A 65,051-nucleotide genomic window follows, 5' to 3' on the forward strand; every position below is an offset into this window, starting at 1 on the left:
AACAGTATCGGAATGATAAAAGAGCTTCAACGTGAGCCAGATCTGAATGAATGGTTCCCGCGTCTACATTTGTTCACGGTCTATTAGGACCGCTTTTTAACCTTCCTCTAATGTCATTCGTACATGAATAATAAATCGTTCGGGCGGTAAAAGGTTTACGTCCTGTGCCCTCTTGACCCTGTATTTAGTGCAGTTAAATGCAGTATCTATACATTTAGTGATATTTTTTCTGGATCAGGCTTATTTCGCTCGTGTTTACTTCGCTCATCATTCACTCTGACAATTCTTAGGCTGATACAGATAAGGTAATTATGAACAGGTTAAATAAAATCAAGGGTGACTAGTAAATGGTAGGGATTTTTAATAAATGCAAATGTAAGTAAATGTTAGAGACGTTTTGCGGTCATTGTTTCACTTATTTCAATGCTTTATTTTCAATGTAATAAATGCCTGCCTTCGACATTGGGGTCACCCTCAGTTACAGCGTCGACGGTTTTCCCGTTTTTGTCGATACAGGCCTTCAGTCGTTTCTGCTTGATGGATTCTTGGATGGTGAGAATTGGCGTCTTGATATCAGAGTAGGTAACCTTGACAAGCTTGGCCGCCGCGTGCGCCGTGGTTCGGTCCTCAGCAACGATCAAACCCACCGGTTGGCCGTGGTAGATCACACGATCCGTGGCGAAAAGCTGTTTTGCAAACGAGCTTAACTAAATATTGCGAAATCTCTTACATTGCTACAGTTGTGCCAAATTCTTCATAATCTTATAGCAGCGTTGTAATATTTAATTATTCCTTGTGTATCTGTATGAATATTATTTTCAAAGTAACCGGTAGCTACTTACGGGATCAGTATTAGGAAATAAGGATAATGGACCGTAGAAGAAGGAATTCCTGCCAGGGATGTCTACTGCTGTCACGAAATCAACCACGCCTGGCATAGCCTGTAAAAATGATACCGTTTAACTGATGACTCAGCAGGCAACATTGGGAGCCTAAAGGTATCATCGGTGCTAAATTTGCCGCCAATAAACGAGATCAATGCTTTGCAGAAAGCCAATTCTTCGCTCTTGCAGTAAGCCATTACTGCAATAAATGATGCCATTACCACACAGATTTTCCTTTTATCAATGTCGTGTTTCATGTACAGTTTAACTAAAATTTCGAGCTTAATATTACAATTTTCTAAGGCAAATGAGTAGCCGTAATATTTTATATAAATGTGAAATAATATATATAGTTATCAAATCGTTCAGGTTAGGCAGCTCATTTGTAGTCAACCATGTTTTCAAAATATAACTTTTGAGCAGCAAAATACTTTTAAGAGCGAATTTATAAATTTGTATAAGGTAATGCGGACGGACGAGAGCGGCGGCAGCGTCGATGGCGTCGATGCGGGCGTTTGCGTACCGGGCGAGTACGAACTGCGCCTGCAACTCCCCGGGCATCGCAGCAACGTCATCGCCGTACTCCGCTTCACCTGCGAGTATTTAGCGGTGTTATTACAATGATTCTTCTATATAAGTTGTAGAAAAATAATTTTGACTTCAATCCAGAAACAATAACACACTCCTAGCTGACTGAATGGAGACGGAAATGGAATGGAACTGCGACTGAAGCTCCGCGGGCATGGCAGCAAAATTGTTGGCGATGTGTGTTTCTTAACGATATTACTACCATAATTCTTCATTGTGAGTAACATGTGTATTGTACCAATAAGATAAAATTATTTCAACGTAGTCAGGTGATAGGATCTATTTTACCTTGCTGCGTTCGTATCAAACTCAAACGATCTGAATCAATTATGCACGAATGTATAGTTAAACAAAATTTTCTGTGCAACTAATCATAACATTTCAGTTATCAACAGCTAACGTTTCGGATTTTAACCTACCACGCATACGATGCGTGGTAGGACTGTTTAGGACTTCGCAAAGATCAGGACATGAAGAAGGCAACAAAACTACTTTGATTAGCTAGGGATCATCCGTTAAGTCCACAGGTACGGGCGACAAGAAGAGAACACAATATCCTGGATCTATTCTTCACCAGCAATAAAGAATTGGTAGCTGATGTTCAGGTTGAGGAGACCACACTGTCAGACCATCGACTAGTGTTGGTCGAGACAACAATTGGTATTGGGAATCAGCTCAGACCTACACCACGAGAGGACCTGATTGGGTACACATGGAAAATAATAACCAGAATGGCACCAAACTTTGGAAGCGAGACCTTCAGGATTGAAACATATCATAACCACGTCTGCCATAAGGGAGAGATTGTGCAGGAATCCCTCACTACGTAACAGATCTGGATGCGATTTCAAACTCTGCGGGAAGGATCTCTTTCCTTAGCAGGGGCGAGGCTGTTTAACGTTCTACCAAAGGATCTAAGAGAGGGGGAGTTCACCCTGGAGTCCTTTAAGAGATGATCGAATGGACGTGTTTCTGGGCACAATCCCTGATCGTCCGCCCCTGCACCACTAACGGCGGCGAGAAGCAAAGAACAGCATCGCGCATCGGCTAGCCCATTGGGGGTAGATGCGCGATAGTCAGAGGTGTCGATCCATCGATGCCTGGGACTGCTACGTCCGAAACATATACTAAGGATACTAGGAAGTAAGCGTAAAATGCACGTATTAACCTGCCACTTGAATGAGAGACTCCAACTTGGGAATGGCCTTGCCGAGAGGCCAAATATCTGAGTTTTCGTCGAATTCTTGCTGGCCGGAGTTTACCCCGCGCTTGATTTTGTCGCCAGCTGATCGAATCCTGGGGCTCACATCGTCCATTAAGATGCTCACGATAGCCTGAGGTTAGAATCATTCTCAGTGCACAATTTTAATACATAACTTATAATAATTACACTTGTTTGTGGGGAAAATCATATGAAAATTAAAAACAACGAATTCTCTGGTCATTAATCGCACGTGCTTAAAAAAGAGTTCGAAACAGCATAGATTTAAAACTAGGAGACAAGTAAATGTGTAAAATTGAATGGGAATGCATGTTATTTGAAGCAAAAGCTGCGTTTACCTGTCTATCAATGAGCGCAATGATGCATCTATAATCATTGGAAAGCAACCGTATTGGACAAATGGTTAATTTTATTACGTATAAAACGAGGTTTAAAATTCAAATGGCAGTGACATGTGACCTTGTAGAAGAGCGTCTGGACAAGCGAGCGGCGGTAGGGTATGCTGCCTTGTTCAGGGTCCGCCTCAGGCTCCGCTTCACTGGCCAATACACCGGCGGCCTCCTGCACCACCGACGCGTCTGACAAGTCCTTGCCCACCAGGTACTGTTCTGTCTTGGCAGCTGTAATCTGGATTAGAATAAGCTAGTATAAATCATCATATGCCAATAATCTTGCCACTGATGTGAACGCGGGAACAAAAGTCAAGATACAAAGTAACGTCCGAAATGCTTTCTTTTATTCATCTTTGTTTTGCAGGCCATTACCTTACAAGAGTAAATAGAGCTTCAAGTCATGATATTAACAAATTTATATGAATAAAAATTGATCTTGAGGCTGAAACATTAGTAAATTACTCATCAAATTCCAATAAAATGTTTTTCCACTCACGAATTTTTTGCCGAGGCCTCCGAAGAGAATTCGAGGCGCCGCCGTCACCTTATAGCTCGTGTCCAGCGGCAGGCGTAACGCGGCGTTTACGTACGCGTGGGCGTTCACTGCACGCGACGTGATCTTGAATGTGCGGATCTGACGCGGGGAAAAGACTGTCGTGATGCGACGAGCACGTGGCATTTACGTAACAAGAACGGCGCACTTATGACGCGAGCACGTGGCATTTACGTAACAAGAACGGCGCACTTATGACGCGAGCGTGTGGCATTTATGTAACAAGAACGGCGCACTTATGACGCGAGCGTGTGGCATTTATGTAACAAGAACGGCGCACTTATGACGCGAGCACGTGGCATTTATGACACAAACATGAGGTGGTTATGATGCGAGCACGTGGAATTTATGACACAAACATGAGGCGGTTATAATATAATAATATAATATAGCGGTTTCCGCATTTATTATGCCTTAGGCCTGTCGCCGATTCTTGACATCGCGGAACATTCACAGCATTGTGCGGTCTCGAACTCGCAACTCACTGCTCCAATTCTGTTGTACTTAACCGCCCGGCCTCCTTTCCGATTCTGACCAGAGAGCTGGGATCGAACCCGCGCCTCTCTGCTCCAATCCTGATACTCAGGGGCCATACTTTCAAAATTCGCTAAGTGAACGTAAGTACTTGCGCTCTATTTTCTTGTCTATGATTGGTGGATTTTGCTTGAAAGCCCGTCAGTGATTAGCCGATGAACTTACGATCTCGTAACTTTTTTGAAAGTATAGGCCCTGGAACTTTAGCCACATGTGATGCGAGAAACGAAAGCATGGCCATTAAAACACCAGTATATTGCCGCAATTAATGGCGCATGTCGTGATAACCGGAACCGGTGGCTGTTAACGCTGATCACGGTGAGTTGTCTTACAATTTACAGCGCCTCGATAACATCATATAAGACTCCGACGTACTCGTAGAATCTCAGGGGCTCGTCTGCAGAATGCTCCTGAACTGCAATCAATAAATAATGAACTGCAATTAATGAATTTTACTAGTTATGTCCCTAATTTCATGAAACTTTCATACATTTTTTGAGCTGTGATCAACACTGCCGCTAGAGATTTACAGTATTCGCAAGTCACATTTGAATTCTGAGTTGTTCTGGCCTTTAATATGTAATAAATAAACTTATAATAATTTTGATAATCAGATAACAAGTGAGGGAAGAGGAAACAAGCAATTTGCTACAAATATGTGAAAAATTAAATTATCATTAATATTACAAGCTGCAACATTAATTAATAAACCTGAATGCCGGTAGGCTGCGGAGGGATGGACATGCCCACGATGACCTTCATGTTCATGTCGTACGAAGGTAGTTCAATCACCTTGACCTGCTCTGGCCTGCGGGTGACGGCATTACCTGCGCAATACGTGAGGGTAGGCTCAATGGTAGGCTATCTGCGCTATTAAGTAAGGGCAGGCTCAATGGTAGGTTACCTCGCTATAAGGTAAGGGCAGGCTCAAGGGTAGGTTACCTTGCTGCAAGGTAAGGGTAGGCTCAATGGTAGGTTACCTGCGAAATAAAGTATGAAGAGGTTTGGCAGAAAAAAGCTTTGCTGCGAAAAATTATTTTCTCATTCAATAAATACTTTGATTGCACAGAAAAAAAATAAACGCGACTGATCATGGCCTCTTAAATGAAATGCAGCGCAACTTTATTCATCGATTATAGAACGTCAAGTAGCAACATGACTCTATATATAGTTACCAACCGTCAAGTGATATCTCCAGGTCAACTCCAGTCAAACCATGCCATCAAGTCATTGCCAGTCAAACGCTGTCATCAAGTCAAAATCAGTCAATAGTTGCCGCTAAAAACGGCTAAATCATCATTCGTCACGCTTGGCCTTCCGGTAAACACCTAACAAACGATCGTCGAGTCAACAACCGTCAACAGAAGACAGCAAATCACAGCACGCCAATTGAATTCGGCAGGCAGCGCCAGGCAAACGGTGTCAAATCATGTTCATTTTTCAAGTTATTTCCTGTCAAACTTCGTATATGAACGCATATCACATACCAAGAAAACACGGCCTTCCGACTCAATCTTCAGCGCGAACAAATGATTAGTTTGCACGAACAAAATTTGAAGCCGTGTTTGAGCCGCGCCGATGCCGCACAAGGCAGGCTTGTAATTTTTTGAGGCCTTAATTCAATTATCCTACAACCTCATTTAAGAGACATATCATCCTTGACGCATTTCATCATTGGGAAATTACATCGTTTCATTCTTTACCAATTTATCCTAACCAAACCAAACCTAACCTAACCTACTGGGCCACACCTATGAGTAGCGTAGCATCGCAGCAAGCGAGCGTCAGGAAGATGTCGGAGGGGAACTCGTTGTGTCGGTTCTTGAGCATTAAGTTTCCCGCCCACGACCCGTTCTGACGACGACGAACATGGGGCAATAATTGAAATCTATTGAGATATATTTTCGTTGGTTTAGCAGCTCGACTAGGATAATTTGCTGAATTTGAGGGGTTATTTGCATATATCTATAATTACCTAGTTAAGCCGAATTTGATCGGGATATGTAACAACAACAAATGAAACCATGTTTTGCGATGCTCAGTGATTCCACTGCCAAAAATGAAATTTTAGATTTTGGGAACATCACGACACGATAACTACTATGGCAATACGCTTGAATAATTACTAATTTTTGTAATTTATTCATTGGGACAAATTTAGAATGAAATGTGTTGTTTATTATGACTAATGGAAAATTAATTAAATATTTATAAGCTATTTAAATTGAAGGGAATTAGATGTAAGTTGCCTGTCTCGCGTAGATAAGAAATAAGTTACCAAAACGTACATTTCTGACAGCGAGATTGGCCACGACCTGCCAGTGGTCGGCGATTTCGTTGAGGTGCGCGTAGCCAGGCACGGCGGAAGGCCCTGCAGCCACCTTCCTGAAGGCGTCGATGCATTGGGCGAGTGTGACTCGGGCGCCGAATTTGATTGGCCAGGAATTGATCGATGTCTGCTGCATCTCCGGCACCTTCTCCAGGCTAATGAACATCGTGTAGGGGCCATCGTTCTTATAAACGCCTGCTCCAGGTAAATTGTTTCTATTAAGTTAACGGGCGACAATGGCGAAAAAATGACGTTTAAAAATGACGTCAATAGAGAAGATGTGCTAATGACACATCTTCTCTTCATCTTCATCATCTACCCATCTTCATCATCTAAAATGACGTCAATAGAGAAGATGTGCTGGCAATTTATCTATAATTCAGGTGTGAAACGACTATAAACTGTCAATGGTAAAGAAAATACACAGTATGATAAATTAAAAAACATAAACGATAGGGGCAATGATGTATGACAATGTATACAATGGCAGAAAGCATGACAATGGCACAAAGATACATAATAGGAAATGTCCTCGAACAAAAGAATACAATCATTCAAAACAGGAGACGTAAAACTGGCACCAAGCCTTTTTATAAAAAATGGAAGAATTTAAAAGTATATTAAGGTTAAGATAATTATTGAAGTTAGTCTACCCGCGGTAGGCTCACCAGACCCCGTGTTGCCGGCCACAAGGAGGTACTTGTCTTGGGCTGTGGCAGTTTGAAGAGCGTTCATCACCCTCTAGAACAAGAATACTTTTTACGGCTAACATTCTTTCTTAAAACGACGAAAGAGTTTCAGTGTGAACTTGTAAGATTTAAGATCCAAAATATTTTAGAAAAGTACATGAAAAATTTTTTAATGGAAAGCTAGCTAAGTAAGAGGTAAATTTTTTTCGACAACTTACCGCACCCGTGACCGGATAAAACCAACGACCCTTGCTGGTGGTGACTGTGGGTCCAGTGTCTGCTGCGGCGTCAGTCACGAACAGGTAGCTGATGATGTTGGACAACGAGCTGCTGATACTGGGGCTGCTTCCATCGTCAGGTAAATTGTCGCCGCTGTCGGCGGAGGAAATTACGATATCGTCAAAACTGCTAGTGCTGTCATCGTCGGAAGTGCTACCGACGCAGGTGTCTCGTTCCCCGTCAGCCGAACCTCGACACGAGCCGTCGCTCAGCTTACCGGCACATCGTTCACCCGTCCTCGGGCACCTGTTGTTGTGTGCTTCCTGTCAGAAAGAAATATCATAAATTAAACTAACTCCTACCCATTTTACCTTAGCATGAGTTTGCATTGCAAAAAAAATCCAATCTAACAAAACCACAAAATTCTGCTTACCTTATTGCTACGGGATAAGAAAAGCTCTTCATCATTTTCATACGAAATTAAACAATAACAAACAAATTTACATCTTGATAAGAAACGCCTACCTCGATGTCTGCAAGAAACGCCTTCTGCTTGGGCGTGGCGTCAAGGGACAGGGACTTGAAGGCGTCCAGAATGGGGCGGTAACCCGTGCAGCGGCAGATGTTCCCGTCCAGGGCGTCCTCTACCTGCTGGGCCGTCAGGGCGCCCTTCTGCTGCAGCTCGCTAGGGGACGTAAGTATGTAGGTGAATAAGCTGCGTGGAACTGAGGTGCGGGGTGCGTGGCTGTGGGTATTGGTTGTTTGGCACTGAATTATGGTTGCGTACGTGACAGTGAGGTATTGGTTGTGCGGCAGTGAGGTATTGGTTGTGCGGCACTGAATTATGGTTGCGTACGTGACAGTGAGGTATTGGTTATGCGGCAGTGAGGTATTGGTTGTGCGGCAGTGAGGTATTGGTTGCTTGGCACTGAATTATGGTTGCGTACGTGACAGTGAGGTATTGGTTGTGCGTCAGTGAGGTATTGGTTGTGCGGCAGTGAGGTATTGGTTGTGCGGCAGTGAGATATTGGTTGCTTGGCACTGAATTATGGTTGCGTACGTGGCAGTGAGTTATAGATTGCGTGGCAGCGAGGCATTGGTTGCGTGGCAGCGAGGTATTATCTGCGTGGTAGTGAGGTATTGGCTACGTGGCAGCGAGGTATTGTTATTAACAAGTGTTAGCAGCGCAGTAGCGATGGTTGCGCACTAATTTAGGTTGTGATGAGCTACGTGGCAGCTCTTAGTTCACGGTAGAATTTGCTTCCTGGTAGAATTTGTTGCAGTGCTGCGTTTTTTTTTTTTTGTATTAGTTTGAGGTATAAAGGAGATAAGTTTGAGGAGACGAAAAGGATGTGTATTCGAAAAATAACTAAATGCGATTAATTAATGGCTCGTTAATTTATAACTCGCTTTAATTAGGAAATTCAAGCGCCAAATGATTAATCGCCTTTTTCGATCAAAATTATTGCGGCTATTATTGGTGGACAACATCTCGTCCCCAATAAGTTATTCGTCACGTAAGAATGTACACCGGAGATCTCACATGGTGTACTGGACAGGGTGGCCCAGTGGTTACAGTTCTGAGTACCAAGATTGGAGCAGAGAGGCGCGGGTGCGCCAGTTTCTGGTCAGAATCGGCAAGGAGGCCGGGCGGTTAAGCAAAGCAAAATTGAAGCAGTGAGTCGCGCGTTCGAGACCGCAACAAGCTGTGAATGTTCTGCGATGTTAAGAATCGGCGACAGGCCTACGGCCTAATAAACGCTGAAACCACTTATATTATTATATTATTATTACGGTCCATGAGGTCGCGCGTGCACGCAATGGTGCCTCCGGTCAAACTTTGAGCGGCGCTACTAATCGCCTTCTACTGATTATCATCAACATCTTCGTTAAACTTAGAGCGGCGCTACCAATCGCCCGTTACTGATTATCATCAACATCTTTGTTAAACTTAGAGCGGCGCTACCAATCGCCCGTTACTGATTATCATCAACATCTTCGTTAAACTTTGAACGGCGCTACCAATCGCCTTCTACTGATTATCATCAACATCTTCCTTAAATAGCGTCCTCTGCGGCATTCCACGATGATATTCCATCTTGCACATCAGTGTATGAAGCCAAGATGTGTAAATGTCCAGCCTGCATAAAGGGTGTGATTCGTAAGAGGGCTTATTGAGTATTTTAATTCTTCAATAAATACATGCCAATAATTATACCACTAAATTAATGACTCACCCGTGCATGGTCATGACCATTCCAGGGGAGCAGTAGCCGCATTGGGTGCCATAAAACCCGGCAAGAGCTTTTTGTATTGGGTGGTACCTTGACAAATAAAATATCATAGTTCAGGGTTAATTAATGCATCCAATACCTAGTAAAAGAAAAAAGTGCATTACATATGATGTCTAAATTTAAAAACCTCTCCTTACATTATCGAAAAAAAAACCTTCTTGTTTATAATTTACATTTTACATTCATCGGTTCTAAAGTAATGCCGGCAGGTCACTTTAGCAGGTAGGTATAGTCACTTTGGATGAATATTTCAAAGAAATGTTAACGCAGAAGCCTTAAAAATCCAAGCCATTGAAGAGGCCCGATGTATATGAAATAAATCAAGGAATAATTATCCATAAACCAAATTTTCTTGTAAAAGGACGGCGGATAACAGAACAGCTATGGCCTCACCCTTTGAAGCGCCCTCCCAAGGCCTCGATGGTCTGTAGTTCCCAGCCGTTGCAGGCGTAGACCATCAGCAGACACTGAAACCAAGTAAAAACGCATAATTTGGCATACATTTTCAATTCGGTAGACACATCAGTTGATAATAGTTTGAATATCATTTTGTGGACAGAATTTTTGCGTCCTATAAGCCGTGGCCACGACCGTGCAGACGCCGCATCCGCCCTCACGACACATCACCTTCGTGCCCGGGACGTGTGCCGTGTAGCGGAGGTAGTCCACGAGCAGCGTGTCCGCCGCCACTGTGCTGGTCGTCACTGTACGCGAGGTAAGAGGAATTGGATTTCAATGCGTCCACTGAAATAATCCTGTGTTATTGTGTGCTGAATTTTGATAGATGTATTCAATTTCTACTTTTGAGATAATCGAATATTACCGTGAAGTGAATTTTGATAGACGTTTTCAATTACTACGTTTTTCGAGGACTAGATTTCAACATGTTCCTCTATTTCGTAATGTATTTTCGAAAAATGAATTTCAACGCGTTCCTTAGATTTATCATGTGCTTGAGGGTTAAACAGGTTAAAAAGCCTTCAGGGCACTCTTTGCCAGGCGTAACCTGTTATCGACACAAGTGATCGGGAAACTTTTTTACGAGGGTGAGGAATGGCTAGCTTCGCAGAAGTGCGCTTAATTCACAACAATGTTACCGTGTACCGTGTTTTATTGTGTGTAAATATTACCGTATTCCAAAATATTTTTTGCAGCAAGTAGAAATATTAAACTTAATATTCCGCTTCTATTGTTGGTGTGTCAATAATAGTTTTCATTGAAATTTTAGACTGAATGCAAAAATATTTACTTCATTTGATTAAGCAGGCGCTCGTATGTGAGTCGCCTTTCTTGGTTTGTTTCATGCAATTTGAGACTCCTTCGTCCTAGACGCATTAACGCGATACTCAGTTTTTTATGATAATATGTGTGTGAATTTTGATGGAACTATTACAACAATTCTATTTAAATTCGCATCTTGTTCTTTGTTTGTCTGCTACAAATCTTATAATCTATATTTAACACACTTCTACCAGTCCAATTGTTCTGAAATTTTGCACACTTACGTAAAGTCAGAGAAAATGCATGATTCAATTGACAGAATAAATAATTTCGAAATTTTAATTTTTTAATATTAAAGAGAAATAAAAAATTAAATTGCTTAAATATTGAAAATAAAATTAGAAATTGATTATGCATGTGTTACATCGGAGACACTGGATTCTATAGAAGTGTTGTCCTTAAAAGTAATTTTTAAACGCATATTTTTTGGATTTAAGGTTGTCGTCCCAGGCCAGGGTTGTCGTCCCGACATGGATAAGCAGGGCAAAAAATGGCAGTAGATATAGGGCTTGTTTATACCTATGGGAGGAGAAGCTGCTTGTGTTGTTGGCTGCTTGTTTTTATAGTAAATATTTTCAGCTTGATTTAGTTTAACTCGTGTCAAGTCAGAACAGCGCAAGAACATAATTCAAATAAGAATTTAATTCTTTGCGAGCACGTTGGATCGCAAGTGTGAAGCCGGCAAATTGCAATCGCTGAAAATTTAACACAAATCATGACGAGAAAAGGCAACAATGCAACCGGTTTGGGGTCTCGCCGTGATTGCCGCCGGCTTAATTACCTTCAACTCGAGCAAGTATCCATGAGAAAAAAGCAAGTAAGAAAAATAAACAGAGCACAGTAAAGTCAGAGAATTCAGAAACAATGTGAAGCATAGCGAAGACAATTGATAGTGAGAATATGCATCCGAAAGTAGAAACAATTATCGATCGTTCATCACAATATTTGGGAAATAAGGTTAGCGAAAAATATCTTGGATATACTGCCATCGTGAGCTTGAAATCAAGGTTTTCAAATCTTTTATAGTGCACTGATATCCAATTAAACTTTCCACTTCGAAATGCAAAATAACACAATATGCAAATGATTAATTGAAAAATATGTTTATAACTTAATTTCTTAATTTTTGCCTCGAAAATTCATTGTAGATGCTTTAATTTGAAACTTTTTGTATACAGATCTAATTAACCGGAAAAGATGATGAACTTACAATAGTGGGGCAAATATATTGAGATAGACAATAATTTCGAAGAATATTAACGAATAATTTGGATAAAGCACTATGTAATTTTTCATTATCAGATTCGGATATAATTTTCCAGCTGATTTATTGCAGCATAATTGATTTGGGTTATCGCTTGGAGGGCAAACTTCACTGCACAACTGATCGTCAAGATAATCATCAAGCACGACATGTTGAAGCAGTTAATAACGTTGCCATAGATCCATCATAATCACATCAGGCTTCATTGATGCATGTACGTCCTCCTCGAGTCCTATATATAGGCGGCCCTAATGCAGGGTCACGTACTACTCTAAATTTTGTTACGGGAATAGACATGTGCAATAATTTTACAATTTCGATCAGAATATAAATATTTATAACGTTGAATAGTATGAGTTTGCGGGTGCGGCATGCATCATGCTTGTGTCATCGGCAGAAAGCAGAAACTAAAAATAATCCACACCTTTACTATCAAAAGGACTCGTTTCCATCACCCATATTTTCGAAACAATAGAATTTGTAATGCTTATTACCAGTTGGTCGCATGCTTATGGGTGCAAATAATTACCTAGATTATTCCTAGCGAAAGTTATACGCTTAAGGTTCTATAAGGTGCGCCAAAGATGGATTCAGAGCTTGTTAGTTCATTACATTTAATAAATATTTAAGTTATCAACAATACAGATAGCTTAAGGCACTCACGCGTGTGCTGCTTGCCATTCAGCACGAAAGAAACGACGTCTTGTGTGGCAGAGCCGATGTTGGAAGCCATGGCTGGGAAAGGTTCAGACTCGCAATCAAAATTGCACAGCTAATTTTAAAATGAAGTCATGCAACCTAATAGATTCACAATTAAAATTAAATTGAAGTTAGATATGGTGGATAAGAATAACTATAGTCACTATAAATTTATTCTATGTTTATTTTACAAGTAAATGTGACGCCAGAGCAAAATATTGTTAGTTGTATCGAGGAACAGGGTTGATAAATCAAATTTTAGAACTGAAATAAAATATTCTAAAGCGGACATTAGACTTTGACAATTTCTTGGACAGTGCACCCACGAAAAAGAGAAAAACCAGCAAACGTAAATAATATCGTGCATTGAACTCTATAGCAGAATTCAATTGTATTTATTTTGCATACGGCTAAACAATGAAATATATAATAGAAATTTTAGAGCAACCAATCTCGGCCAAATAAATATTATTGAAAATGTGAACTAATCAACAACTATCGAAAATATTAACGCTAGTATAGTCATGGTTGAATGTAACAACTGCAGCCGACTGAGGGCCCCAATAGCACGTCCGTTCCTTCCACACAACTGCGGCCGACTGAGGGCCCCAATAGCGCGTCCACTCCTCCTACACAATTACTGCCTACTGGGGGAACCAATAACGCATTCACCTCTCACGTACAACTGCTGTGGGAGGTGGGGAGCGCGAGGGTGGGACATCTTTAATGCGAGTGTCTCACCCTAAACGCTGGTGTCTCACCCGTAACGCGGGTGTCTCATCCGTAACGCGAGTGCCTCACCCGTAACGCGAGTGTCTCATCCGTAACGCGGGTGTCTCATCCGTAACGCGAGTGTCTCACCCGTAACGCGGGTGTCTCATCCGTAACGCGAGTGTCTCACCCGTAACGCGAGTGTCTCACCCGTAACGCGAGTGTCTCACCCGTAACGCGAGTGTCTCACCCGTAACGCTGGTGTCTCACCCGTAACGCTGGTGTCTCAAGCCCAGCTCAACCAGAACGGATATCTCGTGTGGAGCAAATGGACTTATGCTGGCTTGATCCCGACTCTTAGTAAGAGTATGGACGGTGAAAGCCTGGCCTCACGATTCTTATTTTACAGAGAAGTTCTAGCAAAGGGTTTCGGAGAAGTTACAACGCACCTTATCCTTGTAACTTGCAAACCACGCATATAATATATTTGTAAAGCAGTTTTTTATTTCATAATTATTGTTCAACGTGCTTTTCTCGTTTTCTATTCTACTATAGTACGTTTAAAATCTTGCATAATAACTCGTCCTCTCATTTACTTCTCTGTTGTGGCTACAGAAACTTCGATAGCGCAGACATTGAAACAACATTATATCTAATCTTTAGTCACAATACCTGCCTTTGTAGACCGAAATAATTATTTTTTTCCCAACACTGACTTTTGACCCATCCCGCTGGACTACTTTTGGCAAACAGGCATTGCCGCAGTTCCAAGAGTTACCCCAACTGGCGCACGCATTCCGTGTTTGAGTTGCAGTGTCAGTTATATGTCAAGATAAAACGCTATTTAAATTGGCTCAATGAAGCGTCCGGACTTGCAAGTATTGCACAGAATAATTGGTTGGCCATCGCTTTTCATTGTTTCCTGCACTAATTACGGTAGTAATACTCGTATTTGATCTCCCAAACGTCGACGGCGTATCATATCGCCAAGCATGCTTCATATAGCATTGCTAACTTGTGAGTTTTAATGTTTAAAATGGCACACCGTTATATGTGCCTGAAGAGGGTGACACTAGTGAGAAAAACTTTGCAAATAATTGCGAAACTAGTATATTATTCATTGGAACCACCGACTTGCAGCCTAGGATGGTTACGTACCATTCTAGCGATAGTCTTTAAGTTTAAACTGACCAGGAGTGTAATTCACATACGTAATCAAAACTTTGTAGATGGAGCAAAATTTAATAACATGAAAGAACGCAATTAACGATCACGGATGTTATACTGATTACAGATTCAGATTACAGTGGTTGAAATTATTTTGCATAGGTCTGAAAATTAACGGAATTCAACAGTATAACTACATCAAAAAACTAGCAAGTCCTGCGTCTCACGCCATCCACAACAGCGAGCGTCACGACTAAAATGAATAAGACTGTCAGGTGTAGCAGTAAGGAGCTTATCAATTGCCAAAAAAAATCTACGCGCTATGCGTAAATGCTGCGGCTACATTCACAATATTTACACTGATATATGTTGTTTAAACTCTCACTATGGCCACGCACATCAAACTCACACATTATTACAACTTCGTAGTATATTCAGTACAGTCTCTTGCTAAATGCTCTATACAAAGCGTTCACTCATGTCATACATTGTATGTAACAACATTAAGAGATACTTTCCTTAGTCCAGCACTTGACATTTTGTTGTCATAATTTTTAATTGATACAATTCGGGATGCTATAATATTTCTACAAATGCAAATGGCGGACGGCGTACAGCATCGGACGGACCAGACAGGAATTTATTTTATGTTTCAGATTAAATTTTTTCCATCAAGCAAGTATAGAGGGATGCTGAGTACGTGAAGATGGATTACTATATTGAGCGCAGGGACGCCATATTCATAGAATTTCATCCTCTAAACCATTTTCTTTATAGCCTTATTCATATACACGTACTCCATCACAGGTTTCTATTGCAATACCTTGTCTAAGAGTTGGCCTAATGCAAACACTATACGTAATGATTTTCCAACGAAAGCAGATTGAATCGTTCATCCACCGGACGTCGAACGAAAGGGCTTGAACTGATAAGGAATGGTCGTTCGGAACGTAATGATATGTCTACTTACAAATAGATCATTAAATTCACATACTTAAATTTCCTCAATTTCATCGGCGAATACCTATACTTGGTTTACTGGTTTACTTCTATAACGTTCGAAAACCACGGTACCGTTGTACTCGGTCACTCAGCAGTCAAGAGCTAATAAAACTCGAATCTAATTCAAAGGGGAGTTTAATAGCCCCTACAAAGGAGGACAAAGAGCAGTCACAGTAATTCAGACAATGTACAATAACATTTAACAGTGTATCGAATAACTTAACTTCTAAGTAACTATATCTTAACCTTTAACATTAATAAAAAACTATTTCAATTTATGACATCGAATGTTGTACCAAATCACATGGGATAGTAAGTTCAGCATATGAATCATAGTGTATCTGAAATTCTGAAAGCATACCATCAATTTTTAGAAAATTTTCGTTATTCCGAATTTCAATTATGTGCATTAGATAGGGAACTACTGAATTCTTATTCGACCCACGAAAGAATGAAATTTGGCCATGTAGAATTAGCCAATGACGAATTGAAAATTAAATAAACCCAGAATAAAAGTAAACATTGAGCATTAAATAAGGCAAGATATGTAGCTTCTATGCAGAACACCGGTTGATCAGACGGGCTCAGAGGCCGCAGGTTCACTGCAGGAGTTTTGGCGCTGCACGAGCCGTGAAGCGGAGCACATGGTCGCGCTGGAGCCGAGGGGAGACGATATCAGGATAACCAGCAGCGCGATGGTCTGCACCTACAGACACAAGAACGGGTGTCTGCTTATTAGCTTTTTAATAACTTAATTTTCTTATAAGTCAGCGTAAGTAATATTTTTATTCACTAGTATAATTAAGTGACAACTTGTCGTCTGGAGATTCTTCAGTCCTTTGCTTATAAAGAATAACTTGCAAAGATCTGTCTGCTACAGAGACTATACTAAAATACGCGAAACTTTATTGTAATCATCAGAAAAAATTAATAAGACAGCAGTATTAATTTTCGAAACAGGTATCCAATATAAAAAATTGCGTTAACACAGCATTAAATAGCAAATGAAGGTATTTATAGGGAATATTTACATATCAATAAACCAATTTATTTATTCGATCCACTTTATTTCAATCGAAGTTGGTCACTGCCTGCTATTTAAATCATGTTCGCGAATTATAGTGTTTTTTGCATAATTCGCGCAATTATCATTTACCATGAAAGCAATTATCATTCTATAATTTTGTTCAAAAACTAAGAAAAATTTACACGATACTGTTGTATCCTAGCTACAGTGGCCGGTCAGCGTATATACCTGCTTAGCAAGGAAGACATCGCTCTCGTTAGCCCCGATGCTCACAGCGTACTCCAGAGCTGTCGAGTTGATCACTGCCTGGAGAGAAAAACTCAGTAAAGACTTATCAATTTGAAGACATAATTCTTGAGGTTAAATTAATTCAATCCACTTTTCATGATGTTTAATGAACCACTCAGGGTGACCAACAATACTGGCTAGTAAAAAAAGACAAATCTTTTGTTGTCATATATAAATGAAAAAAAAACGAATTCACAGCCTACATGTTTTTACAATGAAACGCTCAATGAATAGCATACACACATAGCTACCTGCTGACTGAAACTACAAAATTAATTAATGTATTGGTAATTAATGTAATAATGGTAATGCAATAATAATAGGTAATATTTCATATATGGAATAAACTTCTTGGATATGAAGCCAAGAAAAAATCAACTCGATCAAATCAAAAAATCAAAAAATAAAAAAAAATCATATTGAACCGACTCAATGCGGATGATACAATTTTTTAAAATTGAACCCAAATTTAAAATTTCAGTCTTCCCCAAAATTATTGTTCTCAACTTAAAAAAATATAAACTATCATATGAACTCTAGGAAAATAATCATGTATAAGCATACCACGGCCCATGAATACACGCATAATTGTGTTTTCTGTGTTTCCAAAATTGTGTTTCCAAAATTCCTCTCAAAATATTGGTGTTCGGGAAAATGTTTTTTCGTTGATGCTAATATTAATGATTTGGTATCTACATCTCTTAGAAAACTGCCCTAACGAAATTCGGGGAGCGCCTGAGCTTCGGCCAAATAATCGCTACACTAGCCGCACAATCAATTTGGATTTTCTGGGTCATCCAGTCGGAAGCTGTTTCTGATTATATTCTCCTTTCCGACTTTATTGTCGCCCGAGAGCATGAGAAGCTGCCCTTCAAATCCTGAGTTGAAGCGGACATCGAATGACTAATTTACACATTCCTCGAGTCCTAAGCGGCACCTACTTCAGAGTCTGGAACGCATCTAAATTTTATTATGATAATGGTGTTCGTTACTAGTTAATATATACGCAGAATCTTGTAACAGGAGAACCTGGACGTTGGCCTTGGCTAGCCAGGCGAGGGCGACGAAGAATCGCTCCCTGATGTTAAAGCCGCTGCCGAGCACCACGAAGAAGGTCGTCACCACGCGACACGTCAGGCTGATGCACAACAGGGCAACCCCCAGCCATATGGTGCCTTGCTCCATCTCATTAAACTAAACTCATTTTGGTCAAATAATATTTCTGCTTATGAATAAAATGCATGATATTTAAAACATGGTCCGTCATCTTAAACAAAATATATGCAAAAAAAGTTGTCCTTTCAAAAGCTTTAAGACAGAAAACTTTCGGAAAACACATTCAAAGTACGTTTAATTATAACAATGTTTAAAAACATCATGTGCCATATTCATACACCAGCAGGGTCTGGAAACAATTATTACACGCACTCACCCGTACTTTGCTGCCGACGAGGGCAACGATCATGGGCTGGCAATAGTCCCAAGTAAAACTGAAATGCTGCATCACTGGGATGACGTCACCCCAGCCTTGCCGTCGGTACCCTTCTCCTGCCACGAACCCCAAGACAACCACCGCCAGCGCTCCAGCGCCACCAAATTCAGTCTGCAACGAGATGCACGTGACGTTGGTACCCTTAACCTGCTACAAACACCAAGACAACCACCGCCAGCGCTCCAGCTCCACCAAAGTCAGTCTGCAACCAGACGCACGTGTCTTTTGGTACCCTTAACCCTGTCTCTTATACACATCTAGATGTGTATAAGAGACAGCCCTTAACCTGCTACAAACACCAAGACAACCACCGCCAGCGCTCCAGCGCCACCAAAGTCAGTCTGCAACCAGACGCACGAGAACAGGCCTATAAGCAGGTGTAGGCACCAACAGCAGGCGTAGCTACCAACTACGTGCTGGCTGAACTTCGCGAGATGGGGGTAAGCGAAAACGGTTAAATTGGCACGCAAAAGGTCTAAACAGCCTCAAATAATATTTGTTTTCAAATTTGTATCACTTCTTGTGCAGAATGTTATTTTGCTTAATTTTTTTATTTATAACTTTAAAATTGCAATTGGTTTGATGCCCACGTGTATCTTTTGACAGCCAACTCAATTGAAAAATGCCTAAATCAGAGAATTAGGGTGTAAAAGGCCTTTCTGGATTTGATGAAGGTGCTTCTGCAGGATAGCTTGTATCCATATCGGTAACTTCTAGATTAGCGAGTGTATCGACTCGAATCTATCTTTTACTTACTGAATATTTACATATTTTTACTTACTGATTACTTACTTACTTACTATTTGTATACTTATTTGTTTTTTACTGTTTCTAGTGTTGGTGTGTTTTACCAGAGCGTACTTCACGAAATTATCTGTTTTACTACGAGAAATGGTATTTATGACATTGGATTAGAAAATTCAATAGATGCAGATTGGAAACTTCTTTACCTTTAAGGTCGTTTTTTTTCTGGCACAATCATTTTCGGAAGGCGTTCGAAGGGACCTCCAACTTTGAAAACATCGAAAAGTCGAAAATGAAAGAAATTCTGATATTTTTTTAACTAAATGATAATTGTGCTCTACTAAATTTTTTTTTACAATACGAAACATTTTACTGCGTTATTTGCAACTGCACTCTTATGAGGTTCCTAAAAAGGTTTAACCCGAGACATAATCAACAAATGTACTCTCGGTCATATAGCAACGCCCAATACGTCACACAAACTTTAATCCTCAAAATAAAAAATTTACGTGATTTTCTGGCCCTAAAATTCACTGAATTAAGGCCCTGTAACTCCCTTCTTCTTCCCTGAACTTGTGAGAAAAATAATGCAGAAACCTAGACAAATAATACAAATAAAAAAACAAAAATATCAATATGTTGACTCAGCTGCACCAACCCTGCTACTCCCGAAGAGTGCCACGAGCCCAGCGGTGAGCAGCACGAGGTACTGAACCACAGAGCCGCCCGGGTGTTGTTTGTTGGGCAGGATCCAACAGACGAAACCCATCACGACTCCATAGGTCAATGCTATCAACACCTCCAGAGGTCCATGCAGGATTAGCTTCGATAACGAACCTGACAAAAATCCTTATTATAATATAATGTAAACCTAATTTCGAAGTTCCTAAAAAATCGTTACTCGAGGAGTAGTAACTATGAAATTATTCACTCAAATTATAGACCTGTTTTTAATAGAGCTCAAAGTCTCCACCGTGAAAGTAACTTACTCCATATGTAGGCCACTTACCCCCAGAAAAAATAACACCTAGTAGTATATTGGAGCACGCGATGGCAAACACATCCTCGACGATGGTCGTGGCGGTGACGAAGGACAAAATACGTTTTTCGTAGCCCAGGCGCGCCAGCACCAGCATGCACGGTACCATCACAGCCGGCGACACCGGCGCCACAACGAATCTAATATGAAGCAGCAGCTTATTTATCATGTACAATGTCATTTACATCAGCAGTTTATGGTTCTTGCATTAATATTTTATTGGTGATTATGAGCTAGAGACGAAATGACTTATTGGTAAACGAATGATAGCTTCCAGAGCGAAGGGAACGATGATTTGTAAATTCTTTTTTATTATACCTTAATTATCTATATAAATGATCAATTAATGTAAATATTTATTTTATTAATTATAATTTATTTATAAATATATACACTATAATTGAATTGGAAATAAAAGACATAGCCAATCCGCAGATGATATTAATTATTCTTGTTACATTATTTTTTCGCGCTCCTACAAATTTAAGAAGATTAAGTTCGGTACCCGAGCATGAAGCCCCAGAGCCACGGTAAGCCGAGGAGGAAGTGCGCGACGATGGCAACGACGAAGGTCTCGACGAGACAGGGCACGAAGGCGAGTCTGGTGACCGCTAGATACATCGTCTTGAGGACTTTAGGTTCCAAATATAGCCCGGCCCGGGTTAAGATCACCACCAGCGAAAAGTTCCTGATATATTTATGACATTTAGCTACATTTTCTGAAAACGTTCTCACTCTGTATATGTATTAGAAAATCGTGGAATGTGGCTTGCAAAAAGTCATATAATCAATCAATTACATACAGAACAAATTTTATTTATATATTTATTATTTCACGAAGAGAACTAGAACAAAGTAAGGCAGGAGACAACTGGAGCGTGCATCCTTAATTTAATCGTGACAAGGCGACAAGAGACATGAACTGGAACGTGGCAAGGCAACAGCAGTCATGAACTGTAAAGCTAACAATTAGAGCAAGATGAATCATGAACTTTTCAGCTGACAATCAAAGCAACAAAAGAAATCAAATGAAAGATATGTAAATCAGGAGTAGACAGCCCCAGCTCCACCTGACAGCGAGGTGCCAGTTGGGTTCGATGCTGTCCCCGATGATCCTGACGCCTGGGATGTTGGCCAGTAGAAAGCCCGCAAACAACATCCCCGGGAATGCTGGCAACCCGTACAGCTGGTTAAAATATAAATTAAAATCATTGCTTCTCCATTAAAGTTTGATAAAAGAAATGACTACCTACTTGAACTACTAAACTGAGTGGGACAACTCGAATACAAAATGAGCAAAAAGACGATGCTAACCAATTGATAATAACATATGAAAACGGAAATCTTAATGGTGAAAAATTATCTTTATCGAGTTTTCTTGTTTACAATTGTATTTTCATTCTGTGTTATCCCACTCAGCCTGTCCAGAGGATGCACCTCATTGATGAAGGTGCCTCCTTATGCACAAAAAGTTTAAGGTCACAATATCCATGAACTACAAACTGAAGTTTTCTCGACTTATCCTTTACCTGAGTGAATCTTCCGCCGTTTGTAGAGCAGATGAAGACAATGAGGAGAGAGAAGAGAGTGCCGCCTGGAAGAGCGAAGTTGCCAGTGATGGAGTATAGCGAACCCCAAGCTAGGAAGTACAGAGCTACTAGCGTCACCACAGCTCCCACCTGACACGTTAGCTTTATTATTAATTTCAAGCTACAATCATCATTTATACCTACCGATTTATTAATCAGAGATAAACTTTATGTCTAATCCTTTCAAAACAGTTTGCAATGGTAATCTCTCGACACGCTAAGTAACGTGGAATAACCCCGGTACATTTGGTGTGTCGGGCGTAATAAACCCCACACCGCACGCACACATACACTCAAAAAATATATTTGTGTATGTATAAGATGGACTGTATATTCAATATATAAATATTATGATGATTAATAAAATGGTGCCTACCATCCCGTGAGGTGGGCAGGTGAAGGCATATTTGAGACGATCACTCCTGGTGGGGGTGGGAGGCAGTGGGTTGTTTTTCTGCATGATTTGTCTGAAGCAACCACAAATTTTCAGACGCGATCCAAAGCCATCCAACCGATTCAGGATTGTGTTTGGACTCTCCACACCTGTGAATGTGAGATGCATGAATATTTACCGAAACACAACTGAAGTTCTTGATATACATCAGTTATTATTTCGTCAAGATATCAATTTATAATTTACTTCTCTCTAAATATTGGGGTTCCATCACATTATTTTCTTATTTTTCTGTCATAGTGATTCATCACTAACTAATCTGTTTGTGTTCCCATCAAAAACTTCATGGCGCACCAGAATGTTCACTTCGTCTCTAGTTTTACTGAATTACACAATTGTTCCGATGTTTAAAAGTCTCGACCAGTGAAGGTTAACCATGGCAATTAAGCTTGGCAATTAAGATTCAAGCTTCAATCAGCTTCCATACCACATGAAGTATTAATATAGAATATTTTAGCTTCAAACACTGCCAGCTGCTGTTTAATTAACACCTGACGACTCTACACTTGAGAGCTTTTTCTCGCTCAGCATGTCCAGGAGATGCTCAATCATTGATGAAGTTGCCTCTAACACACGTACTACAGACTGAATTTTTCTTTGCTTATACTTTATTATGTAATGTTGTCATTCTACCGCTGATTCGTTGTGATTCTACCGCAGTAGCCTTATCTATACCGTTATTTAGAACATAAAAGAAAGCTAAGATTACACTGAAATGATACACACATTTATTTGCATTTCTAAATTTGCAAATAGTGGCACTTGAGTAATTTTGAACATTTGAATTTCGTTCCAAGAGTGCAAAGCAAGGTATGAGACCGAAACCATTTGTTGAACCAAAAGGTAATTTCAGATTAGTGATATGTCGTCAAAAAATTCTATAGATTGTTAAGCAAGTATCGGGATTGAAGTCCGGAACAAATATCAAAGATAAATGATGGGAGATAGATCCCAAAAGATAACCAATTCAGGACTTCCATGTTCTAATTGAGGAGACAGTCTTAGGATCGACCTCTATTATTTTTTTTAAATCGGTGTATACGATGGGAAATTCTAGGAAAGGATCAAAAAGGAATCCATATTATAAAATCAATTTTTAAATGACCCTGGGCGTGAAATAACTCTTAAAATACGTTTGATCAACGGATTGATTTCTTTGAAACAATGTTTTATAAACGAAGTTTCAACTTCAGATGCCAGGTGAGCTTGTGGCATCAGTGGTGAAGAAGTCGATGGAGCAGGCATCGATAATGCTCCGTCGAACTCCAACTGGAGCCATCGTACATTTTGTCGCTCGTGTTATCCGACTTTCCGGAGCTGGAGCGCTTGCTGTGTGGCGAGCTATAGCGCCGTTAAAGAATCATTCTGTTTACATCATCATAGCGGTTTGTGATGGCTCAAGCGTCATAAAAATATGGGAGATTATGGTGTAGTAAAAATGGCGGTAATGAATGCATCAATTTTGGGGTCATTAAAGGAAATCATTTTCCGTGGGTGAACCATTTTGTAATTTTGTTGCACGCTGAACGTTAAAGATATTTAGATTTAAATGCAGGGTGTTTTAACCGTACAAGTTAAATAAAAAAACAAAAGCTATTTTGAATCCAGTGATCCACTACTTTTGAGTTACCAAAGCATTAAATGACAAGGTTAATTTTAGTAAAATTATGACAGATGATATTTGCATCAAATGAGTCAAGTAAAGTCATTAGATCACCCCATGCAAGCAAAATAATAGAGCAAATTAGATTAATTACCAGAAGCACACCATCTTGAGATATGTTTGAAGAGTACGAAGAACCTGGTAAATGTGATGGAGCTGACCACAAAGTAAAGTTACACAGAGTTAGTTTCGGTTCTGATGCGAAATAAAATCTTTTAAATTACCAGCAATGCTGAATGGAGTTTGAGCAGCCAACTCTGACATCGGCCATATGGTAGAGGACGAAGTCTCAGCGGAATTTGATGTTGAGTTGTTGCTGGACCCTCGGGATGTGTTGTGTTCAGCAGGCATCTTATAGAATCCTGCACAGGATCGAGGAAGGGTGCGGGATAAAGAGGCTTGAGTTGCCCGAGATGTTTAACAGTAGAACTTCGAACGTGATGACGACGAACTTGGGTTGTGATGAAGTGGTAGTCAAAGTTAACGTGGTCTTCTCCGGAACTCAATTTACGCGTCTTTCACGACATTAACTGTAAAAGGAGGCAACCAATATAATTACGATGATTGGAAGGATAATATTATTCACGAAGTAACTACATTCTTTTTCGCCATATCATCGCTGAATTTTATCGAAATAACGAATTTAATGAATTAAAATGGAATTTCAGGCTAAAAGTTGATTTATCTGATGCTATATCACCTAAGAACCAGAGTCGTGAAATCTTTTACACGCATACCTTCAGAGTGCGAGTTTTTCTCTCTTCTCTGGCATACCGACATTAAATTAATCTTTAACTTACTTGTGAAGTCCTTAAAGTGATAAATTAACATGTCGAATCAGAATAAATATCACAAAATTTTAGATACGCATTCCTACCTTGTTTTTCGTTTATTAAACTTGATAGGTAGCTACTAATCTTTTCATGCCTTTATTTTACTTTGGGTATGTAAGAAAGCGCAAAGTCGCCAATTAATTCACTTTCCAATGATTACCTGCACATTTTGTGATGTTGAATAAATAATTAGGCGCATGCAGATCGAATTAAAACCATATTAAACAGCCTCCCATTCGTCAGACGAAGCTTTTAGAACTTTACCTCTGCTCTATTGTCCTGACTGAATATAGCTCAGAACTCAAAGCAAGTGTTGAGAACCAAATATAAGTTTTTTGTGTTGTCAGCAACCTACGAATTTTTTTGCTTCCATAGCCTATATAGTTGCAGGAATATTGTGAGATATGCATTGTTACTTAAATATATATAAACTGTATGAAGTTTCTTCATAACTCTTTGATTTTATCATAAGCAGGTTTTGTTATTGGTTGCATAACAAAATTAATTTAAAACGGAAATTTCGCAGACTACAATGACTTACCGTATATAATTGGCTTACGCTGTCCTCAAATACACGTAGTACTTCAAGAAATACTTGACAACTGCAGTGATACCTGCAATTCACAAGCATTTTTTTACATCTTTTCTAATTAATTATCATGTTTTCCATTGTAATATATTTTTGAAATTTAATCATTAATCTTATGAATATATTATTCTATTTATTGCATTGAAGATCAATTGGCGTCAGTGTGCGTCAAACGCCCGTCGCAACACGCTTTGGCGAAAAATGTCTCAAAGTATATTTTTTGATAATATATAATATATAATAATAGATAATTTATAATATATAATAGATAATGTTTGGAAGTACTATATTTCAGTTTCTCGGTTGAGCCTCAATTAATTTTAAACAGTTTATCAAATCAAACCAAAAATAAAAAATCAAATTATTATCAATAATATAATTATTATTCTATTAATCAAATTTTATCTAATTTATCAAATCAAAATCGAATAATTCTAAATCAAAAGAATATATTTGCAATAAATAATAATATATTATTAGACCTCATCTGTTATAAGTGAACCTGCGAAAAGGTTCATTTATACCATTTATTTAACTGTTGAGGAAGTTAGAAATTATTCGTTCCCTTATATCCTAATTTTTATTTTTTTACTTAAAAGAATTTATTTATTCGAATTCATTCTGCAAATAAAGGTGGAAAAGAAATTACATTCGCGAATCTCATGAAAAAAAATGACTTTGCTTCCATAGCGCTGTTAGAACAACCAACTCTTTTCTTTCTTAAAAATATTTCCCCTTTCCTGACTATGTAAGCTAGCAGTCCTAGGGAGACCTCAGCCTAATGTCCTAACACTGTAAGAAGCAATGACAATCTGGACAATCAATCAAACGTGATGACCAGTACCAATTTTGAAAGCTTGCTAATCAAGAAAGCCATAAGCGTCTCATGGAAATGAATAATGATCACGCGGCCTTCAGACCATGCATTACGAGGACGGAACACTAATTTTCGCCGCTGAATCCAGCCTACACGTGTGTTATGGCGCTTATTAGACTGGGCGTTCTGATCAACATCAGCGGGAATGTATTGCTTCAATCGGAGCATCACTGCGAAACAATTGATTATTCGTTGTAATCGTTGATTACTAATACATCACGCAGAGATAGCATCGTAATCTGAGTTTAGTGCCATGAGAGTATCCACGTCCATATGGCATTCGCCGAGATTCTCGAAGATATTTGAATGGAGAATACACGTGTGCTGTGGTGCTAAGAACTGGGACAAAACGCACTAGCAAGTCATGCTTTGAGCTATAGAAAGTCGGATATGTACGACCCCTTGACCGCGCCGTGTTCGCCGTCAAATTCAGCTCAACTTTACATGAGTTCCCAAATTACTGGGCTTCGCGACGACTACGATGGAAGTGTCTGCAATCAAAATTTAAAATCAAATATATGTTTTGTATGGACTCCTGTTTAACTCATGTTTAAACAAAAGGGATTGCCTATAAGAATTTGGAGGAATAGAATCTAAGCCAACAACATGCACTGAAAAACTCCGTAAAGAATTGGGAGCCGATAATCGATGATTAGATGGTTTACCAATCAAATTCGTTACTATTTTCCGTCTCGAGAAATTTTTCATGAATAGCCAACAAATTTTATGACGTCAAGCTTCTTCAGTTTGAGAATAAGGAAATCTGATCTGTACCATTATTATATTTTTAAAAGGGTTTATAATAGCAACACAACGAGTATAATAGAAACACATCATTCAATGCCGAAGATACTACTACATATACAGAGTGTACCGAAAAACGCGAGTGAAAAAAAAAGTATTCCCCTTAAACCGAAACTTTTAATTTACTTCATTATCTTATTATTTGCTTCATATGTTTAGCCTTGTTCATTTTACTCTGTTTACTTTACTTTTTACTACTTTGTATCCTTTGTCAGCAAGTAACGTAAGTTCCACCGTACGATCCAGAGCTTCTGAACCTCGATCCCTCTGTCGGTTACGTCGGATCCGCAGTAGGATCGGGAGCGCAGCCGTGCACTACCAATTTTGTGCACCAATAGGCCCTGAATAGAACGCCTTGGATCTCTCCGGACATCCACCAATCAGCCGTGAACCACTCGGCTTTGTCCTCCTCCAGCCTTGCATAAAACCTGCCGTGTACCACCAGACTCGGATCGAACATGACTTCCGGGCATCGTTAAATTAGGTAATTTTACGTTCACCGCATCTGAGGTTAGGTTTCAGATAGCATAGTTCTGTTCCAAAATTTATCGTCCTTCGACGAGTGGTCGTTCGACCGAGGGCTGGTTCGACGCTCGGCCTAAATACGGACGGCTTGAAGTGTTGAAGGCTACGTTCCGGAAGGCAGGAATCATGATCGATGGTCCATTATACCCAGGGCAGTGGTGGTCTTCGGCAGGCGACCCTTATAGGGTCCAGAGCGCCTGCATATCTTTTATCAGCAGGGGACGTATTGCATCAACCGAAGATCGCAAAAGTGATTTATACATGTCATCAAATTGGTGTTGCTGCTTTATATTTGACCTATTACTATCAGCATTTTTGCATAAATAAACTCGATTAACTTCCAACAGCAGCTTTCTTTCATGACTAGATAAATTATCTAGAACCATAAAAAACTGTTCTACTTTTAATATTCTGCTCAAATATATCCCTCTGAAAAGAGTTAAGAACTGATGTTAAACCGCGCTTTCATCCTCACCACAGAAAAAAATCCATTCCTCCTTTGTTTATGAACGAAATCAATTTTGTGCCTTCGGGCTCGCATTAGTATTCTGTGAAAGATTGAAAGCAATCAATTACCTAAGTAGCTTAATTTCTTTGAGTGCTTCGAATGCTTACGAGCTGACCGAGCTTTGCAGTGAAAATTTGCCAAGTTTTAGAAGGGCTTTTATTTTGTAACGCATTTTCATAAATTTTGTCATTTTAAGTTCATCGCTTTACTATAATTTTACGATAAATAAAACAGATGCGGCCGCTCACTTATGCTCGTAAAAATTTATTAATTTCAAATTGAAATCCTAGAATTTTGCTGTTAGCTGCCAATTCCAATTTCGCTGTTTCAGATCTTCTCATTAGAGAGATCAATTCTTATTTTTGAGTACTTCAACCAACCGTAACAAACTAAAAAAAACGGAGCTTTACATTGAAGGTGAATTTGAATTATAAATGCACCAGTTGCTGAAGCCATAATGATGTGCCTGAGAGTGCGCTCCTGAAATTCTTCTCAAGTCATTGCCATGGATGACATAGAACTCCATCAGAATATTTGCCATATCCTTCTAATACATGTTAATAACTCTTAACCGGAGATAAATATTGGTCTGCTGAGACCCATGATAATCGACTGAGCCCTGGCATATACACGTGTCGTTGCCGTGCCACATCTGATCAAGATTAGGGTAATATATATAAATAGAATCTTTACTCGCTGTATAAAATCCCTATGATTTGAAAATTCCGATATAAATAATCGCGAAAACAATTTTCAATTGAAACTGTACTATTAAAACCCATATTTTGAAATTAAACTACCATTTAAATACTGTTTTGAAATACAATAGAAACTTTGACATTTCATTTTCAAAATAACTTCCTTGATTGTTTATTACTGTTTTATGAATCAATCATTAAAAAATTTACTACCATTCAACAATTCAACAATCGACAGGAGGATTTTTGAGGAATTCTGATCGTGTAGTCAATTTATTACCAGTGCAACGCTTCAAAAAAATAAACTGCTAAACTTTCACTAATGCATAAATGATTCCCGACTGACGAATTTCTAGTCTATTTTTGCCTGGAAGCAAGTCAGTATGTACTATATTCAAAATAATATTCGTCTACGAATGCTCTGGCCTTCAATAATGCTTTTCGTAGGCCGGGTAACCAAATTTATCCTCAAAATTGGAAACTCATTCAAGTTACTTTTCTGTTGCATAAGGTTTTAGGAATTGAATTGCAATAATTATAAGACCAGTGATATAAAATTCTAATGGAGAAGTAACTATCACAAATGGTCGTATATAAAGATAGACAACCCTAATCACCAACTTATGGAATACTATAATTTAAGGCCACTATAATTACTTAAAAATTTGGAACTTGCGTAGATTTAGGAATTTTACTATTTTATGATTGTTTTAATCAAATAATTGAACTTAAATAAAAAATCAATTTAATCGTGAATTGTTTTTAATCCGAAAATAACATATGAGTTAAATGCTAGCTATAGGAGCTTAATATGTCATCTATCATGTAGCTTTCGTCATTTCAACTATTTTTCTCTTCGTTGAATTAAACCGTTTTCACAATTAATTTAAGTAAGAAGACATGTATTCACTATACCGAGGCTTCTTTATACGTTGTTTTTTTGGTTCTTATACCTCATTTTTCTTGCATTTTATCCTAAATTTGTCTCAGTTTTTAGTGCATTTTCTCATATATGGAAAAAATGCACTATTGTGGTCGCCATGTCCGTTTGTCTGTCTGTCCGTCAGTCTGTCCGTCCGTCGGTCCGTCCGTCTGTCCGTGACCTCAAGTTTTCGTCGAAGAGAAAATGCGCTCTCTGTCACTCACTGCAGTGAGTACTGAGTTATATTTTTATTATATCTCTGTGGTAAAGTTTGTTTCCCTCATATGAATGTAATAAATCATGATGTATGATTGTTCAGTTATGATATTCGATTTATAAAATATTTTCTCTATCTATATGTTGAGATAACTGTGTGTCGTCTCATTGTACAGTATACTTCCTACTGCCGCATCCAAATATGATTTAATTCAGTCCAATTTATTAACATTTAAAAAATTTAATTTGTCACGGATTTCGTATTCCGCCTGTTCATTTTATTGCACGGTTAATTATTGCTTTGCTCAAGCTTCTCAAGTCATGAAAATTATACGCTTACACATTCTTAAATTTGTGCATATTCTTTTTCTCTCAATGTTCAAGTCGAAATGTCAAAGGCACCAGGCGTGTTTCACGGATGGAATAAGAAAATAAACTTCGAGAATACTGACCATTCAACAAAATATTTTCATTCTATGAAAAGCGATTAACATCTCGTAGATCGTATAAAGTAGTCAAAGCCAGACATTCGATAATAATGCGCATATGCAAAGACTGTGTCCTTATGAAAGTATTTCATTTCACATAGAAAAGCACGTGCGGTGACACGTGAAAGCTATTAAATAATGCAAAGAAATTGATCTCTGATAAAGAGAAGATTGAATTTGGAGCAGCAGGTGGCCCGTGGCACGACTATAGTGACGTGACATGAGCATGAGAAGCTATTTGAAGCCGAGAAATTAGACGATTTATCGATTTACATAATCTTAAGTGCAATAGCGAACAAAAAAAAAAAGATTCTGAAAAAGGTGGTTCTGTTGTGAGATTCTCTAAAGCTGAGATAGCAACCGGAATGTGAGGCAGAGATGCGATTTGCATCACGGGTTCAAAATCAAATGTTTACAGGGAAGGAAAACATCGGCTTTTGATGTAACTGATTTTATCTCATAAGATCGACGACGTTCTTCCCCCAGATGAGGTTGTTTTTGTGCCTGCCGCCTTCAAGTTACGTACAAAATTACGTTTATCGAAATATAGTGAACTGCTTGCAATGTAAGAGGAGTAAAGTAATAAACAAATTACCTTCTGCTATGCAGTTAGTTCTCGATTCCAGCGCATACTGGTAAGTGGTAAGGCTCCAAGTTTTCGTGCGATTCGAAACTCGTTCACGGCCGCAAGTTTTCAATAAGGAAACTTTACCGTAGGCTTAGGTTGAGTACTACTGCAGAAAAAAGAGACGACATGCAAATACGAGGCCAGAGCACTCACATGCAACGGCTTAGTTTGAAATTATTATGAAGGAGAAGCAATTGGTTCAATTTCTTCAACAATTATGATTTGTGAAAGCATAGTTCGGAAACTTATATTATGTCTACAAATTTTTTATTTGACTTTTGAGCTATTTTTTACTTTATTATCCCTCTGCGATTGATCAGATCAATATATGCGCCTGTCAGAATAATATTTGTCATTGCACTTTTCAAAATATATTATATTTTCTGATATGTATGAAGAGATGTATTTGATGAAGAAAACAACAGATGTTACTTCACGCAGCACGCGATAATCAGCCCCAGCATTCAGCTTTTAAGATTAGTAGTTCACATCTCGAAGAGTTGCCGGGGTGAATGCAGCTTGCTCGTCTCGCTGGAGTAATACGTGAAATACAGCTCACTCTCTCCTTGCCAACAGAAACGAAAAACATAGAAATGTAAGTTAATCAAAAGCTTAATATGGTTTGGCCATTTTAGAGATATGTTTGTATGTACAAAACAGTAAAAAATTTCGTAATATTCCATGTTTCCACGTAACATTGCGAAGGTTGTTTTTGTGTGGTGGTGTATTTTAAGCAGGATGATTTACGGTAAATTCCAAAAGCGGTGTAAATCTTCTTCAATATTTGGTTAAGACAGACAAAAAATTATCATGATTGTACAACAACCTTGATCAATACACTGTGGGTAACTTACACCAATTTGTTTTAACGTACGCCGTTTCGCTATTGCACCTACATGTAAACAAGTACGTATAACAGTTAGAATCTCTATAATCGTTTTTTTTTTTCAACTCATTAATGTTACGTTTAGGTGTCAGGTGGTGGGCGAATTTAACTCTCCCAGCCTATTTTCTTGCATAAGTTATATTTATAGTAAAAGTTTAATAAAAATGAATTTTTAACTTGCACACGAATGTTTATTTTAGTATACTATCAAATTTTTTTATTTTCATTCATTCTTCAAAGAAAATTATTTCGAGGTACGACTTCGCTATGTTGTTGAGGATGAAAGTGAGGTTGTGTCGATACATGTGAGAAAATGGCGATTGATTTCATATTTATGAACTTTTCATCGGTGGCGTTATTGAAGAAAAAGTTGATTATTTAGAATGAGATTTATTTTCGAATTTAAACCTATTTGTGAGAAGTGGACATGTAACTGAGAGCTGCAAAATATAACATCAATGACAATTATAACCATGTTGCTACTGTTGAGATCATAACCATTACCAATCTTTTGGGTCTATTTCTTTCCTAATTTTATTCAATTGTATAAAAATATTTTTTTGTCTCCTCCAAACCGCTCATTCTTCTGACGGCAGCTACATTTCAAAACGTTGCAACGTTGCATCATTGCATGTGGTTTTGCTCACATGTGTGTGTGAGTCTGTGAGATGAGTGCCAAATCAGACTGGACTTCAGTGCGCACCGGCGTGCCGCTAGCAAGTGTACTCGTACCTGTTTCGTCCGTTGCATTTAAGAACGATCTGCCAGAAGCTGTGTCTAGTGTGTACTCGATGTGTGCTGACGACACAAAAGTTTATAATACAGTTAAGAATACGTCACAAAGAGTAGAGTTGCAAGGTGATCTTGACAAGTTTATTGACTGGTCTGACACGTGGCAGCTGCGTTTTAATGCTGACAAGTGTAAAGTAATCCACCTTGCAAGAAAAATTAACAGCAAGATCAAAGTATGAGAAGACACGGTTGCAACGACAGAGTGATGATGTCGAAGTCGTCAATGGTAAAAGAATGTTTGTTTGTCGCTGTCGTACGTCTGAATCTAGAGTTTGGAAAAGCCATGTGGTCACCAAAACTTGAAAAGGACGAAAATTTAGTCCAGAGCGTTCAACGACGTGCAACAAGGATAATTCCGGGATTTAAAAGGCAGGCCTTATGAAGAAATATTAAAGACCATGAAACATCCAAGCCTCTGTTATCGACGTCTACGAGGTGACCTCATTGAAGTAGGTATACAAGTATACCCACGGTTTATACAAGGTCCGAGAAGGAGTCGTAGAATTTGAAACAAGCACCAAAACCGGGAGCCACGGCTATAAACTAAAAAAACTGCTTTTTGACACATCCATGATACAACATTTCTTCTCGCTTCGAATCACCGACATGTGGAACAGCCTCTCTGATAGCATCGTTGACGTTCCGAGTAAATCGAGTCACGAAAAGTACAAGAATCGGCAACAGGGCCTATTCTTGGGAAGAGCGAAGAAATAGGCCTTGAACCTATTTCTTAGGAGCCGACACTTTTATTCTATTCTAGTCTATTTCATTCTATTCTAAGTAAAATGTCTTATGACATTTAGTGATGCCTGCAATCTTAATATTTAGCGGAGACGATTATCGAAGAATTATCACAGCAATACTAAATACAAATATTATTTTTCATGGATTGCCTTAAGTTTTTTACTTACGCACGCAGAGTTGCTGCTTGACATTCACGAGCGAACTTTACGAATTTTGCGAGCAAACGGTGAGTTCATTTCCTGTATCTTTTGTTGGATACTTGCAATTAATTTCTAATTTTTTCAATGTAAAATTTATTGTGTTTATTTATAATATTTAAATTAACAAAGTTTATCATTGCGACTTTAGAAATTGTAATTTCAAGCCTCGGTCAATTATTCTGCCTAAATCATAACCTTTATTTATTATTCTGCNTCTGTTATCCATTCTGCCGTGTTTATCCAGTATCGGACGAGGTGGATATGGGCCTGGCTATTCCCCCTGGGACCCCCACCAACCCATGCGAGGTTCCGGGCTCCGACTACTGCGTGGAGTACGTGGGCGAGGCGCAGCTCTCCATCACGACGGACGGTCACTGTCAGGAGGTCTCGTGGGTCGCGTCAGGCGCCACCGAGCTCAAGGACTGCGTCATTCTAAAGGGCCATTGGTGGGCTTAATTTATGTTGCTTAAGAAATTTGGGCAATGAATTTTATTTTAGATAATATCTTCGTTTTATATTTGCTAATTCTTACATCTCGGACTAAGACGAACGAGTTTTTCGACTCCAACGTTTCATCGTGCTTGAACGTTGAACATTTTTCTCAAAATCGCTGCCACCTATGAAAATTCTAACATCAAAGAATGTATTGGATTATGATGGTTGATAATATGTTCAAATCTATATGCTGTTTCAGCGTAATTATGGACTAATGAGATACGTGCAGGATATCATGAAGCCTTTTGCTGCACAGGTACGGGGGAGGTGAGCAGTTCACCCAACCCTGGCCCATCGAGCAGAAGCCCCGGCCTGAGACAGCTTACGTGACGGCCGACATGTTGCAGCGCTCCAACCAGTGGTACGGCGGTGTCACTGAGGCTTACTGGATATCTTCGCAGGGACTCGCTGTATATGTGAGCAATTTATTTTATGTGATAGTATCGACACACTCCATAGCTGACTTTGCTAAGCTTAAAGTTAGGTCATTTGGTTTATCAGAAGGTTCCCACGTTTATGTCTAATTTTTTTAAATAAGAAGCTAAGTTTGTGTTACAGGTCCAATAATTTTTTTGAGATAGTAAGTAAATATTGAACTAATTTAATTTGAACTCAGGTGCCAGATGAGGTACCACTGTTCCTGAGCCTCGTGGACGCGGACGCTGACGGTGTTGCTGACGAGATGTGCTTCTCCGCCAGACATGAAGTGCCGTTTGCTGACCGCGACAGCGCCCTGATACTGCGCTACTCCGTTTGCTCTGCAGATGACGTCAGACAGGTGATAGCTTCGTCAATCCGGAGTTACGCGTTTTTTTCGTGTCAACAATTGCTGTACAAAAAAATAACGACTTTGAAGTCCTTCAAAAAACTTTGCATTGAGCACCAGAATAAAATTATTGAATAGTCATTGGAGATTTACGTACTAGAATTATTTTTTGATATCGGAGAAATATGGAGCCTGAAAACCGGTGAATGTATTCGCAAAATCTGATCGAACATTGTTGCTAAAGACGATATTTGTTGCTAAGGTGGGCAGTGACATACCTACGATACGAAACAACCAGATAGCTGTGGTCCTTCTGATTGATCGAATTACAACAGTTGTAGCCCCACCATTAAATATAAATTAATTTTGCTGATTTACATTCATTTATTCTTATCCAGTGACCGCCACGATGTTCCAGGTACACGAAGCAACACTACCGAAGTTCTATTCATTTCCCTCTGGAATTCCTGATGAAAAGATGATGAGGGATACGGTGTGGACCACCTGGGCCGAGTACAAAACTGAAATTAATGACTCGCGCGTTCTCGCCTTGGCGTACAATGTTATTGAGAAAGGATACCCATACAGCCAGGTTATTAATTACGATGCGAGGCATGACATTATATCCTAAGCATAAGCACAAATTTCAAGATACATGTACCTCTTCAGAGACCTGATATTAATTAGGTAAAGATTACCAAATATAAAGGTTAAATAATTGTAACCATTTAAAAAAAAGGCTTTGGCGTGAGATTGGAACAAGTCTTAGTTTATTCTCTCTATTGAGAGATCAATGTCAGATTGTGTTCAAAGCAATATTGAATGACTAATAAAAAAAAGGAATGTATGACTCATGCTTGGTCTTTTATCGATTAGGTTGAGATTTCTAACAATGATGGTTTTCTGTGACGTCGCCAATGACATAACCTAATTAATTTTTAGATCGAGATCGATGACAACTGGGAGACTTGCTACGGAAACGCAGAGTTCAACACCGACAGATTCTCCGACGCTAAGGCCATGGTTGACGAGCTACACGTGAGTCCCCTTTACTCTTGAAGTTGTATCACGTGTGTTTCACGATGTAGAATTTCTCCTCGCCTCAACATATTTATGATATTTTACTTGAAAGAAATCTATTGGAAAGGCTAGTAGAAATTGTTAATTGTTGTGTTCAGAAAATTATTCGGCTCACAGGCACTTGGATTCCGAGTGACGCTCTGGATCCATCCCTTTATTAACGACGACTGCGAGGCCTTTGCTTACGCCGATGCGCGAGGCTACTTCGTCAAGGTATTCCTAGCGCCCTCATTATTTACTAAACCTCTAAGCATATTAATGTTGTAAGATTTGAATATTTTCAGAACTAAAAATTATCGTGCTTGTAATCATTCGCAATCTTCCTATGGTATCAGCACTTATAAATTTATTAAGGAACTATTCTTCATTATTCTACATAAAAGACAACCTTTTGAACATTTAGTGCCCAAATTATGATCAATCATGAACCCAGGCTTCCAGGTGCACTGTCGTTATTTGGTTTGAATGATCTATCTCAAGGAACCTAGGGCATGAAACATATCGTATGTTATAATCTTAGTACATCATATAGTATTCATCACTTCAGTATAGTGGTATATCAAACCACTCAAAATCCTAATTATTTCAATACTGTACGCTAATAACGGTATCTGCCGTACAGGCAGCTGATGGAGTCACTCAACTGACGAGCTGGTGGCAAGGGAACTCGGCTGGCATTGTGGACTTCACTAATACGGAGGCCGTGTCGTGGTGGACTGGTCGCCTGCGAGACATCCAGGCCACGACGGGCATGGATGGCTTCAAGTTCGACGCTGGTGAGACCAGCTGGCTTCCTGACGTCTTCACTCTCAACGCTCCTGTCGAGAAATGGCCTAACGTCTACACCACCAGGTACCTTCAGGAGGAAAGCTATAGACTCCTGCTACCAATCCTTTCTTTCTTTTTTTCTCTCTTTATTTTTTTTTACTTCTTTATTTCTTTCTTTTCTTCTCTCTCTTTCTTTGCAGGGTGGCCATACTGGATGAATTTGAAGCCTCTAGTATGCCAGAAGGATGGTTCCAAGTCACAGAGAGTTATTAGTCAACTTTTGGTCTGAAACGCTGTTTTCCCATGGTAGTTGACTAGTTGTATCGACTTCGGTTGCCGAAAACTTCTCGAATTGGCAAAAGTCGCTTATACAAACACATAAAAAGACACTAAGCTAATCGCATAACGATTTCAAATCCTGCTCTGCATTATATTTTCCAGTTTACTACTCGAAAGCAGATCCATTGTAACTCTTGTCGAACAAATTTCTTCTTCTTCGAATACTTCTTTGTACCATAAACTTTAATGAAGATTAAATGTTAATGTTCCATGAAACCGACAGAATACGGTTAAGATCTCAATCATTCCCATTAAGTGAATTAAGCTGGATCAAGATTTGGTCATCAGCTCAATTACTTTTACTGAAATTTTAATTAATGGTATTATAATTTTTATTTTAAAATGCATCGTTGACGTCCAGTTATGTGGACGTTGTGTCGTCGTTTGGGGGCTTAACGGAGGTGCGGTCAGGCCGTCACAACCAGGCCGCCCCAATCTTCTTCAGAATGCTGGACAAGAACTCCAACTTCCAGAACCTCAACGGACTCAAGACGCTCATACCTACTCTCCTGCATTTCGGTAAGAACCTGACATTATTTCGTCTGTGACTTAGAGACTAGTAGAGTGTATGTATTTTAATTAAACAAAACCCTCAAAATATTTGAAATTTTTTAATTAAATTCCGATAATTTAGAGATTTTTTGTCAAAGACTTTATTCGTGGAATAACCAACTAAATATACTAGATGGAATCACCACTGAACTCTATGTCACCACTATGATTATAATTTTTAAGTTTCCTGCTAAATGCAGTGGAATGTCTATATTACTGGCGTTACACATTTATTTCTGTAATTTATTTCGAAAATTCAATAGGGATCCTGGGTTACCCTTATGTGCTTCCCGACATGATCGGAGGGAACGCTTACGGCGGCCAGCCCAGTGACGAGCTCTTCGTTCGCTGGACGCAAGCGAACTCCCTCATGCCGGTTCTCCAGTTCTCGCTCTTGCCCTGGAGATTTGGGAGCATTGTCAGTTACTTTAATTCACTAGTTGACACAATCTGCTAATTGTTTTTAATGAAGTATAATGTGTTTTAGGGAGTTTGCTAATGGGCTCTGATGATTTCTTCGTTGGTTGATAAATATTCAGTCGTAACTTTTTTCGTGCAGGCCGAAGAGGTGGCCTTGAACGTATCTCGCCTACACGTCGAGTTGACACCGCAACTTCTACGCGTAAGATATCAATATAAACAGAAGATATGAACTTATTTTAGGGTAGCTCAAAAGTCTAATGTTCGAAAATCCTTATCATTTTCCAATGAAAACGTGAATTTTTTATACTGTTCCAGGCAGCACAAGAAGCGACCGTTTCTGGCGCTCCCATCAACAGGCCGACGTGGTGGCTCTGCCCTCTGGACGAGGCTTGCCTTATCGCCGATCAACGTCAGTTTTGTTTGTCTAAAAAATGTGTAGTTTCGTTGTATTTATTGTTATATGCTGCGTGCAGCTTTTTACACCTATATTGTAGTTTATTTATCCTTTGGTATCTTTTAATATTCATAGTAATTACTCTCAGTTTTTATACCTGCGACAGAGTACCTCCTGGGCGACGATATCGTGGTTGCGCCGATCACCGAGGAAGGGGCGACAGAGAAGGAGGTGGTGCTGCCACCTGGTGACTGGGTGGCCAACGTCGACGGTGCGACCTACACTGGGCCCGCCACTGTCCTCTTCACTGGAGTAACTCTCGACAAGTTTGTCTACCTCACCAGGGCGTGAGAGTAACGTAGGCTTCGAGACGCTCAGATCAAGATCAACCATACGCAGTGGCATGAAATTTTTGACACTAGAAGATTTTTCAAATATGGTTTCAAAATAAATAAACCTCGTCTTTAGCTGAATTTTTTTTTAAAACCTAATTTATGTCAATGTATTGCATGCACATGTACTTTTTCATGTACATGAACATTTTCAGCGTAAGGATGCGTGTTCTTCTGGAAGCGGCTCGTTATGCGTCAACTGTCCATTAATTTCAAATGTGCTAGAGCGCAGTTAATTAACGAATAAGCTTCGCACCAACTTATTCCTTTCGCCGACAGCTTTTTTTGATTTTCCGCATCATATAGATCATGGAAGCTGCACCTTTTGAGAATTTTTGCTCCAAATTTTCGTTCTTTTATGACAGCATAAATCGATGCAATAACTTGAAAGAGAGAGAGAGAGATATATAGAAGGCAAACTCGTAATAAAACAAACGGTTCTTTTGACGTTTTATTAAGCAATACTAGAATCTCCTACAAAGCGAACGGTACGAACGTATACCTAGTCAGCTGCAGTCAATCATTGCTCATGTTCCAACCAAATAACACGAAATTTTACCTCGAGGAAACATACATCTAAAATTTAGCTGGTCATGAATATTCCAGAACACACACACAGCGTCAGAGTTCATTACACTGACTGTGGCCGCGAGGACCTAAAACATTCAGCAGCGTACAGAACTAGGCGACTTCCTAACAGATAATTGTGTCATTTGTTGCTGAACAGATTATTGACGCATCTGTTGCTGCATCATGTTCTTCTTCTATGGACGTTTTTAAAAAATAGCGAGTTATAACATCTATCAAGTTGGAGTGACAAAATTCGACAAGAAGTTTATATCGTGCCGACATTAGTCGTTCACCGCAAAAGAGATGCAGTTTTATTTTTATTTTTTCACCACAGAGACTACAACGGAAATGTCAGGGTCAAAATATGGCAGTGTATATTCGGGACTAAACGAGTACCATTGGGAAATGCAAACGCCCATCAAACAAGTTGAAATTATAATACGAAAAAATACATGCTGAAGTAAGTTGAAATTTTCCCATCGATATGGACGTTGAGTTTTTGCTGAGAAAAGCCCCACAAGCTGCACGTAAAGTATACAAGTAGGAAAGGTTTTCATGCATGCGACGGCCTCGCTATAAATATGAACCTCAGATGATTCAACACCTGAAATAAAAGGATTTGCGTAAATTACTTCAATAAAGCAAGAGGGCTCCTTGTGTAACTCTATATTATTCCCATACATGAATATCGGGCTGCAACACCACTATATTTACGGTACAATCTTACTTTTTGGCGATTTAAAATTCTTAATCGTCATACAAAAAATTTTGATAGAATACTGGCTGACCGATAAATGGATCAGTCTCCACACACTTTCATAACTCGTTTAGTAGGCTTCATCATTATCACTCGCAAACGATAGAACTTCAACCGCAATTTTAGTATGAACAATCACAATCCTCACCCATGCACGGTATGCACAGACTCGTCATTCTCGCAATTGTTGTTTAGCACTTAAATGGACCAATTTCCTGGCTCAGCTCACCATCATTCTTGAGAATAGCCAAGCGACTTTTAACTTGTCTCTACAGCTATGACCAGAACGCTACGGTCACTGCATCAACGCTAACCAACAAGTCACGCTACTTCCAATCTACACTTCTTCATCTATTTCATCAATCAACAGTAAGCATCAATAACAATTAAGGCATCAAGCGATTTATTTAGCATGCATAAGGATATCTTAAATCCTTAATTGTCAGAAACTTCAACAAGGACAATAAGGTTCCTAAAGGTTAAAGCGACTAATTTCTCAATCATTTCGATCTGTCAAGTTAACATAAAGAATAGATCTAGGTGTAATTTCATGAGTTGAATATGCGCTGATATGCACGCACGCTTCAAATTATAAGGCAAACTAAAGCTTCAATCTGACAAGCGCATCTAGATTGCGGCTATTCAATTTATCGAACAGTTCAATGCGTTCTAATTTCACATGGCTGTGTATTGATGTCAGAAATTCTTACAATGTAACTGTCTCTTTATGGAAACAGTATATAAAAAATATCAAAACATAATTCACAGTTTGGAAACATCAGCGAGTTCGCCATCGCGAAAATAACAGAAAAATTCTGTCTGCCAAAAAAGTCAACTATGTTCGTCATTTGTTAACGTGTCCTTACAACTAAGTATTACAACTTTATCAACAGATATATTAACCATCGTCAATGATATTCGTACCTAAAGGTTAATGTAACCAATACGAAAGGGTTATTACAGGATTGGTTCATTTGATTCTAAATTGTATTCATGGGCACCGCGATGCGATCAATCCAGCATCACATGACTTGGATTCAACCGCGGTTGAGGTCCATAGTTTGGCCGGATCATCAGTGTTGTACATGGACGATTTATTACAACAAAAATATTACAAATAATAAACTCATGTATTTTGCGACATGCTATTTTGGTATTGAACATTATTTATTATGATATAAAACATTTAAAGCAGAGGTAAAACCTAAATTTCAACGAAAGCTTCTTATCACGAAAAATTTAAGACAACGGCCAGCGGCAGCAGTTTGTTTTGAGAGAGGGAAAAGATTTTGTGATTACAATTGGTTTATACCGAGCCTCTTAGTATTGATGTTAAGAGAAAGCCAATATTAAGGCTGCTGGCAAAGAATAACTTATAAATATTTGTGGCGTTTGTAAGAATAATAGTACTAATGTAATAGCCATAGGTATAAAGCTAAAATAAGTACAACAAAAAAAACACTAAGCATAAGCAAATAACAAAACTATTAATGATCACTAAGGTAATTGCACTAGGAAAATCCAAGTACGCAGGCACTAAGCGGAACTAAGTTCAGGCACTGGGCGTAACTAAACATACATACACGTTAAAGCCCATAAAGCGAAACTTAGTACGAGCCCGTAAGCAAAACTAAGTATTAGAAGTAAGCCTAATTAAATATGAGCAGTAAGCGTAATTAGGTATGGGTACTAAGCACAACCAAACACAACCATACGCATCTGGTACAACCAAAAGTAGAAACAGGCACGAGGAAAAAGTAGACAAATTTGGCCGGAAATTCAGTGGACATGACAAACTCCGAGTCGCTAAGAGACGCAGCAAATGCGTCTACTGACATGCACAGCGTAAAATAGGGCCCATGAGCAGCGCTCGAATGGGAGAACCTTTCATACTGGCACCATGAGATACCTAAATAATATTGCCCCTTATAAATAATAATATCGAGCCAAGCTCGTCATAACTGCCCAATTTGTTTGTTTGTAAAGTTCAGTGGTTGAATATTAGTAGAAAATAAACGAAATCTATTAAAATTTCACAGGGACAAAAACATCTAAAGTGAAATTTAAGAATGAAAAAGATCAAGACACGACACGTCCCACCATTCTTCCATGTGAAGCTATTTAAGTACCGTAGTTCCTGAAATAGTGATTATTATATATTATACGCTTTTTTAAGTTCATCTCTATACATTCATACAATTTACACTAAAAAACAATTCCATAAGTTCACGAAATGAGCTTTCAGCGGACGAAATGAAGCTTACGATGAAAAATTTAGCTAAATATAATCAATAGATTCAGCGTCACACTATCCATAGACGTGATAATTACATGGACACATGTTAATGAACATTCATTTTCTTCACTCCCTGAGCAAGGCTACTCCATTAATGAATGAGATAAACAGGCTCGAACAAATATACAAAACGCAGACCTACCAGAATAAATAAATAGGTATCCCGGTCAACGAAAAAAACATATCACAGGTTAAATTCAAATATATCCACAATATAAGATCGATAAGTGCATATGTAATATCAAACAAGTTTCAGATTATCCTCACTTAAGATAATTCAACGAAGCTAAACTCTTAAAGCAAACTAAGATAGTCAGGGGAAAACTTTATTGATTTGAAATCAAGTGCGATGACGCTTGAACATCTCTGGCTAACTAAATATCAAATTAATGCCGTACTTAAATACTTGTTTTAAATGTGGTACAAAAATCCAGGGCATCATCTGCTTGAGAAATAGCGTAGAGAATCCGCAATGCGGCAATCTTTGCCGACGTATATTAAAAATAGCCTTCATATTTGTTTTGAAGGCTCGTATCAGTAATACTGATAACACAACCCGAGAGTTACTAGAGAACACACTACTCGTTACAAGTGACAGTTAGAAAACGTTCATAGCAAAATAGAGAACATCAATGAAGTGGAAACCAACGTAGCTCAGAATAAAATCGGATAGTTTTCAATAAGGAACTCACTGCTGCCTGGAGCAGAAGATTCTAGTTTTGGAGACACTCAAAAATTAGGACAATCATAATTTGAACATTAAAAAAATGCTATAAGATTTACATCGTTTCTGCCCGTCGGTAAGAACACGGGGCCAGAACGTAATGAGATTTAAAACGGCGCATAACGCAATGTAAATCACCATACAAAAGTCGTCCCATAAAAATTAAAAGCTCGAATAAAAATCCGTGCAATGACAATACCTAAGATGAAAAGTATCAACCGAAACACAGTAAAAAAAAGAATTACTATTGAAATTAGTTGTTGTTAAGGTAGAAGATTTATCGTCAATCAATCTTTGCGATCTGGAAATAGGATGTTACTAAGAGGTGATGGATTAGACGGTGTCAGAGGGTGCTGGTTGACGAGCACGCTGCAGGAGTCTGGGGGCGGAGGTCATGATGGCGATGGCCCCGATGGGCGCCGTGATCAAGATCACCAGCACAGCGATGGTCAGCACCTGCAGCACCGTCATGGTAGTTAATGAAATTAAACCACAACTTGTTTGAGATTCGAATGACGACGAAACTACATTATCCGAAACTTTGATACCAGCTGTAAAGATCATGACCAGCTTTACTATAGTTCAAATGCATCTCTAGCTAATTGATCATAAAAAAAATGTCGTGTCACTTACAACGAGCATAGCATGAGAGCTGAACTAATATCATAAAAAATAGCACTAACATTGGATGAAAACTGTTTATCAGACAAAGAACTAATAACACGTAGGATGACCACAGTTCATTACCAACAGAAATGGAGAAGATATGAAATTTTTGAAATTGTAGCTCCTAAATAAATATTCTTCAACCCGAACTTTATGGGCTAGTAAATTTCTAATCAATGATTCTACTGTCTCAAACACAGCAGGATTCTGGTATCTGTGTCGGGATCCTGGTATCTGGGGCCCAGTGGTATCCTGGATACAGTGACGGACTTAAAGTACAGTACCTGCTTGGCAAGAGCGATCTCAGGTTCACCAGCCCCGATTCGCACGGCGTAGTCCAACGCTGTTGAGCCGATCGCAGCCTGGGGGAAAATAATGTAGTGAGAACATTTCAGACTGAAAAATTAATTTTCGGATATGACTTTATTGCAATCCATGTCAGCGCAGTTTGATTTGTAGCTTTAGCGGACCATTCTAATAAATAAAACTCGAAAAACTCTACACAGCGAAGGAAAAAATTTTTCATTCAAGAAATACATAACGTTTCAAGTCAAGAACCTGGACAGTAGCTTTCGGTAGCCAGGCGAGGGCGACGAAGAATCGCTCCCTGATGTTCAGGCCGCTGCCGAGCACCACGAAGAAGGTCGTCACCACGCGACACGTCAAAACCTGGACAGTAGCTTTTGGTAGCCAGGCGAGGGCGACGAAGAATCGCTCCCTGATGTTCAGGCCGCTGCCGAGCACCACGAAGAAGGTCGTCACCACGCGACACGTCAGGCTGATGCACAGCGTCGCCACCCCCAGCCCTATGGTGTCCAGCTCCAGACTCAGAATCTGCACACAGTGATCGACCATTCTTAGCGTTTATACGTGGGATTGAGAGTAAGACAAAATCATACAAGATAAAAAAAAGTTGTGAGGCAACTGCATGCCATGCGTCCTATTAATTCAACGTCAATTGTTGTTGAACAACACAGCGAAATGGAGTTGACTACGTCCCTCAAAAAATAAATACGTGGCGGTAGATTCTCATGGGCACGTGTTACCCTAAGCAACGAGTAAAACCCTAAACAACTGGTGACCGATGGCAGCATTATTCATGAGTGCCAAGACGTGCTTCACTCTCGCAAGCTGAAGCTGTCATCCTGGACAGCTTTGCCTCTGAAGCTGATGGCTGTTATTACCTCTCTTAACGACTCTTATCTCTGCATTGCCAATTTCAACATTCCTCGGGCAACCTCTTGCCGCCCGGACTACTCCTCCGGCCTGGGGAGCGCCTTCTACATCACAGATGATTGCCTAATCATGACAACTTTAATTCCCATTATCGTCAATGACACAAGACTCGCCATTTGGCAGATAACTCGTCGCACCTCAATGAAAACCGTACAATACTAGTCAGAACAACAATTTGTATGGGTCGATTACCACCTAACAACTAAGAAGCAGTTTCAATCTCGCTTTAAGTTATCGTTCAGTTATGTTTATAAATAGATCTTTTCTATTGAAAGCGGGTAGCGTACATATGGCGACGACTAAAGTGGCTTTGATGTTGCATCTCTTGGTAGTCGTTCACGGTTGGTCAGAGGCACCTCAAGAACGAAAATCACTGTCCTCTGCAGAAGCATCATCTATACAATCTTGAAGAACACAGCCTTCATAAACCGCCTCCAACAAGATTTACGATTCTATTTTGGTTTTCCCATCTTCTTCAGTTAATCTACCGTCTTCCAGATGGCTTAATTCAGCCGCGACTTCGCAAGTAAATGTCAGCGCCTAATCACAAAAAAACTGCTTTATAATTAAATCGAATGAAATTACAATCACAAGCGCCATATAACCTAAAACTTAAGTTCAATCAAAATTATAATTTCATGAAATAATTATTGCACGTTTTTGGAGCTAAGTTTTGTAGCCTTGCTAGCGCACAACTAAATTGAAATAGTCTTGGTTCGCGCACAACTATTAAAGTTATTCACTTGTATCTCCGTGCCGATGAGGGCAAACAGCATGGGCTGGAGGTAGCCCCAGGCGACGTTGCAGTGCTGCCCCACGGGGTTGTCGTCATCGCCCCAGCCCTGCCGCCTGAACCCCACGCCCGCAATGAACGCCATGCTTAGCACCGCCAGCGCTCCAGCGCCGCCGAATTCGATCTAAAACCAAGAAAAATCCAATAAGATTTACCTGGAAAGCCTGTGTCGCAGTCAATCGGTTTATTAAGGTCTTAGAGCATCAGTTTTATCTCGATGCTGGTTTGCTGAAATAAGTTATTACACCACATTTTATGGCACCCCCATAAAAACTGCACTAACCCTCTGACTGCCGAAGAGAGCCAAGAGCCCGGCTGTGAAAAGCATCGCGAACTGAAGCAACGAGCAGCTCTGGTGGTGTTTGTTAGGCAGGATCCAGCAGATGAAGCCCATCACGGCCCCGTAGGACAAGCCTATCAACACTTCGAGAGGCCCATGCAGAATTTGCCACGCCAGCGATCCTGGTAAAGAATGAATGAGAATATTTGGGAAAAGGAAAAATAAGGCCGAGAGACATACTAGAGTATTTTCCAAGCATACGTGTGCTTGAGACATCTTTAATCTCGCCTTTAATTAAAGCTACTCGATTTGAATGAAAGTCACTTTTTCTTACTGCAAGTCACAGGTTTTTTTTAAAGTAAGCACTATCAGAAAATCCACTCACCTTCAGAGAAAGTCATGCCGAGCATCACGCCAAAGCCTGAGATGGCGATAACATCGTCGATGCTGGCGGCAGCGATGACGAGGGTGGGGATGCCCTTGTCGACGCCGTAGCCCTGCTGCGACAACTGCAGCAGGCACGGCACCACCACCGCCGGCGACACCGCCGCTAAAATAAACCTAAAACAGAGTAAAATGTTATTAAAAATAAAGAATAAGTACCTACTCCACTGCAGCAGCAGTACAGTTGGTTCTCAACTATTACATTCATTGAAACGGTCCTAGAACTAAACTATGTCTTAGTAATCGGTCATAACACTAGTGAATCGAATTGTTAAAACAGTTTATTAATGAAATGCAAATTAGAGCCAATTTAATTTATTCAGAAAAGAAGAGATGATAAATAATTCTCCTAATGACAAGACAAGAACAATGTGATCAAAGTGTATTTAAGTGTATTTCATCAATAATTTCACTGAGGAATTATTGATTGCGTAGTACTGGAAAATTATCACTTTCAAATACAATTCAGCAACGAAATTGGTGATGCTTCTGCTTGACGCGCAGAAGTTGATACAATATGAAATGCATAATAGGTGTACAGTGAATCCCTGACATTATTATCATGTATCATAATACAAATCATTTACACATCAGGTTCTCTTACATATGCCATAGCTAGGCATTATACCAAAGAATGAAGCCCCATAACTTTAATCACGGTCCTGCACGCGTCACACAGTAGGGACAACATATCAGCATCATACCCAAGCATGAAGCCCCAAAGCCAAGGGAAGCCGAGGAGGAAGTGCGAGACGACAGCGACGACCGTGGTCTCGACGAGGCAGGGCACACAGGCGAGTCTGAAGACCACGAGCGACATGGCCTTGAGTGCTTTAGGGTCCAGGCCCAGACCGGCCCGAAGCAGGATCACCACCAGCGCTACGTTCCTGAGACATGAGAGGAGTTTTCATCAACACGTTCCGGAAGAAAAAACAAGCAACAACTGTAATTAAATGAAAACCGATTTTGCCAACCATTTTCAAACGAGAATGTGAGATACAAGTCAAAACATGAGAAATAGGCAAGGAAATATGACTTCACGGGTCGAATGTCATCAATAAGAGAACTATCTTCTTCACGCATCACACATAAATTAAACGTAGGAGAGGTAGAAGGCAAAGCTTATAACCAACCAATTGCTTACAAACGTGCATCAAATAGGAGGAAAACATGAGAAAAGCTTATAGCCTTAGGTCATGTAATCTGTTGATATTTTGGCTCCTGAAATACACTCAGATATAAAAATAGTCTCGCGCAACATAATAAACATAGGCTGGAAATTTAAAAATTATTATTAATATTAAACAAGTTTAAATGAGATTTAAACAACATAGTAGTCTCACTTAAAATAATAAACAAAGGCTGGAAATTGAAAATTACTAATAATATTAAACAAGTTTAAAGAGCAGTTAGACAAGACTTGATCAATAAGACAACAAGAGACCTGAACCCCAAGCCTAACCTGATGGAGGCGGACCAGTTGGGATTGAGACTCTCCCCAATGATCCTGATCCCCGGGAAGCTCCTCAGCGCTATCCCCGACAGCAGCATCCCGAGCAGAGGAGGTAACCCGCAAGCCTGCAAAGTTGGTAACAAATAAAAGCTTTCCCTAATTCAAGTGATCACAACATGTTGGATAAACATTGTCTGGCATGAGATAAAAGAAGCCAGTAATTCATAACAGGGGAGGCAAACATTTCAGTAAAAATGCTTTCACTCATATGGTACTTTGATCGTGAGCACGGGGCCTCATTTTGCATGCATACAAATAGTCTATGAAAGGGCCTGAGTATTTATTATTGCAACAATAATTAGGTAATCAGTGTGCCTTAGCATTGAATACAAACTGTATTACGTACGGTACTGTGGTAATTGCAAGTGACTTGAATAACTGGCAAGTCTTTCAATAAATATTTTGAATTTAGCCGTAATAGAATGTTAAAGAGTTAACTCCATGCAACGAAAACATGACATGTAGGTCGAATGGTCACAAGACATTCAATAGACACAGCTCCAAACGAAAGCTTTGCGAACGCTTCAACGTATATGACAGTCTGTGTTATTTTTTATATTATTTGATGATACGCACTACTTTCAGCAACATTCCCGGTAAGATGAAATAGTTCAGCGTCAGGTTCATTGCTACGTAACGTCAGCACGACACATCAGCAGTGTTATCACAGTAAAGGTAAATACGCCAGTAATAGGACTGTCACAAGCAATATAAAGCAGCCACTGATTTATAGTGTAAAGGCCTGCGAAAGATGGCACCCACCTTGCCGTGCGGAGGGCAGGTGAAGGCATATTTGAAGCGGTCGCCCTTGGTGGGGGTGGTGGGCAGTGGGTTGTGCTTCTGCATGACTGGTCTGCAGCAGCGGCACTCCTTTAAACACGAGCCGAGGCTGCACAGTCCACGAAGAATTTTGCTCTTACCACCTGCAAGTGTACAGTATGTCAGAGACAAATTGCTATTATTGCTATGTCTAGTTTCAAAATACATTTCTATAACATTCCTTAACTTAAACCGCTGCAACTTTTAAACGTTCTGCTTATTCGTCAATTAATGTTCTTGCATATGATCCCAAAAGGTTCAACAGCAGGCCAAAAATGATACATCAGGTCAACTCCTCCTACTCAGAATTTTTATAACAGTGATATTCAACAGAGGCAACAAAATTTATGCAGCAAAAGTCATTTACAGTACGGTATACTGAGTATTTACCTTTACATTACATGTAGGTATATTAGGTCATACGGTATACACTGACCACTTGCTGTATTGTCGCGACCAGCAGCGGAAGACTCTTCACTCGAGAGTTTCTTCTCGCTTAGCCTGTCCAGAGGATGCTCCTCTTCGATGATGGTGCCTCCTGCACATTAACCACCCCGGGGCATTTAGTATACACCGGCTACCGATTAATTCCCATGTCATTAACTATGCTGTTATTATTTATTTCCAATTTCAAATGGTTTTTCGTTTCGTTGTTTTAATATTAACGCCGAGTTACAGCAGTACCTAACCCACACGTTGGTAGAAATAAAAAAATCAGGTTGACGTTCATGCACCACTCCATTTGTTTCCAATTTGCAAACAAGGACAAAGTGCATGATTCTTTTTCAGTACTGTACATTTAAAGCTTCTTCTTAATAATTCTATCTTAACAGTGAACTCGTTGGGTTGACCGCACCGACAGACAGAAGTTAGTACAGCAAAAATCAGTATCTGGCCCACATTGAAATTATTTTCAAAGCATTAATAATTCAAATTATTGGTAATTCTGATTAACAGAGAGCATAATAAGATATTCGGATTATAAGAGATTCAGATATGAAAAAAGATTATATACGAGGATCTACAAGATGAAAGTTTGTGACATATACTAAGAGGTAAAATCACCAAGTTCAGAAGTTCAAAGCAGGATGGAAATAATCCGACGTAATGTTGAAGTGAATGCCTGAGGTGGCGAAGCCTTATTAAGTTCCTAAACCAAACACTCAGTAGAGAGAAAGTGATGAGGATACGAATTACTTGGAAAGTACTAGCACTTCAGGTATCCAGCGATTTTCCTCACATTCAAAACTATTAATAAGCAATCGTTCTCAATAGAGAAAGGATTGATAAAAAGAGAATAAAGAGAGAAAATAAGTAAATTAGAAACATTTGCCTGGAACATTGGCCGCCATTAAGGAGAAGGAAAGTGAATTGTACCAATACATAAATACCGTGAACCCACAACTGAGACCAATTATCAGTTTCTACGAGCTCTGCTGTGGGTTTTACAAAACAATTCCCCAAGAGACCTCAAACAAATCTTGCAATCAAAGACATGCATCACAACGCGGAAAGGTAAAAGACTAGGACAGAAAGTGAGACCACATGCCATGCCCACCAAGACTGCCTTCAGGAAAAGACCCAATGGGCAAGGTGCCAGCCTCGCTGTAGGTGCCGCGTCTGCTGTCCGTGGCACTTGTGGTGAAGGCGTCGATGGTCGACCCCTCTGTGCTGGCACCTCTGCTGTGACCAACCGTTTGGCCACCGGACACCCAACTGCTGCAGCGGCTGTGACTTGTTGTGCTGACACCGTTCGAGGGGCCGCCGTTAGTACCACAGCACGGACCGTTGTTAGTGTGAGAATTGGTAGGAACATAAGAGGCGGTGGTGTTAGTACTTATGCTAGTACTGGCAGGGTTTTGGGTGATCCCAGTAGTAGGGAAGGCTGTGGAAGAACCTGAACCGCCTGTACTACAAGGGATGTTAGATATGTTTACATTTAAACTGCTGGGTGCTGTATCTAGGCAATTTAGAGAGGAAGGAAGAGCGTTGAGGGACATAGAACCCGATACACCCGATTCAGTGTAGTTGGTATTGCCATTATTGTCGCTGTTATGAACATCAGAAGGACCAATATTATTAGAAGCTCCAACAAGTGCATTGGTTGGTCCAGAGGAAGACAATATCGGGTTAAAATCGGAATTATTCCCGGAAGCGGAAAATTTTTGTGACATCAAGCAGGAGTTAGATGATGGAAAGCTAGATTTGTTGGGTGAAGAATGTGACACCGAAGTGGAAGCTATAGAGGTACCAAAAAGCGCCGTATTTGACGCTTGCATTGGGCGAACGTCTCCTAGATTACCCGTACTCTTGCTCGGACTCTGAGGAGCAGAATCAGACTTGGGCAACTTGGTCACAGAAGGAGGAGTTTCGGCGAGATCTGCAGCAGGGTTATCATACACCCCGCTAGGATTCGGAACCACTGGAGTTGGGACGTGCTCTGTAGGGTCCCCAGAAGGATCTGTGCTGTAAGAAGAGGGTAGTAGGGAGAGGCCCGAGTGCCCTGGGATGTTGGACTGTGAGATGCTGAGGGCGGTGAGGGCGGATGTTGAGGTAGTTGTGCTTAAGCAGTCAGAATTTTCTTCGTCTTCGTCAGCAGCACGAGTGGATGTGTCTTCAGGGTTATGGCCTGTAGAAATATTGAAAATAATTACATTGGCATAAAAATCCTTTACGTACCAATAAAGCACAGATTATCTGCATCGACATTGCCTTACCGAATCTGCGTCTTTTTAAAATTGATACTAATTGATATCTCCATGAAGAAATGAAGCCAGCCTCATAATACAGGACTGAATGAATTTCGGCATACAATCAATACAGTCATGACGCAAGTCAATCTTCGACCAGTTCTTGATGTAGTTAGAGAACAGAAAAAATATCAGGATGCTTTCAATTTGTCTGTATGTGTTAGCTCTCAATATTTAAACGCAAATACCGTAGCTGGCGTGTGATGGCCAATTTGCTAAGAAAAATAAGCGTTTATCAGCATTAAAGCTATCGTTTTGAATATCGCGTTATAGAAATCGGTGCTCCTATTTCAGCAGTGAAGTGACACACACAAAAAGAAGTGACTAGGGTTGTAAGTAACGTAGTACTAATTACAGAAGAAAAATTGGAGTTAATTTCACTAGAACATATTAGTCAAGTCCGAAAATTGATTTCAACGAATACATGGAGAAAAGCAAACTTTCTAAAAAAATCCTATAGCAAAAACAAACTACAAAATTATCTACGAGTATCTCTAAAGAACAATAATTATTTTTCGACTGCAAAGTAAACCTGAGGGAGAAGGTGAGGGCCATATAAGACCCAGATAAAGGGTAGAGGCTGGAATAAAGAATGGGCTAAAATGTCACCTAAGACGTTCAACTTCTGTTTGTTGAGCCTTGTAGTTCCTGACGCACTCGACCTCCGTCAAGGTTGCCCGCACATTCACTCAGAGAAATTAACAACACTGTCCAAATATCAATGCACATTGGCCTTAAGTCTGGATCAAATTGACAAGGAAATTGACCACGGAAAAAGGACGTATTAGTGCTACCCGTAGACAGTGTGTCGCTATTTTGACAATACGACTCATCAATTTTTTTTAGCGTAATAGGTACGTCATTTGAGAGTCATTTCTACAAAACGCACGGCGTCTGACTCCCGACGAAATAGCCTATCACGTCCCCAGGGGCAATGCTAATGACAATAGTGACTTGCACTTACCTTCACATGGACATACAACATCATTTACATGGTTAATTGCACATTGTTCATAGTTTCGATCACAAATAAGTTCTTTCACGTTGCTTAGGCATAAAAAACAAAACTTTATTCAGATGAAACTGCAAATACGATAAATATAAGGAATAAAAGTTCCGACGAATTCTCCAAAATAATAAATATAGATAGACCATCGGTAACGCAGTCTCATGCTCCAGCGAGGTTGTTGCCTCTATGATGATCATGTATAGGGGGTTGAAGATGCAGCATCATTCCTTGCAGGCAAAATCCAGCGTCATCAACTACGAGTTATCAATGGCTACGATTATTTATTAAAATAATTGATTGATTTGAGTTAAAATGCAGCAGCACTCACCGAGAGTATGTTATGTTAGGACGACTGATATCACTGCTCAGCAATTCAGGCCCGATATGCAGTCGGTGCGGTTTAATGACAAAAAATTTAACAAATATTTATACAACGATTTCTGTACATAACAGACGAAGAGTCGATCAGAAAAAATCGAACGCAAAAACAAAGAAAGAAAAACTTGCTTTAGACTAGCTGCAGAAGTTAGATCATCAAATAGCAGGCGTATTTTATCCGGGTTTTATTTATTTTCCCGGAGTCGTAAACAAGACAATTCTTCTATAGGAATCTCCCCCTCACGTCTTAAAGCTCTAACACTGGAAGGCGTAAGTCTGTGCAGAGCAAACAATACCTCAATACTAAGAGGAACATTCAAACATTGCAGCCCAAGAAAGTTATTCTGTCTCAAGAAATTCAACGATGAACATAACACTACTTCCAGAAGCATACATGCACCGAATACTAATTCCATTGAAAAAGATGGTGCATTCCGCAATGTGATGTTTTAGAGTTCTACTCACATGTACAACTTCAGTAACAATGGCCTTCACGAAGGACCACACCGTTATGAACAGCTACATTAACGATAATTAGCGTTTTATTTAATATAATTTGCGACCGTCACCATCCCGATCCCACGAAGAAAATTTGAAATAAGAAAATTTTCAAAAAGAAAATTTGAAAATTGAAATATAATGCGCAAACAGAAAGATCGAAACAATAATAGATAGACGCTATAAAATTTGCACGCATTTATAGTTTCGTGGTAAGTAGACAGGTTTCCTCAGCACTGCACATGCACTTTAAGAGTGTCGGATACACAATAAAGCTTACCACACATACAGCGTTTAATGTGGGTCAGGAGATAAGCGGGAAGGTACAGACTTGTAAGATAACGAGTTGAGTTGCACATGCCACCACCTAACACTGAGATAGGATGATGGATGCCATGGAACGATTATTTATCGTTCCACCAGGTTATGATGGAACGTGAAGCTACTGATTCCAAGCTGCATCTTCGACCCCTACGTGATCATCATAGAGGCCTCAAACTCGTTGAAGCATGAGACTGCGTTATACCGATGGTCTATCTAAACGCCAAAAAACGCCGTCATAGTCAGTCGGAAAGTGCAAGAATTAAATTAATAACGTAGTCATAATGACCATCCGCCTATTTTCGAGCAAAAAACGCTGTCATAGTCAGTCGGAAAGTGCAAGAATTAAATGAATAACGCAGTCATAATGACCATCCGCCTATTTTCGAGTATAAAAATGCCTAAGTCACTACGCCAACCCGCAACCCTTTCATTGACCAGTTGGTAGCGAAAAAATATGTTGTTCGGACATCACTTTTAAAAATATACACACGAAAATATTACAGGTAAAATCGACTTGTCAACTATAGACACAAGCTAAAGAAAATCCCCGCACTCAAATGCGAACATTACGACAGCGAAAAGTATTACTATCCATGATCAGAGCCTCCAGTGTTAAAAATTTAATATAAAAAACAGAAACATTCTAGGTCAACGTAGCACGTAATATAAAAAATTACTGGAAACATTCCTGGACAATAGCAGGAAGATCGTGCCAGCAGGTCAGCCCTACAGCGTCAGCCATCGAACGACTATTCCGGGATTTGAAAAAATTTCTCAAGGTCATCCGTTGCCATTAAATAAAATTATTTAAATATTTCGTATCATAATAGGATATTGAATGAAGAGAATAACATCACAAAAGAGACATACACTGACTGACTGACTGACTCGTGCACGGCCTTACTATGGCGTTACAATAACAAAATGATAAATAGCGACTTCCTTTCGGAGATTAACTTGCGTTTCCGGAAGCGAATTTAAGGTTGATGAAACAAACGAAACAAAAAAAAAAAACGGACAAAAATGATAACAGAAATGGCAAGTGCGATTGCCAATATTTATGCTCACAATACCTGAATTCCTACTAAAATGCATAGATTTTAGATTAGGTTATAGTCACGCAATCAAGTAATGCACATGCACTTAAAAGAGAACGAAAGGAAAATTTGAAATTTCGAAATGTAATTTATTTAAATAAAGCTTGGATAATTCATTGTTAGAGATATTCGTTGGACATTCACAACGATCTCCCCATAATAATCGTCCTGACCTTGAGTGCAAACTGGCTTTATAAAAACATGGCAAACGAATTAAAATTAAATTAAGCTCCTTCCGGGACCCTATAAACGCAGCTCGGGGAACTGCGGGGAAAAGTGACTGCGCAGTGACTACGGGGAAAAAACTAATAAGATCTTAAGTTGGATGCTAGGTTGCCAAAATTCCTGGAACGTTGTGTATTAACCCTCGTTGGCGGACACGGATGTTAATATCTAAATTCATGGTAACCAGAGTTTACTTCAGTAAAAAAAGGTTAATAGGCAAGTGACGCAATGCACGCAGTCACTGCAGCGCATAAAATGGGCGAGTCGACACACGCAATACCTATAGAAAAACCAGGACGGACATCATAATCAGTAATTCCTTCAACAAACATTTCAGGCATAAAAAACCTGAAAATGTGAATTTCGCTGTAATATTCATCACAAAAATCAACAAACTCGAACCATTCATACAATGCAGTCGCTTAAGCTGTTTACAAAGACTAAACATAGACGCATTTCCGCTTCAATCCAGGACACCGTTATTTAGAGTACGTAGCTTAAAAAGAGACTCTTCAGGTAACGGCGGTCAGCTCGGCGTGAGATGCAATCAGTAAGCCATACATGCGCGGTATATACAGGCACGAGGTCACCACAACGAAGATGAGAGGCTCGATGAACAAGGAAGCTTCGCTGCATAAGAAGCCGCGGCCATGCATATTGCATTGAGACTGGCTCACTATATCGGCCAACTGTCGACCGGATGTACTATCAAGACTCGTTTTAGTACATGTAGTAACCGAATTCTTCCCTGCGATAAGTGGGATTACCTGGAAAAGCCGACAATGATTGACAGTTACGATACGATTTTGATTGCCTGCCTCTGAATCGAATTTGGAAGCGCAACATTCCAGATTCTTTCAATCAGATGCTTTCAGCCGCAGTGAGTTGTCATAATTTATATATCCCATGCACCGAATTTATTATTTTTTACTTCTCACATGAGTAGTAGTAGTATAATGGTTTGCTAGGGTCAAGCTATTTTGCACCGGAGGTCAAAATAAAACGTCGCCAACGAGGCGGAAGGTTTCAATTATTCGAAATTTCAGATTAATCATCGCCCACAAGGTGCAGAAGGTCTCAATTGTCCAGCCCGCTGAAGCTGGTTCGAAAGAAGCAGCGTTAGCATCTCAAAGAGACGAAGTGACAAAGACACTCGAACAAGAGGTCGCTTACACGGGACGTCGGCCGCCCGCACGAGAGAGACAGAGAGGGGAAATGTAAGGAATCCTACCTACATAATAACTTAACGTAAGGAATCCTACCTACATAACAACCTAACGTAAGGAACCCCACAACTGAGATCAGCAGTCAGACACCGCGAGCTCAGCGGTGGGGCGCTCAGGAACAATCCCCCTAGGAGCGCGAAATCCCATAGGACTTCTGACGAGTAAAGACACACGTCAGGAGCCCCCCCTGAGAGGGAAAGGGGGGACTTCTTACCTGATAGAAGTCGAAATTCTGCATCGGTAAAGTATAAAACTTTTAAAGCAATTATCTACTATAAGTGTGTCTTCCGACAGCTTCGCTTATTACAGATAACAGTTGTTAATTTAGCTTTTCTCGGGTCCCGTCTTCATCTAATATGATTAACATAATGTTAATTAATCCCGAGGCTGAAGATAAGTTCTTAACAATACGTTCAACGCGACCTTGGTTGCATTGATTAACGTGTGGTGCAATCTGAATAGAAGCATTAATGAGTTGAGAAAGACGTCAATAAAACAATTTTGAAACAAAGATCGGTAAATCTAAATGAAAGTGTCACCACAAATAGTCCGTTTGAGAGGAACGTTAGAGCGCTCACAAATGAGCATATAACGTTTCACCGACTGCATGAATTCTTCAACACAGGAAGCTATTACGACGTTGAGCAAGAGCTTCTGTTGCGAAGCAGGAAGATCGGAGCGCCCAGGGGCAAGAATTACATCCATCCGTCATCCACAGGTGTGACAGATAACGTCGAGGCCAAAGGAATATGAGAACGATATACCAACACAATAGTTCAACGTCTTCATTATTTACTGTGATGTTAATCTCACGTACGACCAAGTAGAATAATATAATTACCACTACAAAAGCACTTAGTTCTGAAGGTCATTACTTCCTGTTTAGTATTTATTAATAATATTCAGGAGAGCCTCTAGTACCCAGCATCTAGGACGTTGTTTGAATTAAGTAGCTTTTAAGGTAATGTCATTGAGATAGCCATAATACAGGCCTCTAAATAGCACATGTAATAACGCCAGTCAGTAAACAGTGAATACGGAAATTTACATGCGCAAAGTACGAAGCTTGACATTTATCAAACATTTACGTTGACAACAGTTTGCCATTTGTAGGAGACATCGAAACTAAACGTCTGGAGAAATATTTAACGTTGCAAGATATTTATTCAACATTTATGAAGCACATACTTCGCTTTCGTTAGGCTGATTTTGGCGTAATGTTTTCGCTTCATAACGCACTATTTAAGGCTTGGCGAGAGGTGTAAAGTCCATATAATTAATTTTATTTATATTTCCACTGATGGACACTATACGAAAATTCTAATCGCCTTGGTTACAAATTTCGCGAGATCCTCTTCACGTCGACCGAGATGACGGCAATCAATGCAGAGCAAGAGGCACTTAAGAGTGTTTCCAATGGGAGAAGTCGGGTTTTATATAGCTGCTTTAGCAAGCAATGAGGGTCATGGACAACTAGAGAAAGGACAGTTCAAGGCGAGTAAGCATGGAATATTTAGGTGTCAAGCTCAGGAGAAATTATCTAAAAAAAAACAAGCCAGGGCGCACGACGTCCAATGCATTAGCATAGAAAACGCAAGCTTGGTTGGAGATTTATGGGCAAGCAGGAACAAGGTCACGTCAGCTTCAACAATACTAACACTTCTATGGAACACACTATACGCCCTACGCGATGTAGGTCAGCTTGTTCACTGTAGTTCATGTATGTTTTAATTTATATTGAGGGTAGCGCACTTAGCAGCTCGTAACAGCATGTCATCTCGTACACCTCGAGCTCCTTTACATAAATTTTATTGTAACGAAAGTATGAAAGATCCGTATGGAGCTTATCTGTAATTAACAAAGTTAAGTACGAAAAAACTGTACATCGCAGTCACTACCTAGGCCACTAGCTGAGAGTGGAGCATCATTATGCGCCACATTATCTAAATTTTGTTCTATTTGTTGAATAGAGTTCAAAAAAGTCTTAAATCTTTCAGGGGAAATTCATAGATAATTTTTAGAACATTATGAATATTTCTGAACAGGTTTACTATTAAAGTTGCTGTCTTCCTATCATAAAACCAAATCAAACCTTGATGAACATTAATATTTGCTTAACCTAAGAAGGTAATTGAGAATGAATGAGAAAACCTTGAACCTGAACTTAGGTGGTAAAACTTGATTTTAGTAAATAATAAGCAGTAGAACCAAAAATTTTCAAGCACATACCTGAGGTCTCCTGGGCCTTGTTGGCAATGGGAGTCTTGTCATTTGGATCCAACATCCTGTAGTTCCCGGGTTAGATAACTCAGCAGAAGGTGGAATGTTATTGGAGCTTGGGTGGCACTTTGGGGTAAACTTGGATGGCACTTCTGGGTAAAATTGGGTGGCACTTCAGGGTAAAATTGGGTGGCACTTCAGGGTAAAATTGGGTGGCACTTCAGGGTAAAATTGGGTGGCACTTCAGGGTAAACTTTGGTGGCACTTCATTTGAGTTTGTACAATCATCAGGGGAAAATAGTAAATTAACAAAACTTGAAGAAACCTAATTATAACTAACAGCATACATAAATGTTATATTAATAAAACTAAAAATATGAGATCAAAGTTAACAGAGAGCTTCAGATATTACTAAGAGAGCTGGATAATAGAGAACAGCAACAAACAACTGTGTTCCCATATGCTTTAACCTGGAATAAAAAACAATGCAGAGTTTATGCAATGACACTGAAAATTACAATGAGTGTATTTATAGTACGGTAGAACATTTGTGTACTGTCTATTTTCTAAAATCAGCCATAATTTATAAGAATTATACTGCCAATTAACTATTCGTTATTTCATTATGTATACAATAGGTTAGTAAGAAAAATTGACACAAATTCATTGAAGCCTAGAGTTTGGTGGCCTTCAAACACACCGCTGCAGCAGCACATCTCAGGAAAATAACATCACCCACAGCCACACACATGTAAAATACAGGCACCCACAGCCACACACATGTAAAATACAGTCACCCACAGCCACACACATGTAAAATACAGGCACCCACAGCCACACACATACCGGTAATATCCTCCACTAAATGTAAACAAGATAAAGGAAGACTGTCACTTGTGCACTGCAGTAATATGCTGGTATACTTATGAAGCTGACTCTCATGAAGCTTGCAGAATCTCATAGCTTCAGTATGTCATATTTTACCATAAAACTAATCATAAATATAACATACTCAAATTAATCTCAGTTTTTAACCATAAAACAAGCATAGAGTAGTAAATCTTGACAGGTGTTAATTTGGATTTTGGATTATGGTCAAATTTAAACTTTAGAACATAAAAATATAGTGAAAGGTAAACATTTTAAACAAATTTATCAAAATGGTCAAAAATTGTTTATATTGTTATGGAATCCAAAAAATACCTTGCAAAAGCAAGGCTAAACATATAAATCAGCAAGACTGAGAAGACTGACTGGTGGAATGCCACTTTCACTTAAGCTTAGCAATCTCTAAAACTGCATTCTCGCTACGTTTGAAATGTCAAATTGTTAAAATTAAAGTTAGGCAAAAACTATTGGATTATAAATGTAGTTATCAAACAAAAACATGGAAAAATTTATTGAAGCAGCTTTCTTACAAGCATTGAAATTATGCTATCCTAAAAAAATTGTACCTATCCCAAAATTCATATTAGATGTCTGATATCTGCCATATACAATGCATAGAAATAGCAATCTATGGACAGACCCCACTGTGCAGAGAGTGGATGAATATTGCAAGATCTTTGGCAACGCTTCAGTAGCAAAATTTACGCCTTCAGAAGATCTTGCCACCACATTTAGATTGAAATTCTTGCATTTAATATATTTGTCAGTCTTTGGCCAACTATTTAGAAAAAAGTAAGGTTTTTGGTACGTTGGATGGATCAGGATGCAGTAAATCTTGTCCGGAAATCAGTTGCGATGAGTTCCTGCCCAAAAAATTTAAACAAGTTTACGATTGTGTAGTTGTGGTTACATTAGAGCGGTCAGACTGCATTATCACAAGTTCAGTTGACACTTGCTGTACAATTGGACTGTTTTTAGGGTAAAATTAGTTATTTGGGGTAACACGTGCATGCAACCTTGTAAATAAGTTTGTGGCTTGTAAATAGTTATTCATTACTCAGCGTAAATGGCTTTTCATTAAAAATTACCTGGCAATCTTGAAAATGGTTGGCGACGCTTTGGGCTTAAAAACCCATACCGTAAAATGGGGTAACTTAGACCGGCGGGGTAACTTAGACCACTTTTCGTTTTTTTAACAAAAACCCCCACAACTCAAAAACTATTTGACATAGAAAAATTTTGTCAATGGGCATTAAAGGCCTAATACTGAGGCCACATAACACAATAGAAAGATTTGAAAAGTTTGCATATCTAATAGGTTAAAAAATTAAAAATGTGACCCATGAAAAAAAGCTATTATTTAAAGCCTGTCAGAGTACCCCCTCCAATTTTTTTATTTTTTGGTTAAATAACTCCAGGTTTTGATGCATTGTAGTAGAACTCTTCTAGTTACATATGCAAATGACAAATTTTAGGAAAGTGTCATAGTTTGCAAATGGGGGGCGCCGCCCCCAAATGGGGTAACTTAGACCACCTAATGTCAGCCCTGACGGGGTAACATAGACCCTGTCTCTTATACACATCTAGATGTGTATAAGAGACAGGCAATGCAGATTGCGGAAGTTGAAAATTTTATGATATGACATGTTTGCGAAGTGCAAACCGCGATTTTTTAATCAAACAAAAATTTATGACATTCGAGCCGCGCAATTTCATACCTACTGAAATTATATGATATTAGAGCCGCGATATTTCAGACAAAAATAGGACTTTTCCAGACTAGAGTGCAACTGTGCGAGTGGTATTGGTACTATGACTGGTATCCAAGATATTTACTAGGCTAGTCCACAAAAAGTAGGTACCGGTTACCGGTACTCTAAATGAACTTGAACGAGAAGGGCAAAAGAAAGGTTTTTGCCACTATGCTGTAGCTGTAGGTACTACCGTTACCGTACGTACCTACCGGCTAGTGGCTACCCGTAGTAATAATAGTATAGACTATAGAGTATAGTCTATACCATGGTGGCTGGTGCCACAGCTTCTTTTATTCTTGGAAGGGCTAAGAAGAATTAAAAATTTTTATATTTTTGGATTGAATAGAGGGACTGTACAGATTGGATTACACTGGTGAAAAAGCCGGCAACTTATGTCACTGGGTGACTGGGATGTTCGCACTAGCGGCACTACCTGTCACTGGGAACTCGCAATTGATACTGCGGACTACGGAAGTCGAAACAAAGGCGCAACAAACTATTCCACCACTAACCGAGTGGTGAATGAAAAGGTCATCGACATTTCATCCGCAGAAACGTATTTCATAAACACGGTAAAATCTGTCATGATTAATAGAGTTATGAATATACGATGCGGTTTGAAATAAATTGCATAAAAACATGAAGTTTGTGTAGCTCAATATATATCGTTATATTATGAATAAATAAAAATATTTGGAAATGCATTCATTTGACTCTTCGTGAAACTGATTTCTACCGTTATTTTTTCCAGATCTACTGGCACAAACCGAATACGGAATAGTTAGGGTTGGCACAGGCACTCACAGGAGCTGGAGGTTGGATGGAATTGGCGCATTTTGGACATAACTACCTACATCATTCAACTTTTCTTTCTGCGAGTTATAGACTAAATCAATATTTTGTGGATGCTTTCTTGCCGAGGACGTGCCGCAAACATTGCTCAACTTGATGAAAACCAATCCAACAATACAGGTTTTCAAACCAGATTTATGCAAGAGTACTTGATTGATACTGTAAAATTTAGACCGTATGCTTTTTCGTGTAAATATAATAATCGATCAACAATATTAGCTCGTATCATGATAGAGAGTGATTACAGTGATAGATGTAGCAACAGAATAGTTTACTTTATTTCCCATCATAGAGATAAGCGAGAAAGTCAGAAAAGTGTCGATTCGGTGAAAGCCAGTTGCGTTCACGGCGAAAGTACACCGACTCGTTCCAGTTTCTTTTTCTTTTCTTGCCTTTCCATCGTTTTTTTACTCAAACTCGAAGAGCTATAGCTGCAGCGTTGCCAACTGGTATATTTCCATACCAGATTTCACAAATCTTCTATTTCCAGAGCGGGTCTGGCATGAATATTTTAGATATATTCGCCCATATCTGTTATTTTTCTGATATAAATTATATAATTTATTATTCGCCGCTTCACAACATTATATTGCAATTGCGGGTTAATCGAAGCCCATAAGGTGTATATGGTGTCTTGGAACGAGAGATGCTAGGTGCGTGAAATTTGTCGTAAAATTTTGGTACGACTCTTAAAACTCTCAGGAATTCTGCATGAGATGTCAGATGAGACGTTACACTGTTCATATAATAAATTTTGTACGCTATTAAAATTCAATCTTTGCTCTGTCGAAAAGGAATCGCCGCGTAAGTTTCAATGTAAACATAACTCATAACAATGTGCAAAATATCTGTAGCATTGGAAAGACTCACTGCTGGAAATGCTCTTTGGAGAAGTAAAATATAACAGGAGGCAAACATGTGCTAGGCTTTTAACTGCATGTTTGCTAGTGTTGAAGGGCAGCATGTTACATTGTTTGTAAAATGTTTGCAGTGTGATGAAATCTGACCGGTAGTTGTTGCTGATGGCTCGGAGTGGATTGTTTTACACTGCTATGCTTTTGTATAAAAGTATCAAACATCATTCTAGTTTTATACACTTTTTCTGAACGGTAGTTAAATATGCAGTTTCTGTGTGATGCTTATGTTGCCGGTTTTGCACTGAAACAATTCCGTGCGTTAAGGTGCTTAAACACGCGGCGATTAGTTGCGTTTACTACAGTTTTGCAGGCTGAGAGCCTATACACGAGTATAGTGTATAGGCTCCGTCATACACCCTGCGCCCGCGTCAGTGCGACGTTGGGAGTTATCGAGTAAGATTTATTAATTGCACAATCTTAATTAAGTAATTAAAGGTGTGCACGGTGGAAGCATGCGAGAACTCGACAGCAGTGCGCGCTACAGTGGGCGAGACAGAGAGAGCGACACAACTATGCTCGGTATGACGACCGGGCCGCTACTGAGTACTGACTAGTAAATTTCTAATAATTTTGGCCATTGTAGCGGCTAATGTAGCGCGCTACATTTTACTGTAGCGGTAGCGGTAGCGCCCGTTACAATCTAGTGGATGTAACGGTAGCGACAGCGCCCGCTACATTTAGAGCATGTAGTGGTAGCGGTGGCGGCGCTACATTTCAAAGTAGCGCTGCCCAGCTCTGAATATAAGTTATATAACAGGAGGCAAACATGTGCTAGGCTTTTAACTGCAGCATGTTTGCTAGTGTTGAAGGGCAGCATGTTACATTGTTTGTAAAATCTTTGCAGTGTAATGAAATCTGACCGGTAGTTGTTGGTGATGGCTCGGAGTGGATTGTTTTACACTGCTATGCTTTTGTATAAAAGTATCAAACATCATTCTAGTTTTATACACTCAGGGCCAATACTTTCAAAAAAGTTAAGATATCGTAAATTCATCAGCCAATCATTGACTGCCTTTCAAGCAAAATCCGCCACTCATAGACAAGAAAATAGAGCGTAAGTACTTACGGTCACTTAGCGAGTTTTGAAAGTATGGCCCCAGAACTGCGATATTTAGGATTCGATTGCCAACTAACAACTATCAATCGTTTCGATCGTGTTAGACCAGGGGTTCCCAAACTTTTTCAGGCTGGCGCCCCCTTTGGCTCCCAAGTGAATTTCTAGCGCCCCCCACAGACATACGCCTCTTTCCTGAAATTTAGTACGCTGCAATATTAAAAGATATATATTGAACACAAATGAGTATTTCACAAATAGAACCCCATTTAGTGAACCAATATGTTTTTCAGCTGTTTTAACTGTTTCAGCACTAGAAAACTAGGACGTCTCGGGCAAATTTACAGCCGGACTCATGGCCGGTCTCACGACAAATCTCCAAATTCAATTATCAAGTAATATCTCCCAAACTAAGGAACGCAGCTCTATGCAACTTGGAACACGTATTCATCAGAACCTAAAGGAAGTCCCCTCACCTTCCCCTTCACCCTCACCTTCACCTTCCCTCACTCACCTTCATTTGTGGGTTACGCGTATATTGCGAAACAGGCCGAAATTCGCAGTGATCAAAAATTTCTTCCAAATTATTGAACAGATTTGAACGAAATTTTGAATATACATTCCTAACTACCAAACGGTGATTTTTAGCTTTCAATTTTTTCCCGATTTTACCTTTTTGCGAGTTTTTTTTCATTTCACCGTCATTCTTGATTTCACA

General features: G+C 39.5%; 4 protein-coding genes across 5 annotated transcripts in view; 1 reads left to right on the forward strand and 3 right to left on the reverse strand.

The window, feature by feature from the left end:
• Positions 1 to 9,824, reverse strand: part of LOC108673679 (xanthine dehydrogenase 2) — a 46,959-nt gene extending 37,135 nt beyond the window's left edge. Inside the window, exons 1-13 of the mRNA XM_018161537.2 lie at positions 9,648 to 9,824; positions 7,936 to 8,095; positions 7,410 to 7,733; positions 7,171 to 7,243; positions 6,462 to 6,697; positions 5,925 to 6,027; positions 4,885 to 5,000; positions 3,583 to 3,720; positions 3,154 to 3,321; positions 2,641 to 2,806; positions 1,362 to 1,477; positions 843 to 941; positions 455 to 686 (exon numbers count right to left, since the gene is read on the reverse strand). Coding sequence (XP_018017026.2) covers positions 455 to 686; positions 843 to 941; positions 1,362 to 1,477; positions 2,641 to 2,806; positions 3,154 to 3,321; positions 3,583 to 3,720; positions 4,885 to 5,000; positions 5,925 to 6,027; positions 6,462 to 6,697; positions 7,171 to 7,243; positions 7,410 to 7,733; positions 7,936 to 8,095; positions 9,648 to 9,754 — 2,038 coding nt within the window. The 5' untranslated portion in view covers positions 9,755 to 9,824. The remainder of the gene's footprint in view (positions 1 to 454; positions 687 to 842; positions 942 to 1,361; positions 1,478 to 2,640; positions 2,807 to 3,153; positions 3,322 to 3,582; positions 3,721 to 4,884; positions 5,001 to 5,924; positions 6,028 to 6,461; positions 6,698 to 7,170; positions 7,244 to 7,409; positions 7,734 to 7,935; positions 8,096 to 9,647) is intronic.
• Positions 9,825 to 15,947: 6,123 nt separating this feature from the next.
• LOC108673707 (sodium/hydrogen exchanger 9B2) lies at positions 15,948 to 25,634 on the reverse strand. 2 transcript variants are annotated; one of them, XM_018161574.2, is made up of 12 exons: positions 25,499 to 25,634; positions 24,349 to 24,654; positions 22,384 to 22,550; positions 21,948 to 22,097; positions 21,489 to 21,604; positions 20,924 to 21,106; positions 20,389 to 20,558; positions 20,038 to 20,216; positions 18,576 to 18,746; positions 18,173 to 18,337; positions 17,084 to 17,161; positions 15,948 to 16,534 (listed from the first exon to the last, which is right to left on the reverse strand). In XM_018161574.2, the coding sequence occupies exons 2-12, from the start codon at positions 24,473 to 24,475 to the stop codon at positions 16,403 to 16,405; spliced, it is 1,638 nt and encodes a 545-aa protein (XP_018017063.1). In that variant the 5' UTR covers positions 24,476 to 24,654; positions 25,499 to 25,634; the 3' UTR covers positions 15,948 to 16,402. The 2 variants fall into 2 exon arrangements, with proteins under 2 accessions (XP_018017063.1, XP_047735494.1); XM_047879538.1 differs by lacking the exon at positions 25,499 to 25,634 and adding an exon at positions 25,002 to 25,045.
• Positions 25,635 to 33,805: 8,171 nt separating this feature from the next.
• LOC108673708 (myogenesis-regulating glycosidase) lies at positions 33,806 to 39,118 on the forward strand. The gene is made up of 13 exons (XM_018161575.1): positions 33,806 to 33,860; positions 34,079 to 34,280; positions 34,586 to 34,745; positions 34,946 to 35,107; positions 35,514 to 35,687; positions 36,038 to 36,133; positions 36,293 to 36,388; positions 36,798 to 37,027; positions 37,644 to 37,801; positions 38,098 to 38,252; positions 38,394 to 38,456; positions 38,573 to 38,666; positions 38,818 to 39,118. Exons 2-13 carry the CDS (start codon positions 34,096 to 34,098, stop codon positions 39,000 to 39,002), a joined length of 1,758 nt encoding a protein of 585 aa, XP_018017064.1. The 5' UTR covers positions 33,806 to 33,860; positions 34,079 to 34,095; the 3' UTR covers positions 39,003 to 39,118.
• Positions 39,119 to 41,830: 2,712 nt separating this feature from the next.
• LOC108673680 lies at positions 41,831 to 59,333 on the reverse strand. Its single transcript, XM_047879627.1, has 12 exons — positions 58,878 to 59,333; positions 50,700 to 51,770; positions 49,578 to 49,679; positions 49,085 to 49,245; positions 48,272 to 48,387; positions 47,514 to 47,696; positions 46,751 to 46,926; positions 46,369 to 46,547; positions 46,036 to 46,209; positions 44,726 to 44,890; positions 44,341 to 44,418; positions 41,831 to 43,846 (listed from the first exon to the last, which is right to left on the reverse strand). Exons 1-12 carry the CDS (start codon positions 58,930 to 58,932, stop codon positions 43,724 to 43,726), a joined length of 2,583 nt encoding a protein of 860 aa, XP_047735583.1. The 5' UTR covers positions 58,933 to 59,333; the 3' UTR covers positions 41,831 to 43,723.
• Between the last annotated feature and the right edge of the window lie 5,718 nt (positions 59,334 to 65,051).

The sequence above is a fragment of the Hyalella azteca genome, unplaced genomic scaffold (assembly GCF_000764305.2).
Source record: "Hyalella azteca isolate HAZT.00-mixed unplaced genomic scaffold, Hazt_2.0.2 contig385, whole genome shotgun sequence".
Lineage (NCBI taxonomy): Eukaryota > Metazoa > Arthropoda > Malacostraca > Amphipoda > Hyalellidae > Hyalella > Hyalella azteca.

Excerpts from the sequence above, each read along its gene's own strand:
- LOC108673708 (XM_018161575.1), top strand. The coding sequence starts at position 34,096 with ATGGGCCTGGCTATTCCCCCTGGGACCCCCACCAACCCATGCGAGGTT. Across the intron at positions 38,457-38,572 it reads TGACACCGCAACTTCTACGC|GCAGCACAAGAAGCGACCGT; the intron begins GTAAGATATCAA and ends ATACTGTTCCAG. Across the intron at positions 38,667-38,817 it reads TTGCCTTATCGCCGATCAAC|AGTACCTCCTGGGCGACGAT; the intron begins GTCAGTTTTGTT and ends TACCTGCGACAG.
- LOC108673680 (XM_047879627.1), bottom strand. The coding sequence starts at position 58,932 with ATGTTGGATCCAAATGACAAGACTCCCATTGCCAACAAGGCCCAGGAG. Across the intron at positions 51,771-58,877 it reads CAAGGCCCAGGAGACCTCAG|GCCATAACCCTGAAGACACA; the intron begins GTATGTGCTTGA and ends ATATTTCTACAG. Across the intron at positions 46,927-47,513 it reads CTTTGGGGCTTCATGCTTGG|GTTTATTTTAGCGGCGGTGT; the intron begins GTATGATGCTGA and ends ACTCTGTTTTAG.
- LOC108673707 (XM_018161574.2), bottom strand. The coding sequence starts at position 24,475 with ATGCCTGCTGAACACAACACATCCCGAGGGTCCAGCAACAACTCAACA. Across the intron at positions 22,098-22,383 it reads CCTGCCCACCTCACGGGATG|GTGGGAGCTGTGGTGACGCT; the intron begins GTAGGCACCATT and ends CTAACGTGTCAG. Across the intron at positions 18,747-20,037 it reads CACTCTTCGGGAGTAGCAGG|ACTGAATTTGGTGGCGCTGG; the intron begins GTTGGTGCAGCT and ends ATCTCGTTGCAG.